Source organism: Primulina eburnea, chromosome 2 (genome assembly GCF_022965805.1).
Source record: "Primulina eburnea isolate SZY01 chromosome 2, ASM2296580v1, whole genome shotgun sequence".
In the NCBI taxonomy this organism is placed as follows: Eukaryota; Viridiplantae; Streptophyta; class Magnoliopsida; order Lamiales; family Gesneriaceae; genus Primulina; species Primulina eburnea.
In genome coordinates this window covers 41,333,781-41,405,259 of record NC_133102.1, presented here as the reverse complement: position 1 = coordinate 41,405,259, position 71,479 = coordinate 41,333,781, and the positions used below count along the sequence as shown (strand labels likewise).

Below are 71,479 nucleotides of genomic sequence, written 5' to 3'. Positions count from 1 at the left end.
GGTGCATTGATATATGTCATATGATGCATGCTATTATGTCACGTTTATTACTGCATGTTGCATTTCATGTTGAGCCGTATCTCCTCGAGATAGCCTTTACTGTTGAGCTGTATCTCTTTCGAGATAAGCTATATATCTTGTGGGGCCGCTCAGCCCTCTTGTCTTGTGGACGCATGGACACCGAGAGTACACAGTGGCCGACGGGTCGGGAGGGCTTCGGTGATCCGGGACATTTTAGGTCCACGTCTGTTCTTGCAGTGGATGCAGTGACCCAGAGGTAGTACCGCGCGGCACTATCCACTTGGCGCCTCTAGACTGAGCATTTTGAGATCTTTTGTGACTCCTGTTTCTTGACTACCCTGGTATCATATCATAACATGTGCATTTCATATAGGTTTGTATACTCATGCTTTTGTACTGGGCGTTCTTATCGCTCACGTCCTCGGTTTTGTTTATCTTGGACACCCCATTTCCACGGGGCAGGCCTCAGGTTGGATGGCTCAGGAGGAGCAGGAGGAGGACATTGAGTAGCTGGTTGGTTTAGTTTTCAGTGTTTTCCATTTGATTTGATATGATTGTAGCAGATACTTCCAGTTAGTTGAGTATTTTGGACTTCGATTGGGTTGTATAAACTATTGTTGTTAACCATTTTTTCCGCTGTTATCTCTGATTTTTATTAATTAAGTTAATTGCATGCTTAGTTCTCAAATAGTAGGTGATTCTGGAACGGGTCATTACATATATATATATATATATATATATATATATATATATATATATATATATATATATATATATATATATATACTTCAGTCGCCTGCTAGCTAGAATGATAAATATTATCAGTAAAGACCGAGTTCACGATTTAATATGAACTAATTCATGATTTGAGTTCTTACCGATCAGGTACATTACGAGACTTCGGCATGAATGATATATGAGGAGGACATAAAGGAAATCATTTCCCAAGCCGATGCAGATAGCGTTAGCGTGTGTAATATCCGATATTCGTATTGCTTCAGGAAAAAAATATAAGCAAGAGCGCCTACATATATCTTAGTGGTGATTAAATAACTTAAATAAAAATAAATCAGAGATAATTATGCACAAGCATAAAAACTTACGCGATACTTCGGGACAAAATAATCGTTAGAAAAATAACTTGAGTTTCCAAAACCAACACCAGTTATTTTATGAAAAATTATCGTATTTAACAAGTTAGGAATCAAATTGCATTCTAAAAACAACAATAAAATAACCAAAGAATGCAACAACTATATATGTGCCAAAAACTGGAGTAACAAAATGAAATATTCAATCAAGACTTTCACAAGTATTGTTCAAATGTCTTCAACAACCATGACAACACAGTTGTAATTAAATAGTAATCTTCAAGTGGCAGCGCTCTAGGGTTTTATTCTTGTCTCTGAGAATATTTATCTCTCTTTTCACTCTTTCTTCTCTCTCCTCTTGTGCGTAGCATACGATTCTTATATTTATATGAATGTTTTTACCTAGACTTGTTTCTTTGATCAGATATCTACAAATCATGGTAAGATATAGTTTATAAGGAAATAAAAACTTCTAAGCATATCAAATTAAATCTAGAGTCAATCTTTATAAAATTTTAGAAAGACAAAACTCTTCATCAGTTATTTAACAAAATATTATTAATAAAGAAAAAATAATTTTAAGAAATAGATTATATCTTGGAATCCAATAATTATTTTTCTTTTCAATCACCGTGACAGCTTCTTCGATCGTTTAGGCACTTGGAGGTCAGCCGGGAGGTACTAATGAAACTGAATTTGAGATTCCATGCATGCATGATTGGAATATTTTGAGAGATTCCATGCTGCCTCTAATCTTTGCATACAAGTGATTCTGTTGAAGATTGGTTCTAAGATAGAAGCAGATCCATCAAAATACTTAGTTGAGCAGGTTACCTGCAAACCAATTTTTGGTGAAATGAATAGAATTAAATAGCAAAGTAGACCGACCATATATATCAACGTCATATCAATGTCACGTCTGTTTCATAATTCGTTAGCGTCAATTCTTCGTGTTATGCAAGCTAAGCATTCTTCTTTCTCGGTGTTACTCCCCTCTTTGGTGCCTTTGGTTGAGGTTTCTATTGCTATATTATGATTGCAAAGTTTCCATGACTGATTTTGGAAGAAAAAAAATTAATTAAAATTTTGGATAATTGTATGATAATATTGCATGCATGAGATATTGATTTCATCGGCCAAATGAAGCTAGCTTTCTATTTTATAAATCACTGTCATTATAATTATTACAAGTTAATTTGATAGTTTAATTTAAATAAATTTGGTTTAAAAATACATTCAATGAACTTGTAAGTGAACAAATACAAGCATGATGATTCTATGAATGCCTCGTTTTAGAAAAATGAAAATTGACTTTTGACTTTTTGAAAGTTAGGCAAGCATTTATTTGGTCAAAATTGCGCTTTTCTAAGCAATTTACCCCCTTTAAAAAAATGGCACGTATAATTAACGACATTAGGAGTAAATTATGGCAGAAAATGTAAGAGAAATTCGACATCAAACCTACTAGGGAGGTAACAAATTATGTTTTTAATTAATTATGATAGAAATTATAAATTTGATTATATAATATAATAGATATATGAATTGATGAACCTCTTATTGGACATATAAATTAATGTGGCCCATTAATTTATCATCAAGTATTTTCATGATATGTCTTGATGAATTAAGAGTAGGTCTGTTGTGAAACGGTCTCATGAATCTTTATATGTGAGTTGGCTCAACCCTATCGATATTCACAATAAAAATTAATACTATTAGCATAAACAGTAATACTTTTTTCATGGATGACCTAAATAAGATATATGTCTCACAAAATACGACACACGTGAGATCGTCTCACACAAGTTTTTGCCATGAATTAAAGCCCGAGAGATCTGCAAAGAATTGGTCAATAACTTGGATAGTCGTGGAACCGGCTACGGGAAAAAGTGGAAAAGAAAATATAAGACAAGAAAAGTGGAAGAATGTTGGTCAAAGTTACTGTTAGATTGGAGAAGCTGTTATCGGAGGAACCGATCGGGGAATCAGTCCTTTAAAGGGCTAAAACAATGCAAAAAAATAAAACAAAAATGGTTTTTTTTTTATTATTCTTAGTGATATGATCGTGTATTCGTGTCATCTGAAGAATTTATTTTCCATGTTATTGAATTACATTAGTTAAATTTCTGTTAGTTGTATCCAGATCCGAGGAGGTTAGAATGGACGTCGAATCAGGTTTTTTTTTATTATTTATAATAAAACAAAAATGGTTTTTTTTTATTCTTACCACTTTTTTTTTTTTTTTTACATTTTATTTTACCTCCTACTATTTCAATTTCAAAAGCTAAAAATTTTCATTTTAATTTCAAAAAAATTTACTTTTTTCTACGAAACACACACATCACGTGTGTCACGACCCACTGGTTAACATGTTGTATAATTTATCGAATTTTTCTATAACCCCATGTTTTGGGGTACAAATATATCCAACCATTGAATTTGAATAAAAGGAGTGATATATCCCTGTTAGGACCAATGGAATCCGGATATCTCCACACTGGTATGATATTGTCCACTTTGGGTTTTAACCCTCATGGTTTTGCTTTTGGAACCACCCAAAAGACCTCATACCAATGGAGATATCATTCCATCTTATAAACCCATGATCTTTCTCTAGATCTTCCAATGTGGGACTTTTGTTGCATCCCAACAATCCTCCCCTCAAACGAAGTTCCACTATTATTCTCATAGTCCGATCCTCCCCTCAAGCCTTATTCGCCCTCCAATCGAGGTTACTCCACTTCACTGCGTTGTAGCGTACGCCTTATATGAATACCGGGAACATCAACCACCTCGAGAGTTTAATCAAGGATTTTTACCGGGAGCTCTCACCTCCTTCGTTTAGGTATCAAGGATTCCACCCACATGGCTCGATCTAGACCATGGCTCTGATACCACTTGTTAAGACCAATGGAACCCGGATATCTCCACACAGGTATGATATTGTCCACTTTGGGTTTTAACCCTCATGGTTTTGCTTTTGGAACCACCCAAAAGGCCTCATACCAATGGAGATATCATTCCATCTTATAAACACATGATCTTTCTCTAGATCTTCCAATGTGGGACTTTGGTTGCATCCCAACAATCCCCCATGAAAATATAATACACGCATATAATCCAGTGGTTTAATTTCAAATCACGACTACCATGAAATGGCCAAACTATTGACCCGTAAAACTTCACCTACTAGTAAAAAAAATCATATCTCAAGTCCCCGGTCAAATTATGATACTGTTTGCAAACATTTTAAAAAGCAAAAATGATTTTTTTTAAAAAAAAATAATTTGTAAACACTTTATTCTAAGCATTTGCAAACACTGCGTATCATTTGACGACTATTTTTTAGGTAAAGCATTGAGACCTTGGAAGTGGTCACACACACTACATGGACAAAAACATGACGGTAATATGATGTGACTCAACTTTAGGAGATATGCAATCAGCTATCTGTCCTGCTGAAATTTTAAACTCTAAAAACTTTTAATAATTTAAATTGATCTACCAGGACTAATATCATATTCCAAAATTATACAAAATCTGCAATACATTTTAGAAAAAAAAAATTGGGCCACTTGAGTTATACAAGCTTGTGTCTCCACCCCTGCATGCAATGCTCTATAATATAGACTTAGTGGCTTCAATTATATTAATTTCATGACCAAACATGCATGCAATATTTTGTTCCCTTCGTGTTTCTTGATTCTGCGCTGGATGGGTGGATGGCCGATACATATAAGCCACATGAAATCGAGTAAGAGGATAAGATTTGCACAAATCTTGTCGTCAAAAGTAGCACAAAAGGCTAGCTTGTTAAGGTGTATTCGTCAAGGTCTTGTCGTCAAAAGTAGCACAAAAGGCTAGCTTGTTAAGGTGTATTCGTCGGAACCTTCCTCGGAATCAAATTCCCGGTTCGATGAATTGGACCATGTTCTGATATCATATATCAGTACAAGAAAATTCAGGATGTGTCATAGAAAGAAATTATAGGCAGTCAAATTTGTGGGGATTGTGATTTTACTAATAATAAGTTTGAAAGATTTTCTTATGAATAAACTAATCCAAGCGAACACAATAGATAAATATCTAAGAAAAATGATCCACTAATTATAATGTTAGTGAGTCTCCAAATATATCTGTGAGACGGTAGATTTGGTCATCTACATTAAAAAGTAATAATTTTTTAGTAAGTTTTTTGTGAGACGGTCTCATGAATCTTTATTTTGGTCAACCCTATTGATATTCACAATAAAAAGTAATATTCTTAGCATAAAAGGTAATATTTTTCTATGGATGACCCAAATAAGATATTTGACCCACGAAATTGATCCGTGAGACCGTCTCACAACAGGTTTTGTGATAATTTTTACACAAAAATAATATTTTTTGTAAATCAGGTAGAGTTAGAAATTCATCTAATAAAATTGATTTGTGAGATCTCAAATTTTTTTTTTTTTTTTGTGATAATGTCGACATTTTAGTTCTTGTGTGTCCATATATATCTAATATAATATATTATAATATAACATGGCAAACATGTATAAACATGACTTTTGATACCATTTTCTTTAGTGAGAGAGCAAAACGATGTGAGGTGGGGTGGGTGGGTTTCTTTCACCCTACCCGTGCAGGCAGTGCCTGCACGGGTAATGAACGGCCCGGATCACTCCACATTAGGGGTGCAAACGAACCGAATCGAGCCGAATAATAGTAAAAAAGTCAGGCTCGAATTCGGCTCGAAATAGGTATATTCGAGTTCGAGCTCGATTCGAAGTTCGATAATTTCAAATATTTGGGCTCGAGCTCGGCTCGAAATGAAATTCGAGTTCGAGTTCGGCTCGAAATATTCGAATATATTCGTGAACTATTCGAATTATTGCTCGGATATTAAGTTTTGAAAGCTCGAAATGCTCGAAATATTCGAAATGTATGTATATATATATATATATATATATATAATTATATTATATTAATAAAATATTAAGGCTCGCGAACTATTCGCGAGCTATCGAACAAAATAATTTGAGCTCGAGTTCGGCTCGAAAAAAAGTTCGAACGTGTTCGAGTTCGGCTCAAATTCGATAAGTTCGAATACGAATCGAATATTTATCGAGCCGGCTCGAAAAACTCGCGAACGTGTTCGGTTCGTTTGCAGCCCTACTCCACATGAGTGATCCGGGCCCACCTCCATGTTAATAAAAAATAAAAAAATTGACTCGGAAAAATCCGAGCCGTTAGATCGACCTCTGCGGACAGTGCCCGTAGGGTAGGGTCGAGTTAACCGGGTGGGTGGGGGGCCAATTTTAATGTCTTTTCTTAAACCACGTACGTCATCTTTGTTTTCTTTTTGTGTTATTAAATTTCAAAATTAGTATATCATTTTTGTTAATTTTACAATTTTAATCTTGTCAAATTTCAAATTTGGTATATCATTTTTGTTAATTTTACAATTTTTGTCTTTTTCTAATGCAGTGCTGATGTGGAACTGATGGGACACCTACATGTCTGCGATATGTCGTTAATTTGTAAATGTCGCATCAATATTTCCGATGAAAAACAAATATATATGATGTCGCAAACATCGGTTATTATGTAAAATCACGAAACAACAAAACTATATGAAAAAATTGCGGTCTTCTCTTTAATTGTTATGAGTCAAGAATTACATCTATTTAATTTTGTTGTGAATGTACCTTTTTTCTTTCTTAATATAAATTCAAATAGGGTTTAAGGAAAGTTCCTGACTGTCTCACAAATTTTTATTTACGGGTCAATCTTTCTCATATTTACAATAAAAAAACGATATTTTTTCATGGGTTATCTTAAATAGAATATTCGTCTCACTAAATTGACTCATTAAACCTTCTCATAAGAGTTTTTAAGAGTAAGACAATTATTAAATTTATCAAATGTAACTTGATTTAAACTTTGAGTAGTGTGAACAAATTTCAGAATCTGGCTGGTGGAATCGAATTTGGTGTGAAAAATCTTTTATAATATTACCGACCAAGATTATGGGTGATTGAATTATCTAACGTAATTTAGAGAGCTGTCCATCACCTGTATAATAATAATAATTACATTAAAATATTTAGGATAATAATATTTTATTCTTGTTTTTTAATTGTTAGTTGCGAAACTATGTCAAAAAGGATGAAGATAAATAATATACAGCTGCGGTTGGAATAATAATATTTTTTTTAATTTAATGTCATGTTTCTTTGTGTGATAAAATTTGATTTGAGGCCACATATCAAATATGCGAATTTCACTAATTTGACGGACAAATATTTTTCAAAGAGTGAATATTTGTGTGAAGTTTTTATGGATTTTTATCCGTAAGATAGATCGATATGTTTCATACCTGATGCAACCCGGGTCAAACGATCGAGTCGGGTCGGGAACTCTGCCGGGTAAGCTATCAAAAATATTGAAGGAAATATGAGTTATACGCTGGATCTGGAGTGTAACTTCTCGAATACTTTGGAGGACCTGCGAGTAAGAAAGACGACCACGTGAATGGGCGCCGGAAGAGTGTCCGGCGTGGCCACTCCGATGCTTAAGTCAGTAGGGTACTCAAGCAAGAAAACCAATGTAGCCAAGTGATGGCTGTGAGGATTGGTGTGTAGTAAATGAGAGTATTAAATGTCAATCAATGTCTGAGTAGATGATAAATGCGGATAAAAACCTGGTATTTATAGTAGAGGAAGTAATGATGACCTCGTTTTTTGTGTGTGTGCATTAAATATAGTAGGGTGACTGATTGTACCCTATTATTCTGACATGTCAAATCATATGCTAGTCATATCTCGTATGTCCTGTCAACCATTAATATTAACCAGGGATAGGTCGGCTGTATGCACGATCTATCAAGTCAACGCCATTAAATGCTCCCCCCGCATCGAGGTGTTAGAAGAGAAAACTTCTCGGGTAATCTTACCAGAACTCGGGCGTCACGTCCTAGGCGATGCAACCCGGGATATGAGTGTTTGCTGCCATATTCAACTTTGAAAATATTCTGCCCTGACCCGGGCACCGTTCATGGGCATGCCCCATGACCCGAGAGATCCCGGGATCCATCAATGACCCGGGACATATCGGGGCATCACCACTCCCTCCTTAAATAGTCGGGCTAGAGTCTACTCGCTGTCCTGATTGGTCCCACGTGCTCGGTCAGGAAAATCACTCTGATACGCTTTCTGGGTTGACCGTAGTTGTATTGATACTGGTATGCGGTAGAGACACGTGTTATATAGAAATCCTATCCCCAGCGTTTTATGTTCTCGAGGATGATTTATCGTAATATTTCGATATCTGTGCACGTCTTTTCAACTGTGAGGTACAACTTCCAACACTCCTCTTAACCGTCCACGTATTAAGAGTTCAACGGCTGTGGCTAACCCCTCACTCCTATATATAACAGCATCCTTTCTCTAAAATTCCATCAGTCAGCTTACTATTCGAAGAATCAAATGGCGAGTTCAAGCAACCCGAAGGCTCTTGTCACCGAGGAAATTTCGCATGAATATTCCGAGAAGAGAAAAGCTGAGATGGAAGATGAAGTGTTCCAGAAGATTATTCACTACTGGGAAAAGCTCCAGAGATTACAACTTCTTTACGAAGCCGGGGAAGCTAATGCTTCGAGACTGGTGGTAAAAATGGAGAAGTACCGGGATCGCATGAATGTGACCGAGAGGGTGAACATTTTCGAAGGTGACTATGTATACCAACTGATGTTGTTCAAGGAGAGGAAGATCTTATCGAACGTCACGGGCTCCGATAGCTTCCTCAAGACGTCCATCAGTGAGTTAAGAAAGTGGAGGACTATGCGGACATTTTTTTGTAGAGGAAGAATAATTTAATGTGATCCGCAGAAATGCACTTAAATAAATAAAATTCGTATTCTGTTCATCTCTGTTCTTTACTTTTTGGGGCCCGGGTTTAATTTCCATTATGGCGGGCATACTATTAAATTGGATAAGAGACCTGATTAATAACCGAAATGATCGATGACTGATTTTAATACCCCGGGCATCACGCCGGGTCTTCACATTTCCCGAGATGCCAGGACTTTTAATTTCTCGAGTCATGGTAGTCATAATTATGCGCGGATTGTCATTAAATCTTGGCTGAGAAAACTTCTCATATTCTGAGACGCTTCGATAACCGCATACGCCCTTTTGCCTACCTGATGCAACTTTCGAGGCATTTACTGATCGTCCACGTGTATGTATATTAGTGGTCTTGATGAATTCTCTCTCCAAATAAATGACAGTATGCTTTGATTAGCTCGAGGCCCTTCGAATTTCCTCATATTAAACGTCCTCCCCCCTCTATAAATAAACTTGTGGACGAAATGCATCGGCATTAGCAGAACAATGTCGAGCTCCAGCGATTCTAGTACCTGCAGCAGTGCCGTCTCCTCCATTGATGCGCAGAGTCAGATACCGGCTGAGTTGCGCCCGTATGTGGAGAATTTTAAGAAGACCGTTGATGAATATATCTTGGCCAAGGTCATATGTACTTGGCATAAACTTCAATTCATCGGCCTCCTACACCTTAACGGTGCAGTCCTCACCCGTTCTCAAAGGTTGGTAATGAGGAAATACAGACGTGAGCTAGGGGTAGCTCGAATCGCAGATTTGTTGACCGACCAGAGCTTGCTACATGTCATGTTATGGAAGGAATGACATCATTTGAACAAGATTTCAAATACCGAGTTCTTCACCAACCTTCATATCCAGGAAGTTACCGACTGGATGGATGAATGGAAAGGCCGGGTGGCCTCTGAAATATCTGTAATACGACGCCGACCATTTCCTTAATAAAATTCTTTTTATTGCTTCTTGTGTTCTTTTGATTTTCTGCAAACGGATTAACACGAACAGACCTGACAATAATTAATAACCGACAAGTGAAAAGATCGGTTTAACACTTAATATAGGATGCCGAGACCTCATATTCCGGGGCCATCAAATAAGATTCTGGAGGCTTAATCTCTCCCGGGCTTATGGATAGAATGCCGGGTCTTCATGTGTTCCGGGTTTGAAATTCTTTTTTTTTTGTGTTCCCCGGGTTATCCACGTGTATTCATAATGACAATCTTCCAGATGACGTGTTGTCAGAGTCTGTATATATTCCAAGCAAATTAATCATGGCGCCTCGATTCCAGTACCTGTCTTTTCAAATTTCCCGCCTAATCATGCCGCTCAATTTCCAAGGCTAATCTGGCCCGTCCAATCTATTTTGGTTCAACGGTATAGATTACCTTTTTCCCCTATATATAGAAGTTCACCGATTTTCTCAAAAATCACTTGCAAGTTTATTTCGTAGCGAAGCTCTGCCAAATTCTTTTTTCGGGCCTTTCTGTTACGTAGATCTCTCCGGCGACCTCTCCGGCTACCAACCACCATTTTCGCTTCTTTTCAGTAAGTTCTTCTTTTCTCGTATCTTATTTACCCTTTTTCCATCATGTCCAACTCTACCTCTTCTACTTCGGGTAAGAATGTTAGAGGTCGATCGGAGGACAATTCCCCTACCCCTTCCGAACAATCTGTTCAAATTCCGAGAGGTGTTCCTACTGTTTCTTCTCGACCCCTACCCCAGAAGGCTGCTAAAGCGTCTTCCTCCCGACCCCTGGGTTCCCCGAGTAAGGGAAAAGAGAAAATAACAGGGCCCTTTTGGTTTTCCACGGTGACCTCCACCCTTCGCCCGAGTAGCTTAGGAGAAATCCGATCTCTGGGATCTATTTCCTCCTCTTACGAAATCCGAATTTCCGGACCGAACGATCACCCCGATACCCCTCCCCATGAATACCATGCTTTTTTTCTTGAGCAGCTTAAGAGTGGTCTCCGCTTTCCGGTTCATCACTTCTTTGAAGGAGTTGTTCGATTCTTCAACCTTTCCCTCAACCATCTTCATCCTAATGCTTTTCGCATTATGGCTGCTACTTTTGTGTTGTTCCGTATGAAACAACTTCCCATAAATTCTTCCATTTTTCATTACTTCTAATCTTGCCGATTTAATGATGGGGTCTTTTCTTTCATGGCCTGGATGCATCATCGGTTCTTGTCCGATATTCCTTCCTCTCTGAAAGGATGGAAGACAAAATTTTTCTTTCTTCACTTCCCAACTTCCCCTTCCAGTGCCTTAGGCTTCCTTTCTGCTATGCCCTCCCAACCCGAGCTTCCCCGGCACTACAAATTCCTTCCCCTTTTTGTCCAAGCCTGGGAGGCCCTAGAAAAACAATCTTATCTTTCCTCGGTATTAATTGGGGGGGACAACTTGATTTATTATGGGATTGGGTCCCGACTTGAAGACCCCGTGGATCAGATAATAGATGAGTTCAATCATCCTGGGTCGCAGGCTGGTAAATTATTATCTCGCCATTACTTTCCTGGACGCATCCTTTGCATGCTTGGTCATTTGACATGCTGGTTTTGTAATGCAGCCGAAGACATGATTAGGGCGAGTTTCCAGGAGGCCGCGGCCAAGAGGAAGGCTGAGCAGAGGAAAGCCCAGGCTGAGAAAAAGGCTCGGGAAGACCAGGAGGAGGAGGAACGCCAAGCTCGGGCGTTGGCTGAAGCCCGGGAAACTGAAGGACGCCGGGTCGAAACAGAAACGATGGTTCGGGAGGAACCCATTCCTCCCCGGGAAGAATCCACCACCTCTGCTGTCGAAGAGGATTCGACTCCTCTTAATCAGCGAAAGAGGAAGGCCATCCAAGAGCCGGTAGTAGCAGAGGATGAGGTCGAGGAGATTACCCGGTCTCCTCCTATGACCGGTTCCTCTGCTGGGCCTTCTGGGAGAAGGCCTTGGGTTATCCCCAACATCTTTGGGGATGACATCAGTTCGGACCTTCTAAAAATGATCCGAAGTCTCCTGCATCCTAACGAGGTGGCACATCTTCAGGGACTCCATCCCAACATGCTTCTCTGTGAAGGAACGTCCCGAATCTTCTCTGTAAGTTCATGAAATAGTAACCCTTACTTTTTTCCTCTCTCCATCTCTTCCCTTCAACTCTGTGACTCTATCCTAAACATGAACGATATTTTCAGGGCCTGCAGATGCTCGTACATTCTTTTGAGCGTGTATCTACTGTAGCTACAGGGGCCAATGCTCGGGCTACCTCGGCTAAGGAGACGCATGCCAAGCTCCGAGCAGAGGTGGATCGCTTGAGCGAGCTTCATGAGCATGTGTTGGCCCGAGAGAGGGCTGCCTGGGAGCAACAGATGGATCTGGTACGGGCGGAGCTGGCGGTGGCCCGGGCGGAAACACAAGCATTAAGGGAGGAAACCGAGTCTTCTCACGCCCGTGCTGAGGGTCTTTAGGCTGCTGTATCCCTTCTTAAGACTGCTCAAGAAGAGCAAGTGAACAGTTTTCTAAAATCCCCTGAGTTCAAGCTGATGCTGGCTGAGAAGGCCTTCCCGTACTTTGAACAGGGCTTCAATAAGTGCCTGGAACAATTCGAGGAGGCGGGTTTGGTTCCAGCTGACCGGGAAGATTTTCCAGATTTAGAGAAGGCAGCAGTCTCTCTCCCAGATGAAGAAGAGGAGCAGGTCAAAGAACAGGATCCCCAATAAACACAGTTGTTTTTTTTTTTTTTACTACTCCCAGGTTCGGGGCACTTTGTAAATATAGACGCTTGTTTTTATTTCTAATTTTGTTTCCTTGAACTTAAAAGTTAATCCGGGGTACGGGTCCACCGGACTAGGGTATGGGTCCCTGGACTTAAAAGATAATCCGGGGTACGGGTCCACCGGGCCATGGTACGGGCCAGGGTACGGGGTCCCTGGTCTTAAAAAATAATCCGGGGTACGGGTCCACCGGGCCATGGTACGGGTCCCTGGACTTAAAAAATAATCCAGGGTATGGGTCCACCGGGCCAGGGTACGGGTCCGTGGACTTAAAAAATAATCCGGGGTACGGGGTCCCTGGACTTAAAAATTAATCCGGGGTACGGGTCCACCGGACCAGGGTACGGGTCCCTGGACTTAAAAAGATACTCTCTTGAATAATCTCTTCATTTGATGTAGAAATAATAGATACAAATGTCTTTAAACATAATACTTCTTTAAATGAAAAGCATTCCATGGCCTTTTGAGGGTATGCCCTCGAGAATCTTCAAGATAATAAGTTGTACCCGAGCTGACCCTCTTAATAACTTTGAAGGGTCCTTCCCATTTCGCTTCTAGCTTCCCTACATCACCCACTGGTTTGACTTTTTTCATGACGAGGTCCCCTACTTGAAAATCTCTTGCTCGAACATGCTTGTTGTAAAATTTCATTACCCGGCTACGATAAGCTTCCATCCGAATAGCTGCCTGATCTCTCTTTTCTTCAATCAGATCAAGTTCAATGGCCCGGGTTTGATTATTGCTGTCTGAATAAGATTTTATCCGGTCAGAAGGTATCCCAATTTCCACAGGGAGGACTGCCTCTGAGCCATAGACAAGGCTGTAAGGCGTTTCCTGAGTGGATGATCGTGGTGTGGTCCGATATGCCCCTAGCACACTGGGTAATTCTTCCACCCAATCCTTGCCTTTCCCATAGAGTCGGGTTTTTAATGCCTGCACAATGATCCTATTTGTTACTTCAGTTTGACCATTAGCCTGAAGATATGCTACCGAAGTGAAGGACTGAGTTATCTTCATTTCTTGGCACCAGGAGGTGATCTTCTTTCCTTGGAACTGACTTCCATTATCTGAAATCAACTTTCTCGGGATTCCATATCTGCAGACAATACTTTTCCATAAGAACTTCATAACCTCGTCCTCAGCTCAGCCTCAACCCATTTGGAGAAATAATCTTCTGCTACGAGGAGGAATTTATTCTGCGCTCGAGCTATAAGGAAAGGACCCACAATATCCAAACTCCACTGGTCAAAGGGGCATGATGCGAAGATCGGTTGCATGCTTGTAGCTGGGCGGTGGTGGAAATTAGAGTGATGCTGACAACCCTGACATTTTTTAACAAAACGGGCAGCATCTTGGGTCATCTGAGGCCACCAGAATCCGGCCAATATGGCTTTGCGAGATAGAGCTGTTGCACCGAGGTGTTCACCGCAGCATCCTTCATGTATTTCCCGAAGGACATAATCCACCCCGTCTTCTGCTAAGCATTTAAGCAAGGGGCCCTGATGATATCGTCTGTACAAGACATTATTTAGAAGAACGAACCTGGGCATTTGTTTCCCGATCCTTGCAGCCTGGACTCGATCCTCTGGGAGTTTTTTATGCTCTATGTATTCCATGAGAGGGGCCATCCATGAGTTCACTGGAGGCGGGGGTGCTTCTTCTTCAAGGGATGATACTAGCCGGGTAAAATAGAGAACCTCCCGGGTGCTTATTTCTGTCAAGGAAGCAGCCAGTTTGGCTAGCACGTCGGCCTCGGTATTTTCTTCTCGGGTAATTTATTCGATACTCCAGTCTGTAAAGGATGAGGCTTGAGAAGTAATAAGCTTTAAGTACTTGAGCATTTTTTCATTCTTGACCTCGTAAGCTCCTTTAATTTGTTGGGTAACCAGCTGAGAGTCGGAATAGATAATGACTCGGGAGGCCCCCACTTCTCGGGCGGCACGCAACCCCGCAAAAACAGCTTCGTATTGCGCTTCGTTATTCGTGACCCTAGATTCAATCTTCAGAGCCAGTTTGACTTTCTCTTCTAGTGAGGAGACCAAGACAATCCCCACTCCACACCCCGATATGTTTGAGGCGCCATCAACAAACACCCTCCATACCTCTTCCTTACCGGGCTGAATCATCTCCGTTAAGAAATCTGATAATGCCTGCGCTTTTATTGTGGCTCGGGGTTTGTATTCAATATCATACTCCCCGAGCTACACAGTCCATTTGACCATTCTCCCTGAGACTTCTGCGTGAGTCATGATTCTCCCGAGGGGAGAATTGGTGAGGACCACAATGGGATGCGAGAGAAAATACGGCCTTAACTTTCGAGCGGTCATTACCAAAGCCAATGCTATCTTTTCCAATTCATTGTATCTCAACTCTGCTCCTCGGAGGGCGTGACTGACATAATAGATAGGCTTCTGATCGGTCCCTTCCTCTTTGATGAATACGGAGCTAACAGCAACTTCAGTGGCCGAGAGATAGACCCACAATTTTTCTCCAGACTCAGGCTTTGCCAATACGGGCAGTTCAGACAGGCGTTTTTCAAATCTTGAAAGACCTGCTCGCAATTGTCATCCCAACCGAATTTCTGCGCCTTTCTCAGGATTTGAAAGAAAGGGTAACTGCGGTGTGCAGATCGGGAAATGAAGCGTGACAGGGCCGCAATTCTTCCTGTCAATTTTTTCACGTCCCGGACAGACTGAGGAGAGGGCATGTCCACGATGGCTTGGATTTTTTCCGGGTTAACCTCGATTCCTCGGTCCGTGACCATGAACCCCAAGAACTTTCCGCTTTTAACCCCAAACACACATTTGGCCGGGTTAAGTTTTATTATGTACTGTTTCAGAGTGGCGAAAGTTTCAGCTAAATCATCAATAAAATGTGTGACTTCCCGGGTTTTGATTAGAATTTCATCCACATACACCTCGATATTGCGACCTATCTGTTTTTGAAAAACAAGATTCATCAATCGTTGATACGTAGCCCCTGCATTCTTCAATCCAAAAGGCATCACGACATAGCAAAAGGTACCCCCGGAGGTAATGAAGCTAGCTTTATCTTGATCTTCCAAATCTAAAGGGATCTGATGATATCCTTGATATGCATCCAGAAAGCTTAACAGTTCACATCCAGAAGTGGAATCGACTAGCTGATCGATCCGGGGGAGTAGATAGTAATCTTTTGGGCAAGCTTTATTCAAGTCCCTGAAATCAACTCACATTCTCCATTTCCCAGTAGATTTTGGGACAAAAACTACGTTCGATAACCAAGTAGGGAATTGGACTTCCCTAACGTGTCCGGCCTTTAGCAATTTTCCCACTTGCTCTTCAATTACTTTATCTTTTTCAGGGCCAAAATGTCGTTTTTTTTTCTTAACGGGTCGGAAACCCGGGAGGATATTTAATTAATGCCCGGCTACTTGGGGCGAGATCCCGGACATTTCCTGCTGAGACCAAGCAAAGACATCAATGTTAGTTTTCAAACAATACAGGAGATTTACCCGGGTGGTCGCGCAGATGTCTCGGGCCACCCGGACGTTCTTTCCTGACTCAATTTCCACCACTTCCTGTTCTTCATCAGCCACAAAATACATTTCTCTTCCATGGGTTTCCTCCTGGTGCTCTTTCTCCTTCCCTTCTCTCCTCGCCTTCTTTTGGTCAATCCGGACTGTTTCCCCATAACATCTTCGAGAAGAAGGCTGATCTCCTTTAACTTCTCCAACCTGTCCTCGTACTGGGAATTTGATTTTTTGATGATAGGTTGAGGCCACGGCCTTCATTTCATTCATGGTCGGCCTTCCCAGTATGACATTGTACGAAGACAGGGCATCCACCACTGTAAAAGCAGTCATCACAGTCTTCCTCAATTCTCCCATGCCCAGGGTCAAGGGTAGAGCAATTTCTCCCTCTGGATATACGGCGTGGCCGGCAAACCCAAATAGGGCAGTTTCAACGGCTTCCAGCTGGTATTCATGTAAATCCATTTGAACTAGGGCCTCTTTGAAAATAACATTGACGGAGCTCCCATTGTCTATAAAAACCCTCAATACGTCGTAATTGGCCACTCGGGCTTGAATGACAAGAGCGTCATTGTGAGGCAGGCTCACCCCTCGGAGATCTTCTGGTCCAAAGCTTATAACCGGCTCGTCTCTCCTCCTTCCATCACCTCCAAACATTCGCTCCTACTCCTCGCCTTCCTAGCCCGGTTAGAGTCACCATCGGTAGATCCTCCTGAAATCATTTTGATTATCTCTCGACTTGGGGAGGGATCTTTTCTTTCTGCTGGTTTGATTCTTTCCTCCCGGGTACTCACGTCTCCTCCCCGCCTCCCACTTGGGGTGCTCACCGTCTTTGGGGGCATATTCGATATTGGACGTCTAGACAACCAGGGTGGCTGTCTAGACTTATCTCGCGGAGGGTGAGGCGCTGACATAGGACGCTTATTGGAATTCCTCCCCAGGACCCGACATTCATTGGTATTGTGGGCACAATCTTTATGGAGGGTACAATACCCCTTCTGTTCTGGCTTGGGGGTTCTTGCCACATAATTGGGAAGAAGGGCTTCATCTGATCTGCATTCTTGAATCTCTCTGTCTCGGGCAACTCTCAAAGGTACATGGGAGAAGTGCCCCGAGCCGTTCTTCTTTGGGGCTCTGTCTTCGGTTTTGACAGCCCGATCTCCTCTTGCTCTTTTCAAGGCCTCTCTCTTCTGGTATTGCGCTTCTTCCATATTAATGTACTTCTCCGCTCGGGATAACAGATCCTCGAAATTCCCGGGCAATTTTTTGGTTAAGGACCGGGAAAAATCCCCTTCCCATAGCCCTTGCATAAATGTTGTGGTCTTTGTCTCAGGTGCACAGATTGGTACATCCAGGGCCACCCGGTTGAACCTTTTGAGATAAGCCCTCAGGGTCTCATCTTGCCTCTGTTTTACCTCAAATAAACTGAAAGCGGTTTTCTTGTACTTCTTGCTGCTGCTAAATTGATGCAAGAATACCTTTTGAAAGTCCTCGAAGCAACGGATGCTTTGTGGTGCCAACCCTTCAAACCATCTCTGTGCATAATCTACCAGGGTGGTGAGGAACACCTTACATTTAATTCGGTCCTCATAACAATGTAGGATGGCCATATTTTCGAAACGAGCGAGGTGCTCCTCAGGGTCAGAACTCCCATCATAATCTTTGATTTTTGCTGATTTGAAATGCCCGGGGAGTGGTTCCCGAACAATGATGTCAGAAAACGGGCAACCCTTAACGACAGGAACATTGCCTTTAGAACCAACCTGCCCTTCTAACACCTTCACCTTTTTTCTTAACTCTTCCAATTCTTCCGCAACAGTGGGAGACTTAGAACCCGCGCTTGATTCCCGTTCTTATTCCCTTCTTTCTTCTTCTAATGGTTGTTCACGCTGCTGCTCGGGATGACTGTCATGATGAGAGGTGGCCTTCTTTGTTGTGGCCATCTTAACTGCATCAGTTATAATCTTCTGTAATTCTTCAGGAGTTAGATGGATGGTGGGCTGAGGACCATTAGGAGGAGGACCACCCCCACCAGAAAGGCGAGTATTGTTTTCCTCTTGGACTCGAGAGGTGTCTTGATTAATTCTTCTAGTAGGAGCCATATCCACGCCTTAGAACTCAAAGTTTTCCCACAGACACCGCCAATGATGCAACCCGGGTCAAACGATCGAGTCGGGTCGGGAACTCTGCCGGGTAAGCTATCAAAAATATTGAAGGAAATATGAGTTATACGCTGGATCTGGAGTGTAACTTCTCGAATACTTTGGAGGACCTGCGAGTAAGAAAGACAACCACGTGAATGGGCGCCGGAGGAGTGTCCGGCGTGGCCACTCCGATGCTTAAGTCAGTAGGGTACTCAAGCAAGAAAACCAATGTAGCCAAGTGATGACTGTGAGGATTGGTGTGCAGTAAATGAGAGTATTAAATGTCAATCAATGTCTGAGTAGATGATAAATGCGGATAAAAACCTGATATTTATAGTAGAGGAAGCAATGATGACCTCGTTTTTTGTGTGTGGGTATTAAATATAGTAGGGTGGCTGATTGTACCCTATTATTCTGACATGTCAAATCATATGCTAGTCATATCTCGTCTGTCCTGTCAACCATTAATATTAACCAGGGATAGGTCGGTTGTATGCGCGATCTATCAAGTCAACGCCATTAAATGCTCCCCCCGCATCGAGGTGTCAGAGGAGAAAACTTCTCGGGTAATCTTACCAGAACTCGGGCGTCACGTCCTAGGCTATGAAACCCGGGATATGAGTGTTTGCTGCCATATTCAACTTTGAAAATATTCTGCCCTGACCCGGGCACCGTTCATGGGCATGCCCTATGACCCGAGAGATCCCGGGATCCATCAATGACCAGGGACATATCGGGGCATCAATACCTATGATGAAAATTAATATTTTTAATACAACAAGTAATTTTTTTTCATTGTGTGGGTCGCGTTAAAGATTAATATCAGAAAATTATTAATGAGATCGTCTCATTAAAGTTTTTTTTATTTTGAAAATTATTGTAAACCAGACAAACATTTAAAAAATTCAGTTTTAAAATATCAAAATAATCTTTCTAAAAATAGCTGTAATCTTTTTATTTTTCTAAAAAATTCTTTACTTATTTAAATACATGTTGGTTTAGCTTTACAAATAAAGGAACGTGCATGTACGTTAGTATACTTATTTTGTATTTTATTTTTATTAGTAATATGATTAATAATTTTATAATAATAATAATTTAAATATGTAAAAATTATGAATTTTTGTAGGCAAAATTCTTGAAAAAATTTAAAAAGGTATGTATATATGTCTGTTTGTAATTTTTTTTAAAGATATCTATTATTAATCATATAACGAGGAAGGCTACCTATTACATATAATACTACTAGTATAGATTTTAAAATAAATAAATAAGTGGATATACACATGTACACAAATTATTTTATTTTTTTGAAAAATAAACATATATATTTAAATGAATGAATTTAAAATAAAAATAAAAAATTCAAGAATTTTGCGTGGGAATATTTAAAAATTTTCCATATTTCAATTATTATTCTAAATAACATTAATATTTTTAATTAATTGTATTACTAGTAAAAAAAAAAAAAAAGGTAGACATACACAAATTCACACCTTCCTTTATTTTTGTTCTAAAATTTCACATATTTCAATTATTATTATTAATTTTTTTTCAACTATTATATATATTACTAAGAAAAATAAAATAAAAATAACGTAGACCGATACACATAAACTGTCTTTTATTTTTAAAAAAACTAAACCAAAGCATATTTAAATAAGTTAAATAATTTTTTTAGAAATATAAAAAAACTAAGAATGAGTCTCATGTGAGACGTTCACGGATGTAAATGGAAGGGTCAATCTCTACCATATACAATTAAAAACTAAACCTTGCATTAAAAAGTAAATATTTCATGGGTTTGACCCAATAGAGAATCGTCTCACAATAGACCGTGAACCGTCACACAAGTTTTGTCAAAAGAATCCTTTCTAAATATAAATTACTTCATTTTTTAAAATATTAAAAAAAAAAAACATAGTTAGTTATCAAGTTCATCACCATTTTCGAAATATTAAAAACTTCAATAAGACAGTCTCACATGTCAATTTTTGTGAGTCGGTCTTCTTATTCGAGCGAACCGATAAAAATTAGTATATTTATGTTAAAAATATTAGTTTTCATAGTAGAAATGAATCGGATCAATGTATTTTACGGATAAATATCTACGAGAGATTTTCACAGATATTTAATATTTGAAAATTATTTATGAAATTCACATGTTTAATATGTGGCTTCAAATCCTATTTGTTACAAAAAGAAACATGATATTAAACAAAAGACAAAAAACATAATTAAAAAGGGTGCAGTAGATGAGCGATTTGGCAGCGTCGTTCTTCAGGGTGGAGTTTTCCAGTAAAGTAAATTTGAATTTTTTTTATTTTTAAAATTATTAATAAAAAACCATAGATACATTATTATTCGTGCCTTGTTTATTTTTAAAAAATAATAAATTGTATCAATTATTATTTTATGGCTAAATTAGAGAAAAATCTTCAATTCAATTTTTAATTTAGGATTTACTCCATAGGACATAAAAAATTTTGAACTTTGACAAAGTAATAAAAAAAATATCATTGATTTTATAATTGATTCAAAAATGATATCAGAGTCGGGATAACATCATTTCGAGCATAATTATTATTATTATTATTATTGTGTAGTTAAATGCATGAGAAGAATATTTTTCTCAAAAATTATAGATCACGTATGTTCAAGATTAGATATTTACATGGCTTATTCCAAAAATTTGGAATATTTACGAGAAAGTCTAACAAATGTTAGACATCAGAAACAAAAAAGAACATGTTAGAATCATAAGTTAAATTTAAGATTTAGATAACAAGTTGTTATAAATAGTCTCGAATTGATCAAAATTCTCTGGAGATTTTAGATAGATCCAAAATATGGTACAAAACTATGAAAATCAACTATACAATGTACATGTAAAATTGAGTAAATTCTTGAGAAACAAAATGAAATTCTTGGAATATTAAAGGATATTCCAACAAGAATGCAAACTCTACAACAACAACCAAGTTCTAGTATAAAGATGTCCGAAAGAAGGTTACTATTATCTTTTGATACTAAATTCTTATTACACCAAAAAAGGACAACCAAGGTAATGCAAAAATCTTTAGCTGAAGAAGAAAAAATTATCAATTTAATTGAAACTATCTCAGTAAAGAAATTAAGTTGATGGCAACTATAAAAGAATTGGTCTAGAAGATTTTTAAGACCTTGCAGAGTCTTTTGTGAATCTCAAGGTCGTAAATCTGAAGATGAACACAACATGGGGTGAACCTCCCTCAATAAATTGTTCATATTCATACGAACCACCAAGAGATAGTGTGAGCTCTCAATACACAAATATGACAGGACCCAAAACAAATTTCCATGTAGGTGGAACAAAGTCAAGGAGAAATCAAATTGTCATGCACTAAACATCCTATGGGAAGTATGTTTTAGAACCAATACATAGTTATGGGAATAAGTCATGTAAATATCTCATAGATGACTGGACATCGGCTATGAGAATCGCAGCAGGAATACTTGAACTCAACAAAGAATGATTCTTTAAACTTTTAGAAATGAGTTTGATGAGATCGGTCGAAATCACCTGGGACATGACTTTGGCAAAAACCAAAGAGTCGATCATTAGCCGGAGAATCTTAATGAGATAGATGGAAGAATAACTATCACATTTAAAGCACAAATTATAGAAGTAGACTATTTTAACAGTCAAGACACAGAGAAGGAAAAAAATATGCTCAAGCTCTGTATAGTATTGAATTACATTACATCTGTTTAGTGGATGGATATATTACGTCATTAACTAAATGTAGATGGAATTTAGGGGTTGAAGAAAGTATAGTGATGTAAAGTTCCTATAGAGAAATACTAATTAGAGAATGTCACTGACAATTTAGATACTTTGACACGAACAGTCTTTTTTCTCAAAAAAAAATTGGCAGAATGGTGTGATATGACAATGTTACAAAATAATTACAAACGATTAAAGAGTATTAAGAAACACACTCCTCTATGTTGTATAGAAAATGATTTTCCAACAATAATTGAAAGTAAAACACAAAAGTAGAAAAAGAAGAGCTTCAAATCTCATCCTCATGCCAAAAGTGGAAGAAATGGAAGTAGTTCTTTGAAAACAAAAAATGGGTTAGACAAAAAACCAGATATTACAAATATAGGCAAAGAAGTAGATCATCAAGAAGTAGAATGTCATCTCAAGCAACGAACTTATCTCGAAGCACAAGACGAACACAACAAAGAAAGGACTCAAACCCGAGCTAGTGAAAGTTTTAAAGATTGTAATTGTTGGACATTTGGAGCAAGATGTCATATTTCGACCAAATGTCCAAAAATTATAGAAAGAGAATAAAACACTTCAAACGATCTTCAGATATCGAAGAAACAATTTATTACCAATATCTAGTTCAAGTATACCAGTTTGAATATATTATTCAGATGATAGTATACATGAATAAGAAATCTTAAGTCGGGAAGAATATGATGGAACAAAATCTGACAGAAGATGAAGTGTTTTGACACGAAAAACATGAAGACTTAACTGGTTTCTTTATTCAGACAACAATATCTCATAACATGATTCAAAAAATCATTAGAAAATCTTAGCCTACGGATATGTCAATAGTTATCTGCAGAATATGTAGAATTTTTTTTAAGAAATCTTTGCCTAAGAAACAGAAAGTATAATCTAATCTATTAGGTCTCCAGAAAGGAAATGACAATCACAATGGAACTTAAAGAAAACCAGATGGATAAGGTAAAAGTATCATGAACGATGTTCTGAATTCATATCGATACAATCCAGATTATCACAAAACTCTTATGAAACCGTCTCATGCATCAATTTTATAAGATGAATCTCTAATTCGATACATTTCATGTCCAAAGTATTATTTTTTTTTATTATGAGTGTGAAATTGGTTGAAAATCGACAATCTTTTAAAAGATTTATTCTTAAAAATAATATTTTATTGGTCCAATCAAGTAAAAAAATATGTTGACAGAATTAAATTGTGAAACAATTTTATATGAATTTTTGTTTTCTTTGTTGCCTCTGTATTCACGCGTGTATGTTGGATTTTTTTTTTATAAGTAGGATATATATATTTTTTCCTTGGCAAATTGATTTGCAAGAAAAATAAATCATTAATTATTAATTTATTGTTCTCTCTCCGTTTCACTCCGGTGTTCATGGCTTCATTTTCAATATTTGGATTCTCTGGCAGACCGAACTTCACTCCAACTCGCTGTATGCAGATAGGGGAAGGCCATACTTTACTCTGAGAGGAGCATCACATCCTGGAAAATACTGACCAAATATTCATAACTCACTCACAAAACAACAATTTTGTGTTCTCATCTGCAATTTCTTGCACTCAATAATTCAAGAAATATAGAAAGAGCGGCGCGAAGGGAGACCGAGGTGTTCTGTGGGTGGAGGGAAGAACTCCATTTTTGCACACTCCTTCTACCCACAAGTGATTTTCTTGTTTATGATTGCAAAAAGTCTTTTTATTTTTATAAACGTGGTAAAAATTCGACTTTCTTGTTCTACCCTTGTTATATCCGTAACCGCGACCTTGATTTTGTCGCCCATTTCGTTGATTTCCATGAATTTGTGATAAAGGGAAGCTTCTTTGTTTCTAGGCCCAGCTAATTCTTGGGTTTTTATGAGGAGTTGAACGTCAGAATCTCACCTGAGATCTGTCGGCATTAAATTTGAATTTTATTTTAATTTTATCAGGCAAATGCAGTTTTTTTCCACAGTGATTTTCTTTTTCATTCGACGTTTTTGTGCGCCATAAAGTCAAGATTTTGGTTATTTGCTTCTAACAAAGTTAATTCTTGATACGTGTCTACGTATAATCCTCATCTAATAATTTCCACGAGGCCCACGATTTGGGGTTGGGTGGGCTTCTTTTTAGCTAATAAACCTTCAAATTTCAATTTTTAAAGAGATTTGAGAGACCCCATTTTGCTTAATTTAATGATCGGTGAAGTTGGAGAGAAAGACAGAATTGTTATTTACTTATATTTTATTATTAGGCTGATTGCTTTTCCATTATTGGTGCCTAACTTTTTTAGTCACGCCCTTGGGTTGGGTATTAGTATCTATCATCACAAATATATAGTCCCAACTGGAATCTGTTCTCGCCTGTTAAATGTTTTTCTTCTTTATCACTTGTTGCTTATCCTTCATCCTCCTCAACCAATCTCTTGCCCTCAAACCGCTTCCCCCTTGGGCTTGTGATATGAGATTGCTTTCTCTCTGGTTTTGGAAAGATCTTCATTTTTTCCCCATCACCAAGTCAATAAAAAACATCCTATTCTTACTTTTCTCTTCAAGAATGTCCCTCAGGAAGAAGAATTTTCTCTTAAAAGCTGAAAATTGTGAGATGAAATCAGACATGTCGGTGCTGGATTTGCCTGACCTTGTATTGGAATGCATTCTTGAAAAGCTTCCACCTGAGGGGCTTTGCAAAATGGCCTGTGTGTGTACTTATTTGAGAGAGAGATGCATGAGTGGTCATCTCTGGGAAAAACACATGAAAAACAAGTGGGCTAGAATTATTGGCCCTGCTGCATATAGGGAATGGCAGTGGCATATTGCTTCAAGAAAAGGTTCAGTCTTTTTCAATCAAGGGAAGCAGAAGGGTGGTTTAATGGGATATCTCGCTCATTTGTGGCCTCTTGCATTGATTAGATCCAGTTCAAGCAATGTCACCAAGAAGAAGAATTTACCTCAAGTTGATTCTATCATGTCTTGGTATATTGCTCTCGAATCTGGCCAGTTTTGTTTTCCTGCTCAGGTCTATAACCGAGAGGTATCGAATGTTTGGATATCCTTTTCCCTTTAACTGATTCTTCAGCTCGGATGGACTTCTTGAGTACATGATTTTAGGTTGTATTGAAGTGTTTGTTTGTTTAATGTGCAGAATGGTCATGTTGGCTTTGTTTTATCTTGTTATGATGCTGAGCTTAGTTACGATCAGCAAACTGATACTTTCCAGGCCAGGTAAATTAACATGATTTATTGGATTTCAACTTGGACCTTGATACACATGTACTTTGAGGAGGGCCTGGATTGTGGTCGAGCGGCAAAATTTAGAGTTTTAGAAAAATTATGTATATGTTAAATATTTTTGAGTTAAGGGCGATTGTCCCATTTGTCCAGGTATGTGTTAGTAAAAAAAGTGGTAGCTTACTATACGTTTACGTGCCGAACAAGAATCTTGGCGGAGATACCCATCCTCAGTGACTTGTACTGCACCATTACTGATGTATTTCTGGAATTTGTTATGGGTTTCATGAATCGTTTTCGGAAAATAAATTTAGGGCTCTTAATTTTTGCTGCTGACTTTTCTTTGATGATTTTTATGCCAACAGATATCCTCCCCATGGAAGGAGAGCAAGTGCATTAGAGGCTGGCGTAACATGGGATAGACTCAGAGCTCCCCCTGTTGATACATCTCCACACGAACTTCACATATCCGAGTGCTTGAATGACATACAACCCGGAGATCACATTGAAATCCAATGGAGAAGAAACAAAGAATTTCCATATGGTACTCTTTGACCTGTACCTTAAAAAAAACAACATTGTTTCTGTACTTCTGTTTTTTTAAAATGTTTTTTCCTTATAAACTCGCTGGGATGCCTTCTCAAAGAAACCAACAAAGTTTTCCTTTGTAAGGTCTATTGAAATGGTGCAAGCAATCTTTTTTGTGTTCTTGATATGAAATGGTTGGTGGTGGCATTAGAGTTGTCTTGTATGGATGGAATCTTGCTAAGAAACTTCTCAAAAGAATAACTGCCGTATACACTAAGATTATCTTTATGATCCCACATTGACTACGATAGAAAGTAAGGTGTGACTAGCAAGGAAGAGAGACTCTTCACGATTAAATATTCGGGTCTAGCTTTTCTCTTTGACTTGTGATATAACTATTACTCTCCTTGATATCTTATTTTATATGATCTCAAAAGAGATTTTAGTTTCCTGATCAAGAAGTGCATGCTTATTAAGTCGTTTTATCGATTTCCTTGTGACAAATCTTCCATACCATACTTTTTCCAATCAAACTTCTGGTGCGCCATTAACATTGTTTTGGCTTTTGAGCGTGAAATGTGTTTTTTCATGAAGCATTTTTTTCCCCTGAAAATGGATGGTTGCCATCCCTTCATCCTTGTCGGTCAGGAATCTTGGTCAACTAAAGAAACTACTTTTATATTCTGAAAAGTAACTAAATTTTAAATTTTATAGGCTCTTCCTCGATCAAATCTTTGTGAAACATTGTGCTAACTCAATAATCACTTGTACAGGTTGGTGGTATGGTGTCGTAGGCCATTTGGAAACATGTGACCGGAATGCTAATCACTGCCAATGTCAGAATAGCGGTGAGTTTTTTGAATTTCATGTTGTTCAATGGATATTTTATGTTGAAAGTTTTAGATATGTGAACGAAATTGGGCTTATTGAACCAGAGAAAAACGATTATTACAATTTGGGGACCTTGACTACTTTTTGGTGAGACATGTACAACTTCTTAGAAAGTGGCCATAATTTTATCATCATAATGTTTACTTGTAGTCATGGTACGCCGTTTCTTGATTCTATTTTGCTTCATATGTCTCTCCCATGATATATTAATGGGCCCTGAGGAAAGTCCTCAACAAATGTCGTAATCTCTACAGGCACAGCCATTAGTGCTATCTCAGTGGAATATTTGTAGCCAGCCAATCTGAAAAAGACTTGACTTTTTATTCTTTTCCCTTGCTTGGCATTTGGTTGTGGGAATTGAATGATTCTTCTTCTTGTACTGTGGATAATGCATTCACTTGTATCCTTTCTGAACACGTCCATTTGCTAGCCATCACTTCCTTGTTTGCCACGACCTAATTCACCCATACTCTCCCTTTTCTGCTTTTTTCCAGGTTCCTTTTTGTTTCTATACAATATACATATTGTTCGTCAGTATTATTGTGGCTTTTTCAGAATCTATCTTACGGGCATTTTCACCGTAGTCACCTGAGTCGAGCTCTTAAATTCTTGAATATCTTCTATTGTCCTTGTGTAAGATAATACTTAATTATTGTGGTTGGTCATGACCTTATGATCAAAACCCGTCAACCGGTATCAGGATATAATTGTGTATCTGTGTAGATACACACATTACGCTCATATTAGATGGTTTCACCGTGCAATGGCAATGCTAGTTGTGGCTTGAGATTTTCTCACTCTCAACCATTTGATTCAGACACTCTGGTGCTGGAGTTCAACCAGTACACTCGAGGCTCGCGTTGGAGACAAACAGCTCTGAGTAGGAAAGATCATAGGGAAGAGGGAAATCAGGCAGATGGATTTTACGGTGGAATTCGGAAACTTTGTAGCAATGAAGAGATTTCCGTGTGGAGAAAGCTCTGGCCTGCTGAAGTATTGGAATAGATTGCATGTATGATTCTTATCTTCGTCCACCGCACTACCTAAAAATTTGCCAGGAGTTTCAAATACTTCTTGATCTCAAGAGGGCCAAGCACTAATTGACTCCTTCTCCCACTCCCATCTCTTTTATAGGAAATATTTTGATTGGTAGTAATTTTGTAAATTATTTACTGAATTGTATTCTAAGGAGGTATAAAGAAAGATGTGAAAGAAAGAAACTGTAATCTTGGGAAATTTAAGTGCCAATTAATGTGTCCAAATTCAAAAAACCAAACTTTCTACTCTTTTTGTGTTCAATTTTCTACGGCCTTGATCTTTTAATATTATTATTTTCTCGAAGATTAAGAACATCGCATTCAATCAATCGTAAGCAAATTTTCACTTGATCTGATCTTTAATCTGTGAAGCATAAATTTCTCAGTGTTATTGCCAGGTGTAGAGTGGACAAATAGGGATGTCAGTATGTTTGAATGTAACGGGTATATGAGTATTGCTTAAGCTAATGGGTCTTATATGATCCTACTCATTATCCAATATGTACATGATCTTGAGAAAATTATATTTTTGGTCGTGTATTTTTTATTTTTAGTCATGTTAACGGAGAATTTGTATTTTTATTCAGATAACTTGTATATTTTTTGTTTTTTTAATTTGTATGTTTTTTTTCCCATTTTTTGTCGTTGTTTACTGAAAAGCATGATGAAAAATGAAAAAAAAAAACACATTCAAGATACAAGATTAAAAATAAAATTTATCATAACATTATCAAAAAAAAAAAAAAAACAGTTGTATGTTATAATATGAATGTGAATGTACATTCTTATTATGTAGATATATTTTTTTATTAAGATTGATATATCATTTTTTTGTTTCTCTATCTACATATTTGTATTCTATCATTGTATCATATCAATAAGAGTTCTCAATTATGAATAATATAATTCGGAGTCATACTTTAAACTCACATTTATCTCAATCTACTACATTTTCTTATTAAATTAAATTTATAACACGTTATCAGTATTAATGTTTTTCTTTTGAGTTGTTCTGCTAAAAAGAGCAAATTGTTATTAAATATTTTTAATGTTATATCAATTGATACTTTTGGCGTAACATGATCTTATAATATTTTGTTGATGCTCCTGAAATGACATAACACAATTTTACATTGGTATTTAGTAATATCCAAGATCGTTCTACAAATTTTCTTGAAGAATATTGATTTGAAAATTAGAAATATAGTTAGATCTGTTATTTATTATCTAAATAATATTTATATTCCTTAACAATATAACACGTATAATTTAAAGATCTATGATCAATTTGTCAATAATTCTGAAAAATATTGATATAATATATAAGATTATCAATTTCTTGAAAAATATTTGTATGAGATAAAACATTCATTAATATTCACGATAAATATGAAAATCAGATATAAGATCTGTCAATATTCCAGAAGAATACCAATCTAAAATAGAATATATATCATTGATCCAGGATGAAAAAATATCTTATATACATTTTATATTCTTGAATAATATTACTTTTACAATTGATAATCTAGACAGATTCTTCTAAATTCCTGAAAAATATTAGATTTATTATTTAAAACATGAAGATAATTTTTATTCCTGAAGAACATTAGAACTTTAATTTAATATATAAATTTTACCGATATTCATGAAGAATATTAATCTAATATATAAGATATATCAATATTTTTACAAAATATAGATCTAGAATATTCTCAACAAATATCGATCTTAAATATTCTCGAATAAATAATTTATATATTTATGTTGTTCTCTTAAAAAGTGCATATTATAATAGATATTATATTTACTATATAGAGTGGGCATCATGTGAGACCGTCTCACGTATACTAATCTGTGAGACGGGTCAACCCTACCCATATTCACAATAAAAAGTAATACTCTTAGCATAAAAATTTATATTTTTTCATGGATAACCCAAATAAGAGACCCGTCTCACAAATTCGACCCTTGAGACCGTCTCACACAAGTTTTTGCCTACTATATATGTTCCTGAAGTATCGTACTTCATAAGATTCATATCGATATGAGATATATCAATATTCATTAAGAATACTAATTTAAGATCAAAGATCTATTAATATTTATGAAAAATATTGATTTTAGATGTATCAACAATACAGTGCACAAAAGCCTTGCTGGACTGGGCAGGAGACCGATTCCGTCGCCTTCCTCGCCAAATCAAACATAAAAGGGAATTACTTAACAGCTTGAAATCTCATGACAGGTGGCAAGAGTCTGCGTTGGATATTCAGAGGCTAGAAAGAGAAGTTGAGCTCCTTACATCCATGGAGGAAATCTATTGGAAACAGCGGAGTAGAGCGAATTGGCTCGCCAATGGGGATAGGAACTCTAAATACTTCCACAATTGTGCTTCACGTAGAAGGACTAAGAACTTGATTTCTGGGCTGGTTTCGACTCATGGCGACTGGTGTACTTATAAGGGCAGTATGGCGGAGATTGTCTTAGATTACTTTTCCACCTTATTCACGTCGACTACTCCTTCAGCCCAGGACACGAGCCAAGTTCTCGATCACATTGAGCCGAGAGTCTCTGAAGAAATGAATTCGCTCCTATCTGCACTTTTCTCGTCTGAGGAAGTCAAGAAAGCCTTGTTTGATATGCACCCAGACAAAGCTCCTGGCCCAGATGGTATGTCGGCGTTCTTCTTCCAGAAATACTGGCGGGTTACTGGCAGGGACGTGTCCCGTGCGGTTTTGGAAGCTCTTAACGGAGGAAGGCCATCTGCTGACTGGACAGAGACCATTGTCACTCTTATCCCAAAAATTAAAAATCCGATGACTATGAAAGATTTCCGTCCGATTAGCCTCTGCAATGTGTGCTATAAGATTATTGCCCGAGCCCTGACTAATAGACTTCGGCCAATTATGAAGAATACAGTTGACGAGTTCCAAAGTGCCTTTGTTCCAGGAAGGTTGATCACCGATAATATTATTCTAGGTTTTGAGGCACTTCATTGGATCCGTTGTAGGAAAAAGGGGAAGAAAGGTTATGCGGCGTTGAAACTGGATATGAGTAAGGCATACGATCGCATTGAGTGGTGCTTCTTGGAACAGATCATGATGAAACTAGGCTTTGCTCGAGCTTGGGTGGAAAGGGTCATGTGGTGTGTTCGTTCGGTTAAATATTCCTTTGCCCTCAATGGCGAGATCATTGGCAGCTTGAGTCCGGGGCGTGGGCTGCGTCAGGGTGACCCGCTCTCTCCATTCTTGTTTGTGCTCTGTGCCCAAGGCCTGTCGTCTATCCTGAAATCATGGGAATCTCGAAAATTAATAACAGGGGTGCGTATTGCTGCTTCTTGTCCTCCTATATCTCACCTATTTTTTGCAGACGACAGCCTAATATTCTTTAAGGCAACGGTGGAGGAGAGTGAGGAAATTCGCAAGTGCCTCCTGCTTTATGAAAAAGCTTCTGGCCAGCTCACCAACTTTGAGAAGTCCTCATTATCCTTCAGCCCCAACACTGATGAAGTAATCACTCAAAGGATAAAACAAAGGTTGTCCATTTCTATTACTCAAGGGCATGAGATTTATTTGGGCCTCCCGACGTTTTCCCTACGAAGTAAGAAGATTCAGTTCCGGTACCTCATTGAGCTAGTGGTTACCAGACTGCAAGGATGGGGTCATAAGATTTTCTCAGCCGGTGGGAAAGAAACTTTAATCAAGTCAGTGCTCCAGTCGAACCCCACATATGCTATGTCATGCTTTCATATCCCCGAGGCCATTTGTAATGCATTAGAGAGGGAATGTGCTAATTTCTGGTGGGGCCTGAAGGATGGGAAGAGGAATATGCATTGGAAAACCTGGCAAGCTTTATGCGCTTCTAAGAGTATGGGTGGCTTGGGTTTCAGGCAGCTGGAATCCTTTAATAAAGCTCTGCTAGCAAAACAACTGTGGAGAATAATCAGTACACCAGAATCTGTAGTGGCGCGTGTTCTTAAGGCAAGATATTTTAAACACCAAGACATCATGAGTGCGTCTCTTGGATCAAACCTGTCGTATATCTGGCGATCGCTTTTATGGAGCAGGCACCTACTAAAGGAAGGGCTCCGCTGGAGGGTCTGTACCGGTGAGAAAATTTCAACATTCTAGGATCATTGGATCCCGGGTATCCAGTCCTTGAGTCGGCCGCCAGGATACCGTTTTGACCTTGAAACTGTTAACACTTTGATTCTGAATGGCTCATGGAATGAAGCCCTGTTGAAAAAGATTCTCCCTTCCTATATTATCCAGGATGTCTTGGCGCTTCCAATTGCCAACGGGATGGCTGGGGATTCGAGATACTGGTTCCACGATGTAAAAGGGAAATATTCGGTGAAGGATGTATAAACTTGCCACTAGTTTCTATAAACCCCCCACTAATTGCTCGGTTCTCCAATCTAAGAAGTGGTGGAAATTCCTCTTGGCAATGTCGATTCCGCCTAAAGTCCGTATTTTCTGGTGGCGAGCTCTCTCTAATATAATCCCCGCACAAGCAAATCTGATGACGCATCATGTTCCTGTCTCGGCTTCCTGTCAACTCTGCCATCATCATATGGACTCCACTTGCCATGCTCTGTTTTGGTGTCCGATAGTAAAACGATGTTGGAAGAATACGGTGTTCATGGTGACGCTGAAGCAAATGCACTTCTCTGAACTTATCGAAATATTCTTGAGGATGAAAGATGTGCTTATTAAACCAGATTTCGAGACCTTTGTGATGCGAACATGGGCTATCTGGCAAGCTCGAACTCGTCTTCTACACAATGAGGGCCTCAAATCTGATCGGGTGGATGTGGAATGGAGTGAATCCTTGCTACGCGATTACCAATCGGCTCAGGAATCCTTGAATGTTGCTCCTCAGCGTAGTCTGGAACCTTCCTTGGCTCGTTGGCAGAGACCGATGGAGGACCAAAGGCGAATGGAAGTGGATGCTGCGGTGAATGAGGCTACTGATAATTACTCGATCGGCGGGATAGTGCGAGATCATGCGGGCCATATCTTGTTAGCATTTGGCAGAAAAATCCCCAAGCCAGTATCGGTGGTCCATGGGGAATTGGTGGCCATTCAAGAAGGCCTACGGGTGATCCAAGAACAAAATTTAACTATTCATGATATCACAACGGATTCTCTCCTGGCGGTGCAAGCAGTCACCAACCCAGAAGAGGACTTCAGTTACACAGGTGCAATCGCTATGGATATTAACAGATCCTTGCTCGGACAGCAGAAAATCTCCCTGCGTCATGTTCGTCGCTCGGCGAATGTTGTTGCACACACACTTGCGTCGTTTGCTATTTCTTCCCAATCCCCCTTTGTTTGGGACCATGGGAGCTTTCCTATTTGGTTGGTTGATCTTGTAATAAACGATCTTTCTATGTCGCAATAAAGTTACAAGTTTCACCGTCAAAAAAAAAAAAAAAACAATACTGTTAAAAATTGATATAAAATACAAGACATGTCAATATTTTTTAAGAATATTGTTCAAAATCTAAAATTTGTCGATAGTTTTGAAAAATGTCGATATAAAATATATAATGTATCAATATTCATGAGAAATATTGATACAAAATATAAGATTCAATAATATCATCAAAAATCTTGATCTAAGATAGAAGATTTGTCAATATTGCTAAAGAATATTGACCCACGACACAAGATTTTACAATATTCTTAAAGAATATTAAATAATATACAAGATCTGTAAATATTCCCAAAGAATATTTATATTAATATTTCTGAAAAATTAATATTGATGTTGATATTTCTAATATTTACCAATATTCTATCATATATTTGCTGTTAATTATTTTGAAGAAACATAATATATTATTTATTAATAAAATAGATAAAATTAATTTAATTTGTTTTCGGTTGAAAGATTAATCGAGATCTCACAAAAATGTGGATTTATTATGCAAATTCGCAAACAAATTTGTGAGACGGTCTCACGGGTAGTATTTTGTGAAACAGATCTCTTATTTGGGTTATCCATGAAAAAACATTACTTTTTATGCTAAGAATATTATTTTTTATTTTGAATATCAGTAGGGTTGACCCGTCTCATATATAAAGATTCGTGAGATCGTCTCACAAAAGACCTACTCATGCAAATTTGTGTTAACTTGTAAAATGTTTTCTCCAAATCCTGCCAAAAACCCATACAATTTTCAATATAGATTTTGTGAACTTTGTTGAAAGAATTTGGTCTTGATCATAAAATTTGTACAATTCTTCTTATTTTTTGTTACATTAAAATTTCAAATTCCGTGTTGTTTTCACTTTTTTTTTTTGTCCAAATGCGATATCGGGGTAGAGATTTCTAACCCGAATCTGTTGTTTATAGAGAATATCACTCCTTATACATCTTATATTTCAAATAAAAGATATTGAAAGAAAGGTATGTCTGATTTTTCAAAAACATTAGTAAATAGTGAGCGACAAATATTGAAAGTCACCTAATTGACGCGATTCATTCTCTAAAGTAAATAAACAAATATTTGTAAATGTAGTATGATAAAAAAAATATTAGATATCTTAATCAAATATTATACAGATATACATTGATATCTTAAATCACTATATTGTACATGAAGTGCGTTGAAGAATTCTATCAAGCACGATACATGATTTGCAGAGGAAGTTGATTACCACCCAAATTATATTTTCATTGTAACTTAACATAAGACAAAAACTCATGTGAGACGGTCTCACGGGTCGTATTTTGTGAGACAGATTTCTTATTTGAGTCATCCATAAAAAAATATTATTTTTTATGCTTAAAGTATTATTTTTTATTGTGAATATCGATAGGGTTGACCCGTCTCACATATAAAGATTCGTGACCGTCTCACAAGAGATCTAAAGATTCAGAAGACCACTGATCGCCAATGAAAAATGATGTGTTTGATAGTATTTGGATATTTGAATCCAATGAAAATATTCTTTCAATATAATACATTATTACAAATAAATTACTTTACAAGAGCTCTAGTACTAAAAAAAAGTTAATATGCATTTTCCTTGAGAGAAAAAAACAAATTTATTGTTATGAATGAATGTTGTTTACAAATATAATATCGAGACAACTGGTCCAACGTATATCAAAATAAAATTGGGTGGTACATAAAATCATTTTCTAAAAAATGGTATTGTATCAAGGCAAAAACTTGTGTGAGACGGTCTCACGGATTGAATTTGTGAGACAGATCTCTTATTTGGGTCATCCATGAAAAAGTATAATTTTTTATGCTAAGAGTATTACTTTTTATTGTGAATATGAGTATGGTTGACCCGTCTCACAGATTAGTATCCGTGAGACGGTCTCACACGAGACCCACTCTTGTATCAATGACGGTATCACGATAAGTTATTCAAATTGGGACCGAATCTCTATTTTTCTGGAATGAAAAGGTAATTATAATCGTAGGTATACGACTTAATGCTTATGAAAATATTTAATAACAATAATAATTTCCAGAATATACAGTAACTAAAAATGGTGATTAATAATCAAATGCCTCAAATCAACTATTAAATCATTGATTTTGAAAATAATATGTCATATTTTGAGCATGTGATATGTTTCCTCCATAAAATATTATAGACATTATGTCAATTAGTTAATGTTGATATTTGAGCCAAAGTTTTTGTAAAAAAATATTGATTATGCCAAAAAAAAAACGCTATATTGACTCTCAAGAAGAGATTGAAAATATATTGGAATTTATGCTGAGGCAAAAACTTGTGTGAGACGGTCTCACGGTTATTATTTGTGAGACGGATCTCTTATTTGGGTCACCCATGAAAAAGTATCACTTTTTATGCTAATAGTATTACTTTTTAGTGTGAATATGGGTAGGGTTGACCCGTCTCACATATTATGATCCGTGAGACGGTCTCACATGAGACTCACTCTTATGCTGAAATATCTTGAATTAAAAAAATGTTATTTTTATGATGCAATATCAATTGTTAATTTAATAAAGTAATGTTTTATAACATTGAAAGGGATGAACATAAAAGTTAAATGTAAATGAATGAGAATGTATTGTCGTTTTCCATAATTCTTATGGAATATAAAATGAACCCTTCAAATTTAGTTTACAAATACATTTTTGATATAAAGTAAACCTGAAATTCAAAATTTAATTTTCAAATACATTCTTTGACATAATGTGTTAATTATTAAGATATATTATTAGTTATTATAAATGTTCTAGTTGAAAATTTTATGTTTCTCGTTTGAAGCACTATAAATATAATTGGTTTTTAAATTTAAAAACAAATAAGCCCTTCAAATGAAAGTATGGAATAACTCATATGTCAAAATTATTGAGGTTGACTGTCCTGAAGAAATCGTGATATACATAAGTAAAACCTAGAAGAGATTTAGGTGTCTGAATCTCTAGAAGGAATGTATGTTAATTGTTCATTCACTAGAATTAAAATACTTCTATATAGATGTGTTACATCCATTGATGTTTGTTTCATAATGTTCAAATGATATTAGAAGCATCAATTCAAGATAATGTGACCGATCTTTTCAAAAGAATATTATAGCTATTAAATTTTGAGAAAGTAGCACAAAAGATCGGGCAACGACTTAAAAGATTTCAAGCGATACTTGCGAATGATGGAGTAGTTCAGACTACACTCTTTACGACTTGTTTATGAATTTTTCCAAGCGATTTTTCATAACAATGTTTTAATGAGACGGTTAGCAAGAAGTAAGAGATGTTGTACTCTTTTTCTTTGTTAGGTTTTTGTCTCATTGGATTTTTCCGAGTAAAATTTTAATGAGGCGTATTCATTGTCAAGAAAATTATTTTTGCCATTATTTTTTAAACGATAGTATTTTTTTCCCGATAATTAAATTAGTATAGGAGACTAATTTAAAATTTGGGCCTATGCTGGACCCAGGCCCAGCCCAGTAATCGTGACTATATATATTTGCCAGTTCAAGTTATATTTCTGCTTAATTTGTATGGAACCAACCTGTTCAAGTTCCAATCCCATTATTCCCTCCAAACCCCAATGTTTGATGACATTACGAATCGCCGCTAAATTATCAGCGCCGCTCCTCCTCCGTCTCGCTCCCCCCGCATTTCGGCTTTTTGCCACCGCCAGTGACCTGGAATTAGTGACAATCCGCAGTTCGGAACACCAGACCTAATGGTGAATGGCGATGGTAGAACCGTTAGAGGGGATAATAAGGTAAATTTAGACGCTTAGCAGTTGATGTTGAAGTGGCCGGAGTTCATTTCACGCCCATTGCCAGATAATCATAAAAATCAAATCCAATATTCGGAATTGGGAGGCCCGGGTTTGGTTGATGGGGTCGACCCGGATCTATCTGGAGCGTTGGCCTTAAAACCGGATAACTCTTCTCAGGTATCGGTTTTAGCTGTTAGTCTCTGCTTATTACGTGACAAGGTGCAAGAAGTTTATGGCGTGGTGTTTACTTTGAGAGTGATTGGATTCTCTTTTCAGCTCGGTCAGTTTTGACTTCATTGGGTTATTATGATCCATTCATAAATAATGATAGTCGACCGAAAGCAGAGTGGGCTATGGTGTTTGGTTTTGCTAGCACGTGTGATTATAACTTGAATAATTTTCGTGCATGTTATCTCATTGTTATTATGTTCTTGAATTCCTTTTGTTCATCAAGTTCTCGAATTTGTTTTTTTAGTAAACATTGTCTAACTCTTTTGCATTTTTTAAAGATGGGTGCTCTGTTTATCTACATTGAATTTGATTTACATAAACTACAATGTTCTAGGTCTTAGATTCTCTTTCCTCGCTTGAAAGTATTGATAGGAAAAACAGTGCGAAAGCTCTTGGATGCTAAGTCAATAATTCAATTACTTCAAACTAGTAATGCTCCAATTTTATGTCATTTTCAATGAATTCTGCTCGATTCTTGATTTGACTTCTTATATCATCATTTGATGCATAAATTATGCCAATAATGGCTATGAGGTCACAGCATTTAAGTATCCCTTGCTCGATATAATTTTTATTACACGAGATTATATATACATATGTATTTAATTATCTACGAAGCAAAGCAATAATTACTTTGTCTTAGTAGTTTGGTATTCTTTTTCATTGGTTTTGCATGCTCCTAGGATGTTAAACCTCATAAAGATATTACCATCGAAGGAGGCAAACGTATAAAGAAAAAAGCATAATAATGAATAGACATAGAGTGATCAAATTGTTTTGTTCTTTATTATGATATCTTGATATTAATTTGATTGTAATGTCAACTTGTTTTAACCCATAGGGTAGCTCAGACTATAATATACTTCGTTGGGTGCTTCTCATGATTAGGAACCACTGCTTATATATGCAATCAATTCCTTTTCCTGAAGACGACAAGAAGGTTGGAAAGTCTTCATCAGCTAAAAAGAGGCGTTCATTTTACAAGCTGGGAACTCGATCTGTCATTTTAGAGAGTTCGGTGTTATTCGATAATGGGGAGCAGACATATATTCTTCTGTTATCACAAGCAATTCTCCAAAATAGGGCGCTCAATTTGTGTCCAAAACAAGAATGGCTATTCATCCGATTCACAAACTCTTACTTCAGCTTCTTTCACAGTGGAAAATATTTTGTGGGCTCTTAAGAAAGGTGGGTCAATAAATAACCATTTGTTTTTTCAGTTAAACCCGTCTATATATGCTCAAATTCTGTACATATGTTGCAACAATTTACAAATGGGACAGAAATTTATTGATTTAGTTGCTATAAATCACCCAAATTTCAAGCATTCTTCCAGTTCCATCAGTGCTGCAGTTAACACATTAGTTAAAAGTAAAAGAATGTCTGATGCGCAGGCTTTGGTTCTCCGAATGGTTAGGAGAAGCGGGGCTTCAAGAACCGAGATTGTAGATTCTTTAGTTGAGGCTGGTAAACATTGTGGGTCGAATTTATATGTTTTTGATTTGTTAATTAAGACTTATGTACAAGCTAGGAAGTTAAGGGAGGCTGTAGAGGCATTCCGTTTGTTGAGATATCGAAATATTTGTGTATCTATAAATGCTTGTAATAGTCTTCTTGGAGGACTTGGCAGGATCGGGTGGGTTGATTTGGCTGTAGAAGTGTATGAGGAGATTGTGAAAAAAAGACGGGATCTGAATGTCTATACCCTTAACATCATGGTAAATGTGTTATGTAAAGATGGGAAAATGGAAAAGGTGAACAAATTTTTGATGGAAATGGAAGAAAGAGGGATCCTTGCAGATATTGTCACCCATAATACTTTGATTAATGCATATTTTCGAGAAGGGTGCACGGAAAAAGGCCTCGAGTTGATGAGGTCGATGGAGGGTAAGGGTTTGAAACCATGTTTGTTGACTTATAATTTGATTATCAGTGGCTTATGTAAAAATGGGCAGTATGAGAGAGCCAAGAAAGTTTTAAATGAGATGGTACAGTTTGGGCTGTATCCCGATACTACCACATATAATGGACTGCTAGTTGAATGTTGTAAAAAAGATGACACAGAGGAAGCTGAGGGTATTATTGAAGAAATGTTGCATTTGGGTGTTGTCCCTGATTTGATTAGTTATAGTTCGATTGTTGGTTTGTTTTCAAGAACTGGGAATCTTGAGAAGATGATAGCTTATTATCACGCTATGCAATCCAAAGGCTTGATACCTGATACTGTTGTTTATACAATTCTTATTGGTGGATTCTGCAGAAATGGCGCTATCATAGAAGCTATGAAGGCACGCAATGAAATGGTGAAACAGGGTTGCCACATGGATGTGGTGACTTACAACACTATCTTGAATGGCTTATGCAAAGAAAAGATGCTTGGCGAGGCAGATAAACTTTTAAATGAAATGATTGAAAGGGGTGTTTATCCTGATTTTTGCACGTATACGACTCTTATAAATGGCTATTGTAAGACCCGGCAAATGGATAAAGCTATTACCTTGTTTGGAGACATGCTTCAGAGAAATCTGAAGCCGGATGTGGTCACATACAATACCTTGATCGATGGATTTTGTAGGATAGGTGAAATGAAAAGAGCCATGGAGTTGAAGGATGATATGATTTGTAAAACTATAAATCCCAATGATATCACATATGGTACACTCATAAATGGATTCTGTAACAATGGTTTTCTGTCTGATGCATTCGGATTGTGGAATGAGATGGTTGACAATGATATTCAGCCAAACCTTGTGATTTGCAATTCTCTTATCAAAGGCTATAGCAGATATGGTGATCTAACAAAGGCATATGATTTCTTGAAGAAAATGGAATTGAAAGGAGTTTTTCCCAATTGCATCACATATAACACTCTCATTCTTGGTTTCATGAAAGATGAGAATGTCAATACAGCTTTTGACTTGGTGAATCGAATGGAAACCGAAGGTCTAGTTCCTGATGTAACAACATACAATGCTATTCTCCACGGGTTTTGCAGGCTAGGTAGAGTGCAAGAAGCTGAAAAAATATACAGAAAGATGATAGAGAGTGGCATTGACCCTGATAGATCATCATATACATCGTTAATAAACGGTTATGTTTCTCAGGATAATTTGAAGGAGGCTTTTAAATTCCATGATGAAATGCTGCGAAGAGGTTTTGTGCCTGACGATAAGTTTTAGTTTCCCTCTTTAATCTATCATTGTCTTGCTGTTGTTATTTGATCCCAGTTGCTGAAATATATCCGCAACATGTCCACCAATCAGTACCAAGGTGATGACCTATAGCGTTCACACTTCACTGATAAAATAACTATCTATTTAAATTGTTAACGTGATTTCCTGCTATTCAGGATTTACTGAAAATAGTAAAAGTGAATGGAAGGCCGAAACTCTGCATCCCGTTAGGGTACTTTATCCTTGATCATCTTTCCTGATGTTACCTTAGATTTTCTCGACACCAATAATTTTGTTGTAATGTGTTTTTCTTGTAGTGAATTCAGCCAAGAGGGTTGATCTCCTCATTGCTGCATCGCTTGAGGAACAGTTGAAGTAGAAGCAAATAGGTAAGAAGTGGAAATAGGGGAGTTCGGTCAGTCGATTCTTAGGAAATGTCAGAATGGAAGTGAGGTGATTTGATTATAGAAAAACATAAATCCTCATGTTTTTTTAGTGGAAAATATATGATTTCATTATCCGACAAAAATTCTCAAAGTCGTGACTTACAAGAGAGCTAAAAAATAAAGGGAAAAAATTCTTCAACTCTTGGGAACCATTAAGAAGATAGTAACCACGAGATGTCAATGAGTGTGCAACCTGATTTGCAGTTCTTTGACAAAAACCGAGTTCCAAATTCAAAGCCTGGGCACAGTGGGTGTTGATAAAAGATATGATAGATCCTTTTGCTGCAAACGGGAATGGTTTGGATATAGATAAGACCATGTTTAGTGCATCCGTTTCAAAAATGACATCAGGCCAACGATTTTGCAGTGCCATCAAAATACCCTCCCAAACTGCAGGTAACTCCGCAATGAAAGGTGAAAACACACCCAAAAAGCTCGTAGACCAAGCAACACAATTCCCAGATTGTTGTGAGCCACAATGCCAACGCCAAAATGCCTTGAGCCCTGAAAGACCACTGCATCAACATTTATTTTGATGGTTCCAAGACATTTATTTGATGGTTCCAAGAGGACTTATGCTCCAGAAAACTGATCGAGAAGGTGAAGGAGACAGGATCGGGGAGCAAAGATTGGCACGAAGTGTATTGATTCCATAAGCTACCTGCTCGAGCAACAACCAAACTTGGGGAAGACAGTCTCCCCTCAAACACAAACTGTTGTGTTCCAACCAAAGATTCCAAGAAACCATTGCAAAAGTACCAAAATCATCCTCCATCCCTGACAAGAAAACCTAGTTCCACAACTCCATAAAAGATTGCCTCTTAAACCGAGAGAGTATTGGCCTTATTGAAGTTTCAGACCAAACATGTTTTGCCCAAAAGCAATGCCACAGTAGATGAAATCTTTGTTCTGCGAATGATTTGACACTGGGAACAGATAGTGTTGATCATTACTCTTCTTGAGGCTAAATGAAATCTTGTTGGGATAATATTCTGAATGGCCTTACACATGAAGATCTTCATTTTGCTTTGGATATTTGAACGTCGTAACTTACGAAACAAGTTTGAATTATCTCTAGTGGTCCCTCGGCTTCATTCCTCCCATGAATTCATAGCTACATGGTATCTTGATTTGACAAGTAAGTGCCACATTTGGTATAATGCCAGATGAAAACATCACTGCTAACACTCACAGGGATTCTTCGGAGTTGTCAATTTGCCAAAAGAGACTTGCGATTCTGTAAGATTGTTGATTTTATTTAGAAGATTTTTTCGTTTTTATTTTTTAGTTTTTTACAAAGGTTCTACTTGCAATTTGCTTGAGAAATTTTCGGAAGAGAACACATGTGGAAAGCCTTATTTTCCGTCTTTTGTCATCCTCATTTATATATATATACTAGTTTCTTTTTCACGCGTTGAGTGTACGTCATATATTTAATTATTAAAATATTTTTTACAATAAAATTCTAGTAAGTTGTAAAATATTAATGATAGTTAAAATATTTTTTAAAAGATAAATAGGAAGGAAATTATGAGAAATTGTAGGAAGTTAAATTAAATAATAAATATAATAAGACATATATATATATATTTATTTTAATTTATTACAACTTTCTCCTCTAAAGTTTGTTATGTTAATAAAAAAAAAACTAAACTATATTTAAATATTATATATTTTATTCGAGGACCGTGAAAAGTAAGATAAATAGAAATATAAGGTATAGTTTGGTACACATGATAGGATAAACATGTGATAAATAATATAAGGATAAGTTAAGAATAAATGAGATGTAGGATATTATATTTAATGTTTGGTATGATTTTAATAAGAGTGATTAAATTTATATATTAGATTGTAATGACAAAATTAACCTTATCATAATAAATTTTATAATTTCAAAGTTGTTGCTTGAGTTCATATTTTTTATTTATTAATGCGCCAATAGTGCTTGCATGATTTATTTATTTTTACCTAATTTTATATATTCTATAATATGATAATTGAGCCATTGATTTTGTGAGTCAAGTCAAATATCAATTTTTAAGGTTAATCGAGTGATATTAATAATTTTATTGAGATTTATAAAAATTATTAATATAATTATCTCGAAATCATTTATATAATTATTATATTATATAATATATAAAAATAAATAAAAATATATATTTTGATTTTAATTTCTATTTACTAGCATAGATTTATAAAAATCATTTGTAAAGTGAGGGTAATTAAGTCATTTGTAGTGTATTTTATCATTAAATTAAAATTATCACACCTAATAGAAGAGACATTTTATTCCTCTAAAAAATTATTTATCAAGGGCTTACTATATTATCATGAATTTTTTAAAAAGGTATCAAACATGAGATATCCCATATACCAACCTATGCCTAATGGTATAAAATATATTTTCTAGGGTATTTGTAAGTATTCAAACACCGACGAGAATTTGAATTTGGACCCATTAAGAGTCAGGCCCAGCCCAATAAAAGATTGGGCTCAGAAATGGTGTATTTGCTCTCCGATTCAAGTGATATTCATCCGTTTTCCAGCGGAATTTTTATGGAAACTCTTCCAATCCAATTCTTCCCTCCAAAACCCCAATGTTTGATGACCTCATCAATCGCCGCCAAATTATCAACGCCGCTCCTCCTCCGCCTCACTCCCACTGCATTCCGGCCTTTTGCCACTACCAGTGACCTGGAAACAGTCACAATTCCGGAACCCGCAGTCCGGTACCCCAGACCTAAAGGCGGTAGAGCCGTTAGAAGTAAGCTAAACTTAGACGCTCAGCAATTGAAATTGAAGTGGCTGGAGTCCATTTCGTTCCCGTTGCCAGATAATTCTCAAATCCAAGATTCAGAATTGAGAGATTTGGATTGCTGCAATGCTGGCTCGGGTCTGGTTGTTGGGGTCGACCCGGATCTCTCTGGTGCCTTGGCAGTCTTAAAACATGATAATTCTCCTCAGGTGTTGGTTTTAGCTGTTGGTCTCTATTTATTATGTGACAAGGTGCAAGAAGTTTATGGCCGTGGTGTTTACTTTGAGACTTGAGAGTGTCTCTAGTCTTTATATTGGATTCATTTTTTAGCTCGGTTGTCCTACATTGCTTGGTTCTGCAAGCACGTGGGTTCGTAACTTGAATTATTTTCATGCATGTTATATCACTGTTATTGAGTTCTTGAATTTGTTTTGTTTATCAAGTTCTCGATTTTCTTTTAGCAGACACTTTCTAGGTCTACTGCATTTATTTAAGATGGGTGCTCTGTTTGTATGTTCTAGGTATTTGATTCTCCTCACTTGAAAGTACTGATAGGAAAAAGAGTGCGAAAGCGCTTGGATGCAAAGTCAATCATTCAATTACTTCAAACCATTGATGCTCCAATTGGTATGTCATTTTTCATGAATGCGACCAGATACTCGATTTTAACTTCTTATATAATCATTTGAATTTTGATGCATAAAGGATGCCTTTATTGCCTATGAGGCCACAATATATATATATATGCTCATGGGATGTTCGAATTTATAAAGATGTTCCCATCGAAGAATACAAAGGTATAAAGAAAAAGCAGAATAATTGATAGAGTGATCAAATGGTTTCGTTCATAATCACATTGTGTGATTTAAATTTGATAATTATGTCAATGCGATATAATTCATAGTATATCTCGAGCTAAAATATATTTTCAAACTCTGTTGGGTGTTTCTCATGATCAGGAACCACTGCATATATAGAGCAATCAATTCCTTTTCCCCAAGATGGCAAGCAGGTTAGAAATTCTTTATCAGCTGAAAATGGGCATTCTTTCTAAAAAGTTTATCTCCATGGCCATTGTTTTTTCTGTCATGTGATTTTCTCTTACGGTTTGTGTACCTCTGTTGATATTTCATCAGCAAGTTAAAATAAACTCAAAATCTGTCTTTAGAAGTTTCACGGTGGTAAACTAGCGAGATAATTGTCTTTTCAACTTAGCCACATCCGTTTTCGGAAGATGGTTGAGTCTTCCCGAAAACTGTGTAGCAAATTATGTATAACTTTTCTTGGCAGGTTTTTCATTGGAACATACCCATTAACTGCTCAATGAATCATTTCATAACGTCTCGACTGGGTGAATCAAGTTCAGTTGTGAAAAACAGTTCGATGATAAATATACGACTGTGTGCTAATGGAGATTTCACAATTTTTCAACACCACCAAAAACACGCTGTGAGAAACTCGAAATATCAATAAGCATACCAAGAATAACATGAGTTTTAAGAGGCATGCATAGGTGCTCCATGAACAATCAGATACCTATTAGTAGAAACCTATCAACAGACATCAATCATGCACATGAGAAATAGTATAACCGGCTTTAATGGTTTAATGTACCCCCTGTACTTATCACCTACTGAGTTTCAGTTGTAAATTCAGCAGGGTACATTTTTTCTGCTAACTAATTGTGTATTGTCCTTGATTTTGGTCTCTTAAACATACATTTTGTTGCATTAAGGGTTGGTGGAGCGGGGGATTTGGCTATGGATTGTGGATAGGGATTCTGGTGGCATCAGGATTTTCTGTTGTTCCAGTTCCATCATTTGTGTGGAAGAATGAATTTAAACTATCTGGAGATCGTTCAAGCAAGGTTTCATCCAATATTTTAACTTCTTGTTATATATGTATCATGATGCTATTTTGATTTCTAAGTTCCTCCTTGTATCTGATGGTGTATGAATCTCTGTATAAACTTTAAAAGAGAGGAGAAAAAGAACACATGAGAATCTGTCATATTTTGTCAGCACTTGCATATCAAAATTTATATTGACATCTTGAATGGCAGGATGATAGCCGAGATCTTGCGTCCACTCTATTTCCGTCTATTAGTTCCTTGTTGAAAAGGAAGAAAGATCATGGTTAGCAACCTCTCTCAATATTTCCAAAAAACAAGTTTTTAGCGTTTCTTGATTTTCAAATCATGTAGGTCGTGCTGAGGCTTTGCTCATTGCGGCCTATGGCAAAGGACTGAAGGCGAACTTCCATTCCTCTCGCATGTTGGAAGATTCTGATACCTTACAAACAACATAATCCCAGTTTATATTCTTAGCTGCTCTAGCTGACCATCAATAGTTAAAAAGTACATTTGTTGAGATAGAACATTTATGGCCGACTCAGACTAACCTGTAATGTATGGTGCAAATATTTCAAACCGTCTTAATTTGTACCACAGAAAAATGAGTCGTCCTCTCACGATTTTGCTTAAAGGCGTACGCCGAAGAATCTACTAAGTACGCCTTGTATTTTATGAGCATTGTGTGATCCATGGTTCAAATCCCTGGTCTTATGAAGATATGACTGTAAGTTGTAGTTGCTAGGAGTACTTCGACCTTCGCATGTCTTCATGTAAGATTTGGGCGATTTTCTTGTTTCTGTGTTCTATGCAGTGGTTTTATTTTCTTCTCTGCCATTTTTTCAACTTGGATTTTCTTGAATCCAGACAAAGAGAGAGCATTATCTCCCATCTATTTTGTTAATCAAATTTCTATATGTTACTATATTATCCTCAATATTGAAAAATCTTCGCGGTTTTCAGTCTTAAATTTCATCCAACAGCTTTTTTAATTTTAAAAGAAATATTGTTGTACTTGAATTTACATTTGTTAAAATCTTGATGGCGATTAGTTTGTTGACTATTATGCACGTTCCATACAAAAATGGGTGGACCCTTTTGAATATCTTGGATTGGTTAAAGACGCATTATTTAATTGGTGACATGCAGCTCCATACGCCACTGACTAGCTTGTAACTTTAAAAAAGTAGTAAAATTTTATAGAAATATAAATAATTATATGAAATTGGTCATTATTTGGAAGATGGAGTGCTGGCATTGTTTTGGATCATACCGGGTCAAAATTAACAAGTAAAGAAGACAGTTTCTAATATATTTAGATATTAAATTAAATAATATTAAAAAAAACATACTGTTCGTGGTTGGTTCGTTTTTGTACTGTTAATATATAATGAACTATAGTTTTTTTTTACTACATTTTAAAAAAATAATGACACAATTTTACCAAATACATTTATAGTTAGTACAGATAATGAATGAATTAATATAAAAAAACAATTTTAAATACATCTGTAATTTATTTTAGCCATGTTGTTCATTCAGTTCATATTTACAATTAAAAGTAATATTTTTACATAAAAATAAATTTTTTTATAGATAGAGTTGGGTTGGAGATTTGTTTCACAAAATAGGCAAAAACTTGTGTGAGACGGTCTTACGAGTTATATTTTGTAAGAAAAATTTCTTATTTGAGTCATCTATTAAAAAGTATTACTTTTTATGCTAAAAGTGTTATTTTTTATTGTGAATATCAGTAAGGTTAACCCGCCTAACAGATAAAGATTCGTGAGATTGTCTAACAAAAGACCTACTCAACAAAATTATATGTTAAAACGATCTGATAGAAGCTTCTTTTTTGTTTATTTTATTACATAGATATAAAAAGAAAATCTTTACCATGATGTACTGTATAGATGCATAAATTTTATGGTAAATTTTGTTCGTTTGTTGACCTAAATTTAGATGTAAACGACGTCGTAATATATACAAAACAAGGAAATGTTGAAGCCAAAGAACAAGTTTGAGTTCTGTGAAATCCAAAAATGAACTGAATAAACTGTAACCTGGCCGTTTCAGTTCGCATTTGCAGATTTGACTGACTTGTTACACTCCTCCCTTTTCTCTTTCTTTCTCGCTTTATTTGACTTCGTCCATTTCACATAAAGCGTGCCTCCGTCTGTGTTTGCTTCTGGTTTCAAGATTCAATCGACTCGAGCAAGTATTGCGCGCTCAAATGCGTTTATGTTAATTATAAATGACTCCAAGGTACTTTTTCTTTGTTGGTTATTGAGATGGGATTGTTTTACACGATTAAAATCTTGTTGGGCATCCGGGATTCATGACTTTCACTGATTCTTTACCTTCTTTTCCGATTTTTTTTAAATTTTTGTTTGGAGGATCAAGAAACTCTTGTAGTTGTGTTTCTTGGATAGATATAGAGTAAAGAATTTGTCTTTTTGGATGAACACGTTGGGGAGCCGAGTTGGATGGTTGATTGAGGTCGCCAAAGGATTGATGGGTACCAGGTTATCCAAGCTGTAAGATCTTGGTATTTCTGTTAGGTGGGTGACAAAGATTTTGCATCCAGGAAAACTAATGACATAGAGAAAATCCATGTTCGAGTTTATGCTTAAAGGCTAATTTGATTTGAGGTGCTTTTAGTTACTTAAGTTCCCATAATTTCATTTCTTGGTCAGTATTTTATTACGGCCTATTCTAGCTCAATCATTCTTATTGCTGTTGTTTCCCCTCATTCCAGTTCTAATGTTTCTAAGTATAAAACATGTTTTTAGTATGAAATCAGAATTAGAGTTTTTGCATCATTAAATGTTGAATCCAAGGATGATTCACAACCACCTTTGCATCTGATTCCCATTAAATTTTCCCTTATGGTAGAGTTTTGTCAAAAGGTGTTTCTCAAGATTTTCTTGATCCTGTTTTGGAGAGAAACGCAACAGCGGATATTGGGAAGGGTTCCCCCAGCAGCGAAAGAGACCTGAAAAATCATCAGCTCAACAGCTTGCTGGATCAGGTCTCTAGTCCAGTCCGAAGAGAATTAGTTAGCAGGTATCTTCATTCTTTGTTTGCCTCATGGACAGGTTCTTTGTGTTCCTGTTGTCAAATACTAAGAAGAGTTGTATAATACAAATTAACTAGAAAGAGAACTCTGTGAACAGTTTACTTAAAGTATTTACGTTGGCCTTTATTTTCTTGTTGCATTAATAGTTTATTTTACCATGTTTGTTAACTTACAGAGCGTCTTTTGGGATGAGAACTCCTGGTAATAATGATGGGATTGATGTGGAGAGTGGAAGAACAGAAAAGGATAGAGAAAAGACAGTGAGAAGTAAAAAAGGAATTACTTTACACAATCAGGCCCTGTTATCTGGCATTGCATATTGTTTTTCTTCATGCAGCATGATACTGGTTAACAAGTATGTCCTCTCCAGTTATGACTTTAATGCCGGAATCTCTTTGATGCTATATCAGGTTACTTTCCATATAAAATCTTTTCTGAATTATTATAGTTCGGTTTATTAATTTAGTCTCCATGTTCTTTAAATATGAACAAAGTTTGTTTTTGGATGCAGAATTTTGTCTCGGTGATTATTGTTTCCCTTTTAAGTTTCCTTGGCTTAATTACTACGGAACCACTCTCGTGGAGATTAATTAAGGTCTGGTTGCCAGTCAATGTTATATTTGTTGGGATGCTGATCACAAGTATGTTTAGGTACTAGTTTCCCTTATCTGGCACTCGGTTTTGATGTAAACTGCATCTTTTGTAAATCAAACATTTGCGATTTTATGATAAAGTATCTGACTATTATTTAGTGGCTAATCCTCATGATAATCTATATTGTGGTGTTTCTTCACAGGTAATATGGCAATTAATTTTTTGAAATTTTTTTATGCAATAGAAAAAGAAAAATTCTTTTTACCAGGAGCATATATAGATTTCAGCTTTTTTATCATTCTTGATTTTACTTAGATCACAATAGACATGACATCACTTTTCTTTGGTTGAATTTACGTGCTACTTATCTCAGGAAATATCTTAATTTGTTTCACATAATGTTGCCTAACATATTATTCATGTTGAATGCAGTCTAAAGTACATTAATGTCGCCATGGTCACAGTTCTGAAGAATGTAACCAATGTGATGACTGCTGTTGGTGAAATGTATTTATTTAACAAACATCATGACAACAGGGTTTGGGCAGCTCTTTTCTTAATGGTATGTCTTCTGGCTAATACAAGATCAGTTAACTCAGTAACTACATTTCGGTCGATAAAATGCAAGTATTCCATTGAGTTTTTATATTAGTACTCTGCAAAATTATACTAGTTATTTCACTCTTAATATGTATCTTTTTAGTTGATTACTGCTGAATCTTTACAAGCTAGCCCTCAATGACCATCAATCACTCTTAATTTGTCATGGTCTTAAGAATATTGGTGTTGATTGACACATCAATCATAACCAAGCAAAATCAGGCTCTAAATTCCTTTTATACTACTTCATCCAATTATTAACGATAGGTTGAATTTTGTGTCATCATTTTGTAGATCATTTCAGCAATATCCGGTGGAATTACAGATTTGTCATTTCATGCCGTTGGATATACATGGCAGTTCATGAACTGTTTTCTGACAGCATCATATTCCGTAAGTAATAGAACCTAGCTTTGTAATATTGCACCTGCTGAGTGTCCCCTTCATTTCTCGTGTTTATATAATTTTGGTTATCTTCAATGGACACATTTGCGGCGACCTTCACTTTATTATATTACAAAATAGAGTGTTTCATCGAATCTTTGCTTGCTTTCAACTCATACGAATGCCTGGTGCTGCTATTCAATTGTGAAATTGCATTGTTTATTGTTATATTCTTCAAGTTTTGTTAAATATCATGAAATTGAGCTCCTCGTGGATATGGCTTAGCTTCTTGGAGTAATTGTTCCGTGTTTTCTGCAAAATGTTGTTGCATCTCTTTTTAATGTTTGAAAGTGAAAGTAATATTTTTGTGGTGCAGCTGACCTTACGCAGGATCATGGATACAGCAAAACAAGTTACTAAATCTGGAGAGTTGAATGAATTCTCAATGGTTCTGCTCAACAATTGCCTTTCGCTACCTCTAGGAATTTTTCTTATTTTTGTGTTCAATGAGGTCGATTATCTCTTACAAACGTAAGTGAACTCTAAATTATTGGTGATTTGACTGGTGTTTCCTATCATCGAAATTTCAAAAGAATTTTCTTTTTGAAATTAATTTTAAGTCATTAATTTTATAAGGCAACCCTATATGCATTGTCTTGTAAAGTACAGTGAAATACTGTAACTCGCGCAAGTAATCTTGTTCAAAATTTGTTTTTTCGTTCACAATGTCAGACCTCTTTTGAGATTGCCAACATTCTGGCTGGTGATAACGTTTAGTGGATTCTTGGGGTTGGCTATAAGCTTCACTTCTATGTGGTTTCTGCATCAAACAGGGGCTACTACGTACAGGTGAAACTATGCTATCCATTTCACATCTGTCATAGATACTTGATTTTGGCATCCTAGTGCTGAGAAGAGAGCGACGACAGTTTTGAATTTTAGATTTAGGCGCAGCATTTATTTTACATCTAAATGGTGTTATACATTGATTTTTGGTTTTGAAATATCTGCCAAGAGAATTGAGAATCTAACTGATTTACATGTTTCTTTGGTCTAAAACATATACCAAGAAAATAGCTCATTGTCTAAGAACCAGTTTTGCATCTGTAGAGCTTCAGAGTTACAATAGGTGTTATGATCATGAACATTAATAAATATCCAAGTTGCGGTTGAATTGATGAATTTAATTTGGAAAGATAATTTTGATGGATGGATTTCAAAAGACCTGTTTTGAGTGTATTTGAAACCAACCACAATTATTATTGAAATTGCATAACTTGATACGAAGTGAAATCCATTTCGATTGTCCATCTAAGCTAGCCAATGAATTTGTGATTAATGGATTTGAAATCCATCAATCAAAACACAACCAAAGGTGAAATACGGGGATTTCTTGAGATCTGTTATTGTTTTCAGTCATATCGGTGGTTGGTCAAGCCAAGTTAGACTTGTTCATCTTCTCTTTTGCAAATTCATTCATGTGCATAGCATATTCCTGCAGCCTTGTAGGTTCTCTGAACAAGATACCTCTCTCTGTTGCTGGCATCCTCCTCTTTAAAGTCCCAACAAGTTTGGAAAATTCTGCCAGCATTTTCTTTGGTAAGCCTCTGTCAACTCTGGGAAACATTATATTCTCGAGGCAACCTCGAAATTTTGATCAGTGACGACTTAATAGAAATTACGTTCGAATAGAAACTAGATTTAACATATGGATTTTCAGTCAACGAAACCGAACATGCTCGACCTCATCGAGCAATGCAGGCATCTGAAACTGTTAATTGGTGTTTCTTTGTACAGGGTTGGTGGCTGGAGTGTTCTTTGCAAGAGCAAAAATGCGTTAGATGGTTTCAGTTTGAAGAAGTTGGAATTCTTTACACGTGAAAGAACACTCATTGTGACCACCCTTTTGGGCTATTTTATATGCAATTTTTGTGATATTTTCATAATTTTGGGAAGTCTTTTAAATTTAAGTCGAATTTCTGCGAAAAGAAATTAAAACTTGAATTTCCTTCAGGTGGACTGGAAATTCAAAATTTTGACTGAAATTCCAACGTTTGTTTGAATTCATCAAAATCACATCTTTTTGTGTGTCTAAGTTCAGTTGCATGATATTGGGTAGGGCGATATTTGATTTAATTTCAAGACTTTTGGGGAAAATCTTTCATGAAATGTTGTGAAAAAATAAAAGATAATTTGTTTTACTTGGAAAAATCGTAGTCGATTCAGTCTCATATGTTTTGCAGGGTCGACAGATATTTTATTTGAGTTATTCATGAAAAAATATTATTTTTTATGCTAATGGTATTACTTTTTATCGTGAATATCGGTAGAATTGACTCGTCCTACAGATAAATATTTATGAGAACGTCTCACAAGAGAACTACTCTATGATTTTTGTTTCAGATTGATCCTTCTTTTGATTTTGTTCTGGACTATTTTGGAAATTTTTATTATGTTAATTTACAAATTTTATATTATATTTGTGAGAAAATTTACTTTATTATGTATAATTTTTAAATCTTAAAATATATTTTAGTTAAAAGAATTAGGTTTTTAATAAATATTATAGATTTTTTTTAAAAAATAGCAATCTATAACAAAGCAAGAGGAGTTACGTTTTTATAACGAGACGAGGATTTGTCTCGGATTTCAATTTCCCCTTCCGGTTCAGCGATTTTTTTTTTAAAAAAAATTGTTAAATCCGACCGATAATTCACCGGATTTCAATATTTTTTATTATTTTAAAAAATTTAAATCCGAGCAATTAATGGTCAGATTTAATTTAGTAAAAAATTTATTTATTTTGACCCAAATGAAACCGGTTCACGTTTATGATATCTGAGGATTAATTCCTCGGATTTCAACCTTTTCTCGAATTGTTAAAAAAATGTAATTCCTTCACATATGTTATAGAATGGCAAATTATTTTAAAATTGATAATATTTAATTAAAAAAAGCCTAAAATTTTATTTATAAATTTTAATTTATTTTTAATCTTGTTACATGATTTTTATTAGTTAAATAAAAATTAGTAAAAGTTTTGAATAATTATATAATAACCAAAAAAAAGATTAACATTAATAACTACTTATTTATGATTTTCAAATTTTGTAGTAAATATTTTTTATTTAAAAGAATTGGAAAAATAAAAATAAAATTAGAGTCGAGGTCTTTCATCTCTAATATGAATGAGCTCGTCTTTCCATTCATATTAAAGAGAAGGTGTGGGGTCTTAGACCCGTTTTTTTCATTTTTTTTTTTGAAAATGAAAATATTTCTGTAAAGATCGTAAGTTAATTTAGTTTAAATAGAAAATGAAAAATATGTTTGTATCATTAATAATAATAAAAAAAATTATCAAATTATGCATTGCGATCAATATAGTTTTCCTTACACTTCATTTTTAGCACCGTCTAAAAGATTTTTTTCGAAAATTTGATCAATCTGAAAGTATTTTTCCGAACTTTTGTCATGACTATATATGTTATTCGTCTAAGAAGAACATTCTTATAAGAAGATTGTGTTAGATTATGCTTATAATGTATTGTATAACTAATGAATATATATATATATATATATATATATATAATGGCTAGGGAATTTATTGACTCAAGTGAAATAAACAATCTTTATTTTAATATAATTTAACTTTTAATGATTTCGTTATACTTTATCTGTATACTCATGCAATCAGCATAGATAAAGTCTTTGATTATGCTCTAATACAAATGAATCGTAATTCGATGTTGAAACTCATTTGTAAACACTGCATATTCTAAATTCGTTTCTAGTCGATTCAGCCGCCTAAAACATGGATAAAGGTCGCTTGAGCTCGAGACTAATATCTGTGATGTTGTGTACTGCGTTTCTTGGTAAGGACATAGAGATGTCCAAACATACACATGGGTAGTCATATGATGATTATATCGAACAACTCTCACTCGAACTTTCCAAGTGGTTATCATTCATCGAGAGGATAAGTCTGTGGTTATGATTGTACACCATTAGTCCTTACGACCCGGGACAACACTGAGGCTCTATATGCTAGGACTGTGCTTTGACTCGTTTACCGGCTCCAGGAGAGTCATCAGGTGGCGAGGTTGGGTACGATTGCGACACATATAGGAGCCAGTGCATTGTAGTCGGGGATTCACCGCTCACCTACGGGTGTGGATATCCTGTGTGATCTGATTAAATAATAGTGCATGGAATCTCTGGCCAGAGTATGAGATGTACGTTAGAGAAGGAGTTCTCAAATAGTACACACGATGCCACTATTATATTTATCACATAGTTATCGAATTATTATGCAACTCTCGATGAACCAATGGTTGCAGATTCGATCGGGATATACGAGATGAAGGAACCGTACTGTACGTTAATCATAATCTACTGGTTCTTGCAGACACTGTCAGTGATACCTAGGGGATCATGAGGCGATGCTACTAGACGCTTTTACCATGATCCGATGGGTGCATTCAGAAATGAGTTCTGACATTCTTGATCAAGGTGTTGATGAAAAGAATGGGGCTAACTAGGGTAAGCCCAAATAAAGGACTATGTCCTGAATCACAAAGAGTTGTGAACCCACGGTTAGCTGTATCCCTCAACCATTGAGGGTCACACAAACACTGGATCGTTTGTTCCCGTTGAAAGAATAAATTCAAGAAGTTTCTTGAATTTATATCATATGGTAAATTCAAGGAGTTGAATTTATGATAATTAATTTTGAGATAATAAATTCAAGAAGTTGAATTTATAAAATTTGAAAATTTAATTTATTAAAATCTAATGTTGTGTTTATTAAATATTAAATTTTGGAGGTGATGAAAATTCAAGTAGTTGAATTTATAATTTAAATAATAAATTCAAATGTTGAATTTATAATGTATTTAATTTATTAAGCTCAAAAGTTGAGTTGATTAATTTAAAAATTAAATATAGTGGGTAATATGTTTAATGGGCTTGTAGGAGTACAAGTCTAACATAATAATTAATTAAAGTTTTAATGGGCATTGATTAAATTAATTAAATTAGTTCGACTAGCCCAATTAATTAAATCAAGCCCATTAATGTTAATTATGTAATTAGACTATGACTTAATTATAAATAGGGGATGCAAGTCAAAACCCTGGCCTACCAAGACAACCAATTTCGAAAAGGCCAAAACTTGTGTGAGACGGTCTCACGGGTTGTATTTGTGAGACGGATCTTTTATTCGGGTCACCCATAAAAAAATATTACTTTGTATGCTAAGAGTATTATTTTTTATTTTGAATATGGGTAGGGTTGACCGGTTTCACGGATCATAATCCGTGAGACGGTCTCACATGAGACTTACTCTTTCGAAAATCACTCTCTCAAACTCTAAGAATTTCAGCCACCTCTTGTAGGGAAAGGGTTTGAGTCGTCTCTCAATTTTTTTCTCTAGTGCAAATTGGAAGAGGTATAGATCATCTAGTTGTGGACTCAATTAGAAAGAAAGAAATGAGTCTCTTGAAGAAAGTTCGTAGGGATTCATCAAAAACTAGATCTGTAATATCGGATCAGTTGGTGCCATGTGATTTATTCACAAAAAGTATAACTTTTAAACTCCCTATGAATGTTTATGTTAAAATCATACGAGCGCCCAAAGCAAAACATATTTTGATTGTCAAAATAAATAAAAATATTTTAAACTTCCGCTACGTTTGGGCGCGTAGAAAACCCAGATCCAACAATAACTTATACCCGAATGTGGTCATGAAGGTTACATTGAAATTCTACTGGTTTTGCAGGTTTTTATTGGTGCAATTCAGAACAAATACTTGAACTTGCCAGAGAACCCTGACGAGTTGAACTTGAAGACAAAGAAAGAGATCCATTTGAAGAAAAACTTTGCCACACTGACCAGTTCAGGTAATGTTTGGACTTCCAAACCATCGCAAGAGTACTAATACCGCTCACAGATGTGAACAACATCATTAATTTATCTTGTTCAAGTCCAGGTTTCTCGACAAAGCTGTTGTTCTTATCATGGTTTGTCGGAACGGTCGTTATGCGGCCAGAACGGGAACAGTGACCAACGTTCCAAAGTTCCAGGACAAATCGGTGATTGTTTTGTATCGTTGTTCTTCGACGTTTTATCAGCGATTTAACGGGAAAGCGGAACGGAAAGGGCGGAACGGAACGGAACGGTTTTGGTGTTTAAAAAATATGGTTATGAGATATTCATGGTTCATTACGGTGTATGATAATAGAATGGTTATGTTATTGGTATTATATTTCTTAGTTGTTGATGATTATGAAAATGAATGTGTAGAATCGAAAGTTGATCTTGAGCCAAATAGGAAATGGAAGTACATAAACGGTATGAATATGTGGCAGTAGTTGTGGTTTATAGTATAATGTCTTGTATATTGATCCAATTGTTGTGAGGCCACCTCCATTAGAAAGATAAGATATAAGGCTATAACTTTCATGTTTTGAGTTTTGTTCAAATCATTAGGGATTCAGATACTATGATCGTCGTGACGAAACACTATTACAAAATCAGTCATCTCATTCTAATGATCTTTCATCATCTCAATCTATGTCCCTATGGACAATCACATCAATATTCAAATGTTCGAAATCAATTTAATCTACGAGATAGTGATGAAGAATATAACAATGATCTCGCTCCTCCGCATCACTCTTCATGGTATCAGCTTTGATATGTTATAATTTTTAGTGTGTATTTCTTATTGTGCTATTATTGTAAAATAGTTTTATATTGAGAGATTAATTTGTAATAACTTCATATATTTTATTTTTTAGTATGATGTAATTTATATTTTAATTTTTTTTACCAATTTTTTGAATTTATTAGTTTTTTTATACAACCGTTCCGCAACATAATATTGGAACTGGAACGGTAGTTGCCGTTCAAGCACCGCAACCGTTCCAGCGAACCATGGTTCTTATAGACGGTACGAGCCCCAAATCAGGGAGAATTTGCACGGTGACACAGGTCGAAGAGGTCAAGATACTGATACGAATACTACCGATCATTGCCAGCACCATCATTGTGAACACATGCCTAGCGCAGCTACAGACCTTCTCAGTACTCCAAGGATACTTCATGGACCCTCACCTCAGTTAGGCTCATGGAAGATCCCGCCTCCTTCAATACCGGTTATCCCCGTCGTTTTCATGGCCATTCTGCTCCCACTATATGAGTTGTTCTTCAACCCATTCGCTCGAAAGATCACGGGCCATCCAACCGGGATCACTCAGCTGCAAAGGGTAGGCGTTGGGCTTGTTTTGTTAATCATTTCAATGAGCATTGCTGGTCTAGTAGAAGTGAAAAGAAGGGATCAGTCGATAAAAAATCCATTCAAAAGCATTAGCTTATTCTGGCTTTCGTTCCAATACGGTGTTTTCGGGATTGCAGACATGTTTGCTATGGTTGGACTGATGGAATTCTTCTACAAAGAAGCTCCATCCGGGATGAGGTCACTTTCTACGTCTTTCGCCTTGTTTTCTTTGTCGTTCGGGTATTTCTTGAGCACTGCTTTTGTGAACATTGTGAATGCCATCACTGAGAAAGTCACAGCTCTTGTATAAATTATGGGAAATGGGACTGTATAGGTTAGGCACACAAATGTGTTTTCTTTAAGGTATTAATTCCTCCCACTTCTGTGGTGTAAAAGGTCTCAAAGAATTAACCTCCAGGATACAAAACCTATATCTCTGAAAATTGAAAGTTACACTCCTTCAAATTTTCTGGAGCAGAAATCAAAAGTTTAGAAATTAACAAGAAAAGAAGAAATTTGCTTGAGGGAATTATTCACGCTACTTTTCTGGAAGAACATTGTGGAGGAATATATGGAATCCAGAAGTTGCCTTCATGAGACACAACTCAAATGAAATGATGTCCTTTCCCAAAAAACCACCCATTGGTTGAATCGTCTCTTGCCAAAAGACACCAAAAAATTAAACTTTATAATGTTTAAAAGCAACGATCCGATTCGAACCGATTTCTTCTTTTTCCCTCATCTTTTCGGTTTCATTTCTTTATATATATATATATATATATATATATATATATATATATATATATATATATATATATTGGTCAAATGCAGGTGAATGAATATAGTACTTATTATGTAAATATATATACATTACAATCCCCCACTTATTTACATAAAGTAAAAAATACACAATACAAACTAACTTTACACAGTGAATAGCCATGAGTGGACTTTGCCTTTAACTTATGGTTGAATATGCAACGTTATGGAAACATACTCTCACTATGTATTACTTCTTGCTCCTTAATCTTGGCAGCACTAATTTGAATATGGGCCTTGTGCTGGATCCTGGTTTCACAAGTACTCTAGGAATCTACCAATATAACCCACAAGAAGCGGCCTCTCACTTCTTTACTTGTGTAGGTAAACTTATCAAGAATGTCCACAACGCATTCCACAAAACTATAAGTCTATCCTAATTCTTGTTGTGGTAAATAAAGTGCTAGGTCAGATATGAGACTTTCAAAATAGTGTTACCCCCACTATTTCCAAAATTATGCACCTTTGAAATGTATCCAAGTTTCCATTTCACTAATGTCTAATATTGAATTGCCTTTTTAACTCTGATACATAAGGTGCCAAATATATAACTTGTACCTTAAGACAGAGTTGGTTTCAATCAAGACATCTTTTTGATTGGTAGTAGTCCCATACCTCTCATGACCCTTGAAATCTTATCACCGGATAAGGACTTTGTTAGTGGATCCGCTAACATTTGATTAGTTGGAAGATACTCAAGTACAATCTTCCCTTTTTTAACCATACTTCGAATATGATTATATCTCATAGCGATGTGCTTACTATGATTTGATATTCTTTCATTCTTTGTATTACAAATTGCAGCTTGATTATCACAATACAAAGTTGTAGGTCCTTTTTTGGAATCTACAAACGGAATGGACCTTAGGAATCTTCTAAACCACATAATATCTTTGCTTGCCATAGACATAGCTATATATTCAGATTCCATTGAAGATAGAGCAACACAAGTTTGCTTCTTCGATGCCCAAGAAACTATTGTACCACCAATAGTGAACAACCAACCACTAGTTGACTTAGAGTCGGTTGCATCAGGTGCCCAATTGGCATCACTGTAACACTCAAGTGTAGATGAACTACACTTATAATGTAGACCAAAGTTCATCGTGAACTTTAAATATCTTAATAATCTTTTTAATTCTTTCCAGTGCTCTTCACAAGGATTGTTTGTAAAACGACTTAATATGCCCACTGAACATGCAAGATCGGGTCTTGTGTGATTCACCACGTACATGATGCTGCCTATTATCTTGGCATATTCTTCCTGATTCACAGCCTTTCCTTTATTAGGAATTAACTTTACTTTAGGATCAATAGGACAATTACTGTCCTTGCAGTCAAAGTAGTTGAACTTCTTTAACAATTTCTCAATGTAATGAGATTGTGTTAGTATGTAAGTTCCATCTTTCTTGATAACCTTGACCCCTAAAATGACATCTACTGGACCCAAGTCCTTTATGTCAAAAGCTTGCTTTAAATTATTCTTAGTTTCATTTACACAATTCATATCAGAACCAAATACGAGCAAGTCATCAACATATAAAGTCAACAACACTTTATAATCAAGAGTAACTTTAGTAAACACACAGCTTTCTACTTTGCTACTCTTAAAACCAAACTTTTTGATTTGTTCCTTAAATTTCTTATACCATTGTCTAGGTGCTTGTTTAAGCCCATACAAGGATTTTTTTAATTTACATACTTTATGTTCTTCTCCTTTAACAACATACCCTTCAGGTTGATGTATGTAAATTTCTTCATCTAAATCTCCATTCAAGAACGCGGTTTGACATCCATTTGATGAACCTCTAAACCATAAATAGATGCAATAGCAAACATAGTTCTAATTGATGTGAATTTAGTAACCGGAGAAAATGTCTCAAAATAATCAATTTCTTTCTTTTGATTATAGCCTTTTGCTACTAATCTAGCTTTGTACTTTTCAATAGTACCATCAGTTTTGAGTTTCTTTTTCAAAACCCACTTGCACCCAATAAATTTAGTGTTAGGAGGAGAATCCACGAGAACCCAAGTTTGATTATCAAGTATTGATTTTATTTCATCATCCATGGCTCTTTTCCACATGTTTGAATCAGATAAAGACATAGCTTCTTGAAAGGTTTTAGGATCCTCTTCCAACATGTATGTCAACATATCAGGACCAAAATTCTTTTCAATTCTACGTCTCTTACTCCTCCTCAACTCAATCATTTCCTTATTTTCATCATTTTCTGAAATTTCATCTTCTATAGAGATATCATTAGATATGTTCTTATCCATGTCAATTTCATGCATCAAATCATTATCAAGTTCTAACTTATCGTTATGCTTAATGTTCAAGTGCTCATAAAAAATGGCATGAGTAGCTTCAAATACACTATTGTTACTAAGCCTAAGAAATCTATATGATTTACTAAGTGCAGAATATCCAATAAAGATAGATTTCACAGCTTTACTACCAAGTTTTGGCCTCTTCAAAGTTGCATCTAAGACATATGCAATACAACCCCACACCTTCAAGTGTTTAATACTAGGCTTATGCCCTTTAAACAACTCGTATGGAGTTTTCATATGTTTCTTATCAATAATTCTGTTACTAATGTAACAAGAGCTTAATAGTGCCTCTCCCCAATAACTCATTGGCAATTTTGAATGTATTAGCATGGCACTAACCATCTCCATTAAGGACCTATTTTTTCTTTCAGCTACTCCATTTTGAGGTGGAGTATTAGGTGCTGAAAATTCTCTAACAATTCCATTTTGTAAACAAAATGTTATGAATTCATTTGAGAGATATTCACCACCTCTGTCTGATCTTAACCTTTTTATCCTTAAGTTGGTTATATTCTCAATTTCCTCTTTGAAGATTTTGAACTTATCAAAAGCCTCATCTTTAGTTTTAAGTAAATACACATAAGTAAACTTTGAAAAATCATCAATAAATGTAATAAAGTAACGTTTACCACCTCTAGTTACATGTTCTTTATTGTCACATATGTCAGTATGAATAAGTTCAAGCAATACAGTTGATCTAACTACGCTTTTAAAGGAAGTTTTAGTCAACTTAGATTGTGTACAACATTCGCAAGTATGCATAGTATAAGTTTTTGAAGACTTGGGAATGAAATCACGATTTATCATACGTTTCATAGCATTTATACCAATATGTCCAAGTCTAAAGTGCCAAAATTCATGCTCCCCAACATTTAGTAAAGAATCGATAGAGTAAGCCGAAGAAGTAGTAATATTATTGTCAATACTCAACAAGTACATATTGTCCTTAATGTAACCTTTTCCTACAAACAATCCCTTCTTAGTAATAATTACCTTTTGGGATTCAAAGGCTACTTTAAAACCATTTTCGTCCAACTTGTGGACTGATACAAGATTCTTCCTCATAGAGGGAATGTGATACACATTTTTCAAAGTCAAAGTTTTGCTTGAAGTGAGGGGAAGTATGACAGTCCCACTGCCAAGAACTTCACTTGTAGAGGAGTTGCCCATGTAGACTGATTTGGCCTCTTTCACCTCTTCATAAGTCTTGAATAAACTTTTGTTCGGAGTGACATGACAAGTTGCTCCCGAATCCACCCACCAGTCAGTCACAGCATTGTTCACAAGGCAGATTTCAGTAAGAACAGCAACCATGTCATTTTCCACCAAATTTGTTTGTTCATTTTTCTTGTTCCCTTTGCGATTGCGACATTCCCTAGCAAAATGACCAGGTTTGCCACAAACAAAACAAGAGCCTTTCTTTTTCTTGCCATTCCCATTTCCATTATTTTTAAAAGTTTTTCTCTTTTTGAACTTTCCTTGGTTTCCCTTGGAAGTTCCAGGAACATCAACAAAATTCACACCATCATTCTTCAAAAAAATTGAATCATCCCTTTTAAGACTTTCAGTCTCAATTTGGATGCCCTGAAGAAGTTCATCTAACGAGATTGCTTTCTTCTTATGTTTCAATTTCTTTTGGTAATCTTTCCAAGAATTTGGAAGTTTACCAATGATAGTAGAAACTTGAAAGGTTTCAGAAATGGGTTCCCCAACATCAGCACATTCAGTAGCAATATCATTTAACTCATTAACCTGATCTATAACAGGAATAGTATCCACCATTTTGTACTCAACATACTTATTGACCAAAAACGATTTATTACCAGCATCTTCATTAACATACCTTCTCTTAATAGCATTCCAAAGTTCTGCAGCAGTTTTGTGGAAGTGAAACACATTGAACAATGTATTGTTCAGTGACTGCAGAATCGTAAAACGGCATATGAAATCATCTGCTTTCCATTTCTTAATCTTTTCAACATCCTCCTGGTTTTGTGGTGTCGGTGTTTCTTGTGGACATGTTTCAGATAACACATAGAATACTTTGGCAATCGTCAATAGGTACTCCATTTTCAAACTCCAACGTTTGTAGTTTAACCCATTCAACCTCTCCAATTTGTCACCTTCGTTTAACTGTGCCTTGACCAAAACAGACTCCATTACAGAAAATTAATACCTTAAAATTGTTGTATAAATTATGGGAAATGGGACTGTATAGGTTAGGCACACAAATGTGTTTTCTTTAAGGTATTAATTCCTCCCACTTCTGTGGTGTAAAAGGTCTCAAAGAATTAACCTCCAGGATACAAAACCTATATCTCTGAAAATTGAAAGTTACACTCCTTCAAATTTTCTGGAGCAGAAATCACAAGTTTAGAAATTAACAAGAAAAGAAGAAATTTGCTTGAGGGAATTATTCACGCTACTTTTCTGGAAGAACATTGTGGAGGAATATATGGAATCCAGAAGTTGCCTTCATGAGACACAACTCAAATGAAATGATGTCCTTTCCCAAAAAACCACCCATTGGTTGAATCGTCTCTTGCCAAAAGACACCAAAAAATTAAACTTTATAATGTTTAAAAGCAACGATCCGATTCGAACCGATTTCTTCTTTTTCCCTCATCTTTTCGGTTTCATTTCTTTATATATATATATATATATATATATATATATATATATATATATATATATATATATATATATATTGGTCAAATGCAGGTGAATGAATATAGTACTTATTATGTAAATACATATACATTACAACAGCAACCAAAAGAGGGTGGCTTCAGGCACCAGACTTGGATCATAACAAGTTGGATTATTTTTACTGGTTTTTATCCATTCTAAGTTTGTTGAATTTCGCAAATTATCTGTTTTGGGCATCATGGTACAAGTATAGATCAGATGTGGACGAATCCGATGAAAGCAAGAGCAATAACAAGAATTATGAATGATGATAAATAATGTGGTGGAATGTTTTTCAATTTGGGCAGATGAAGTAAGTGAGTAGGATATTTTTTGAGTTGGTTTGTGTTTTTTTATTTCCCTTTCCTTGAATAATTGGTCCAAATTGTTGTGTTCTTGACATCTTCCCAGAGGGAAAATAAATAAATTTCCAGAGGGAAAAATAAATAAATTATACTATAATTTTATCCCAAAATTCATATTTATATTCATTTCCAAAATCTACTATGATCTTCCAACTTTTGTTTTGTATGATCCAAAACCATAGGCCAATTACTCTTCCAGTGTGCCTACACAAACTCAAACAGTGACAACTATCTTCCGTGATATTCGAACTTAGGATCTTCGCTCTAGGCTTCATACACTCAATCAACTCTACTAGAAGATTTTCATATAATGTATGGTAACCATGTAGTAGCCCGAATGCCGAATTGGGTAATTAACGGATTAATGGTGATTAATCATGATCGGAAGGTCCGAAGATGGTTCGGAAGCACCGAAGAGTTCGGCAGGTCCGAAGTGAGTTCGGTGGATCCGATCATTAGGTGTCAAGAGCAGCTGGACACGTGCATGTTCGGACGGTCCGAAGTGTATGATCGGAGGATCCGATCATGAGCTGTCAAGAGCCAGTGGACACGTAGCGTTCGGACGTTCCGAAGTGGTGTTCGGAGGATCCGAACATGGCCTATAAATAGTGGTCGGATTTCCTCATTTTGACTCGCCAATTCAGAGAGTTCCATAGCATTTCAGTCGTTTCTGACAGGTTCTAGTCGTGTTCCGAGATTTGGGCACTAGCGGGGAGCTGCTGGTCTTGTAGCAGAGCTGTGCTCTAGTTGGGAGCTAGCGGCATCAGCGGGCTAGCGACGGACGAAGGTTTGGAATTTTATCAGTATTTATCTCAGGATTATCTAGTTAAGTCTGGTAGATAAGTTTAGTGATGGTTTTCACTTGATGAATAGGCTTGGATTAGACCTGTTGTCTGGTTGTTCCAGTGGATTAGGATTGCTGTGATAGAGGTACGAAAGTACTATCCGAGATATCCTGGTTGAGTATACATTCATATATGTGTTGCATGATTATGTGGTGCATTGATATATGTCATATGATGCATGCTATTATGTCACGTTTATTACTGCACGTTGCATTTCATGTTGAGCCGTATTCTCCTTCGAGATAGCCTTTGCTGTTGAGCTGTATCTCTTTCGAGATAAGCTATATCTTGGGGCCGCTCAGCCCTGTCTTGTGGACGCATGGACACCGAGAGTACACAGTGGCCGACGGGTCGGGAGGGCTTCGGTGGTCCGGGACATTTTAGGTCCACGTCTGTCTTGTAGTGGATGCAGTGACCCAGAGGTTGGACCGCGCGGCACTATCCACTTGGCGCCTCTAGACTGAGCATTGTTGAGATCCTTTTGTGATTCCTGTTTCTTGACTACCCCGGTATCATGATCATAGCATGTGCATTTCATATAGGTCTGTATACTCATACTTTTGTACTGGGCGTTCTTATCGCTCACGTCCTCGGTTTTGTTTATCTTGGACACCCCATTCCCACGGGGCAGGTCTCAGGTTGGATGGTTCCGGAGGAGCAGGAGGAGGACGTTGAGTAGCCGGTTGGTTTAGTTTCGGTATCATTTGATTCGATATGGTTGTACCAGATATTCTTTACCTTATTTTGAGTTGTTCTAGAGTTCGTTTGGGTTGTATAACTATCATTTGTTAGTTGTTTCCGCTATTATCTCTGATTAGTAATTATTAAGTTAATTGCATGCTTAGTTTTCAATTAGTAGGTGATTCTGGAACGGGTCACTACATTTATGGTATCAGAGCATGCGTAGGATTTTGGGATATAGATTTTGTTTTGGGATTTCCGTTGACCATTTTTTCCCTATTCTATCTTGTAGCGATGGCTGACCATTTTGATGACGGGAGTAGTCAGGGGAGTGTAGGTCGATGGGGTGACCAAGATGATCTTAGGCGTCACCATGAGCATCGTCATCGTCGGGATGGTCCTAGGCGTTTCGATATGCATCGTTTCATGCAGATGGGGCCTAAGCCTTTAGTTGGCGGTGAGACTCCCGATGATGCGGAGGATTGGTTAGAGCGCATGGAGAGTTGTTTCCGCGCATTCCAGTGCACCGATGAGCAGAAGATGGAGACCCTTAGTTTTCTTCTTGAGGGCCGTGCTCGCAGGTGGTGGCGATCGACTTCTGCGCCGATAGTTCAGTCTCAGGGTAGAGCGACTTGGGCCGATTTCCGTGCAGCGTTCATGCAGCTGTACTTTCCTCCAGCCCTTCGCCAGGCCAAGACGATTGAGCTCTTGAACCTGAAACAGGGGAGTATGTCTGTTGATGAGTATCAGCAGAAATTCTTTGAGTTATTACCCTTCGCTCCTCATATCAGTGGCAGTTCTGAGGCCAAGTATGATCATTTCCTCCAGGGCCTTAATCAGGAGATCTTTGATCGAGTCACTGTCTGTGATAATCCTACTTCGTACGATGGGTTGGTGAACCGGTGTCGTCAAGCAGAGATCAGTCTCCAGCGTGGTAGGGCTATTCTTTCTTCTAGACCTCCGAGTACTTTGAGGCCTCGATCTCAGTCGTTCAAGAAATCTGGTTCGTCTTCTTCTGGATCTAGATCTCGATCTAGCGGTGTTTTCCGCTTTGGTAAGAAGAAGGAGTCTTGTGCGCATTGTGGGAAGAACCATCCATCGGAGCAATGCCGAGTAGCCGCAGGAGCTTGTTATCAGTGCGGAGAGATGGGGCATATTAAGAAGAATTGTCCTCAGTTGCGAGGTGGAGCAGGATCTGGTTCTGGATCTCAGGCGACTGTTCAGCAGAGGAGGCAGGGTCAGGCAGTGGGTAGTTCGAATCTTCGACCTCGTGCCCAAGGTCAAGTTTTTGCGTTGAACCAGGATCAGGCTGCAGACGAGACCGAGAGAGTCATAGCAGGTACTTTTTGTTTATGCGGTATTCCTGCTTTTGTTCTTATAGATACCGGAGCATCTCATTCATTCATTTCTGCACGATTCGTTAAACGTCATAAGTTACCGTATGTTTCTCTAGACGTCATTCTTTCTGTTTCTACCCCGATGGGTCATTCGGTTTTAGCCAAGCGTCTAGTGATGGGTTGTCCTTTAGATTTTGAGGGTAACGAGTTGACTGCGAATCTTATGATTCTGGAGATGGAAGATTTTGATTGTATTTTGGGTATAGACATTTTGACTACCTACCGAGCTACTGTGGATTGTTACCAGAAGCTTGTTCAGTTTCGTACGACTGAGAGCTCTAGTTGGTTTTTCTACGGTGAGGGAGCGCGACCTCCGATGCCAGTAGTATCTGCTCTGAAAGCCTGTCGTGCTTTAGAGGCGGGCGGGGAAGGCTACCTCATCTATGCAATTGATACGTCCACAGGTAGTGTTGGTATAGAGGATATTCCAGTGGTTTGTGAATTTCCTGATGTATTTCCAGAAGAGATTCCTGGTTTTCCTCCGGTTAGAGAGGTGGAGTTTGGCATTGAGTTAATGCCAGGGACTGCACCGATTTCTCGTGCCCCCTATCGTCTGGCTCCGTCAGAGATGAGAGAGCTGAAGCAGCAATTGCAGGATCTTCTTGATAAGGGTTATATTCGCCCGAGTGTTTCGCCTTGGGGAGCTCCAGTCTTGTTTGTCAAGAAGAAGGATGGATCGATGCGGTTGTGCATTGATTATCGCCAGCTGAATCGGGTGACGATCAAAAACAAGTACCCATTACCCCGTATTGATGACTTGTTCGATCAGCTTCAGGGTACTTCTGTTTACTCCAAGATCGACTTGCGATCAGGTTATCATCAGATGAGAGTCAGAGATGATGATATTTCCAAGACTGCATTTCGTACTCGTTATGGGCATTACGAGTTTCTAGTTATGCCATTCGGATTGACGAATGCGCCAGCGGTGTTCATGAATCTGATGAACCGAGTCTTCCGAGATTTTCTGGATCAGTTTGTGGTGGTTTTCATTGACGATATCTTGATCTATTCTCATAGTGTGGAAGAGCATGTCCAGCACTTGAGGATTGTGTTGCAGATTCTTCGCGAGAAGCAATTGTATGCTAAGCTGAGTAAGTGCGAGTTCTGGATTGATCGTGTAGTATTCCTTGGTCATGTGATTTCCAAGGAAGGAATTTCTGTGGATCCCAGCAAGATTGAGGCAGTGCTAAATTGGTCACGACCTACGACGGTGGCTGAGATCCGTAGTTTTCTAGGTCTAGCAGGGTATTATCGTCGCTTCATCGTGAATTTCTCCCAGGTAGCTAGACCTTTGACGCAACTTACTCGGAAGGATGTTCCATTTGAGTGGTCATCTGAGTGCGAAGATAGTTTCAGAGAGCTTCGTCGACTTCTGACTTCTGCACCTGTTTTGGCGTTACCGTCAGGATCTGATGGTTTCAGTGTTTACACCGATGCCTCTTCTCAAGGCTTAGGGTGTGTGTTGACGCAAAACGGTCATGTGATTGCTTATGCTTCCAGACAGCTGAAATCTCACGAGGAGAAGTATCCTACTCATGATCTAGAGTTGGCAGCTATTGTGTTCGCGCTGAAGATTTGGCGTCATTACTTGTACGGGGTTAAGTTTGAAATCTTTACTGATCATAAGAGTCTGAAATATCTGTTCACTCAGGCTGAGTTGAACATGAGGCAACGTCGTTGGATGGATTTGCTGAAAGATTATGACTGCGAGATCAAATACCATCCAGGATCTGCAAATCTCACAGCTGATGCTCTTAGTCGCAAAGTGAGAGTTTCTGCACTTCAGATCAGTGCTATGATTAGTACTATTCAGGATTGTTGTTCGTTGGGATTTAATTTCAAACATCGGAAAGGTATGGAGAGCATTCGTGTTGCTACCATTTTATCTGAGCCAGCCTTGTTCGCTCGGATTCGAGATGCTCAGATGTCTGATCTCAAGACTCAGAGATTAGCTCGGTTAGCGGGTGGAGATAGCGGTTTCCATTATCAGTCTAATGGTCTTCTGTGTTTGTCTAATCGAGTTGTAGTACCAGAAGATGATAATTTGAGGGAGGAGATCTTATCTCATGCTCATCGAAGTAAGTTGAGTATTCATCCAGGAAGTAATAAGATGTATAAAGACTTGAGGACACGATTTTGGTGGAAAGGGATGAAGCGCAGTGTTTATCAGTTTGTTTCCAAGTGTCTTGTTTGTCAACAGGTTAAGGCAGAGCACCGTCGACCTGGAGGATTATTGTTGAATCTACCTATTCCTGAATGGAAGTGGGAGCATATCGCGATGGATTTCATTACTCACTTGCCATTATCGTCGAGGAATAGTGACGCTATTTGGGTAGTGGTGGATCGACTCACCAAGTCTGCTCATTTTCTGTCTTATAACCGGGATTTCACTTTCGATCGTATGGCTCGATTGTACATTCAGGAGATTGTACGTTTGCATGGAGTGCCTGTCAGTATTGTCAGTGACAGAGATCCTCGTTTTACCTCACGGTTTTGGGGTAGTTTCCAGTCAGTTTTGGGTACTACACTGAGTCTGAGTACTGCTTATCATCCGGAGACTGACGGTCAGTCAGAGAAGACTATCCGTACGCTTGAGGATATGTTGCGAGCCTGTGTTATGGATTTCGGACCCGCTTGGCAGGATCATTTGCCTTTGATTGAGTTCGCGTACAACAACAGCTACCATCGTAGTATTGGTATGGCACCATTTGAGGCGTTGTATGGGCGACGTTGTCGTACTCCTTTATTCTGGGACGAAGTTGGTGAACGACATGTTGAGGGACCGGAGTTAGTCCAGCAGGCTATTGATAAAGTTGCAGTAATCAAGAAGAGGATTAAGATTGCCAGGATCGACAGGCTAGTTATGCGAACACCAAGCGGCGACCTCTTTATTTCCAGCCAGGTGAGAAAGTGTTTCTCCGAGTTTCGCCTTTTCGCAGGATTTTGAGATTTGGTCTCAAGGGTAAGCTATCTCCGAGATTCATTGGTCCTTTTGAGATTCTAGAATGTGTGGGAGATTTAGCTTACAGGTTAGCATTACCTCCGTATTTGTCCGGTATTCATGATGTGTTCCACGTATCTTTGTTGAGACGATACGTAGCAGATGAGTCTCACATCTTGCATCCCTCTGAAGTTCAACTTGAATCAGATTTGTCTTACGTGGAGCGACCAGTTCAGATTCTCGATCGCAAAGACAAGGTGTTGCGGAATAAGATCATTCCTCTTGTCTTAGTACAGTGGCAGCGCAGAGGCACTGAAGAAGCCACTTGGGAGTTAGAGAGTCGTATGCGTTCAGAACATCCAGAGCTCTTTTGAGTTTTGCTTTGTATATGTTTGTGTTTTTCAATTGTAATCGAGATATCAGTTGTATTCAACAACAATTGAGATATAATAGCGATGTTGTTATTTCGTTTTGTTCATTCTCTAAGCCTGATTTCGAGGACGAAATCTTTTAAGGGGGGGAGAATGTAGTAGCCCGAATGCCGAATTGGGTAATTAACGGATTAATGGTGATTAATCATGATCGGAAGGTCCGAAGATGGTTCGGAAGCACCGAAGAGTTCGGCAGGTCCGAAGTGAGTTCGGTGGATCCGATCATTAGGTGTCAAGAGCAGCTGGACACGTGCATGTTCGGACGGTCCGAAGTGTATGATCGGAGGATCCGATCATGAGCTGTCAAGAGCCAGTGGACACGTAGCGTTCGGACGTTCCGAAGTGGTGTTCGGAGGATCCGAACATGGCCTATAAATAGTGGTCGGATTTCCTCATTTTGACTCGCCAATTCAGAGAGTTCCATAGCATTTCAGTCGTTTCTGACAGGTTCTAGTCGTGTTCCGAGATTTGGGCACTAGCGGGGAGCTGCTGGTCTTGTAGCAGAGCTGTGCTCTAGTTGGGAGCTAGCGGCATCAGCGGGCTAGCGACGGACGAAGGTTTGGAATTTTATCAGTATTTATCTCAGGATTATCTAGTTAAGTCTGGTAGATAAGTTTAGTGATGGTTTTCACTTGATGAATAGGCTTGGATTAGACCTGTTGTCTGGTTGTTCCAGTGGATTAGGATTGCTGTGATAGAGGTACGAAAGTACTATCCGAGATATCCTGGTTGAGTATACATTCATATATGTGTTGCATGATTATGTGGTGCATTGATATATGTCATATGATGCATGCTATTATGTCACGTTTATTACTGCACGTTGCATTTCATGTTGAGCCGTATTCTCCTTCGAGATAGCCTTTGCTGTTGAGCTGTATCTCTTTCGAGATAAGCTATATCTTGGGGCCGCTCAGCCCTGTCTTGTGGACGCATGGACACCGAGAGTACACAGTGGCCGACGGGTCGGGAGGGCTTCGGTGGTCCGGGACATTTTAGGTCCACGTCTGTCTTGTAGTGGATGCAGTGACCCAGAGGTTGGACCGCGCGGCACTATCCACTTGGCGCCTCTAGACTGAGCATTGTTGAGATCCTTTTGTGATTCCTGTTTCTTGACTACCCCGGTATCATGATCATAGCATGTGCATTTCATATAGGTCTGTATACTCATACTTTTGTACTGGGCGTTCTTATCGCTCACGTCCTCGGTTTTGTTTATCTTGGACACCCCATTCCCACGGGGCAGGTCTCAGGTTGGATGGTTCCGGAGGAGCAGGAGGAGGACGTTGAGTAGCCGGTTGGTTTAGTTTCGGTATCATTTGATTCGATATGGTTGTACCAGATATTCTTTACCTTATTTTGAGTTGTTCTAGAGTTCGTTTGGGTTGTATAACTATCATTTGTTAGTTGTTTCCGCTATTATCTCTGATTAGTAATTATTAAGTTAATTGCATGCTTAGTTTTCAATTAGTAGGTG

The 71,479-nt window shown here is 37.1% G+C and overlaps 6 protein-coding genes and 1 pseudogene across 23 annotated transcripts; 6 read left to right on the top strand and 1 right to left on the bottom strand.

Moving 5' to 3' along the window:
* Positions 1–14,526: 14,526 nt before the first annotated feature.
* On the bottom strand, positions 14,527–14,877 carry LOC140824329 (uncharacterized). Its single transcript, XM_073185930.1, has one exon. It carries the CDS (start codon positions 14,875–14,877, stop codon positions 14,527–14,529), a length of 351 nt encoding a protein of 116 aa, XP_073042031.1.
* An 8,658-nt stretch (positions 14,878–23,535) lies between these two features.
* Positions 23,536–28,113, top strand: LOC140823231 (F-box protein At2g32560-like). Its single transcript, XM_073184460.1, has 5 exons — positions 23,536–25,221; positions 25,333–25,412; positions 25,784–25,962; positions 26,720–26,794; positions 27,655–28,113. Exons 1-5 carry the CDS (start codon positions 24,559–24,561, stop codon positions 27,840–27,842), a joined length of 1,185 nt encoding a protein of 394 aa, XP_073040561.1. The 5' UTR covers positions 23,536–24,558; the 3' UTR covers positions 27,843–28,113.
* A 4,210-nt stretch (positions 28,114–32,323) lies between these two features.
* On the top strand, positions 32,324–33,280 carry LOC140824328 (uncharacterized). Its single transcript, XM_073185928.1, has one exon. The coding sequence runs from the start codon at positions 32,324–32,326 to the stop codon at positions 33,278–33,280; it is 957 nt and encodes a 318-aa protein (XP_073042029.1).
* Positions 33,281–36,874: 3,594 nt separating this feature from the next.
* Positions 36,875–42,095, top strand: LOC140823228 (uncharacterized). Of its 9 annotated transcripts, none has more exons than XM_073184456.1 (5): positions 36,875–37,284; positions 38,227–40,608; positions 40,688–40,743; positions 40,829–40,900; positions 41,162–42,095. In XM_073184456.1, the coding sequence occupies exon 2, from the start codon at positions 38,370–38,372 to the stop codon at positions 40,515–40,517; it is 2,148 nt and encodes a 715-aa protein (XP_073040557.1). In that variant the 5' UTR covers positions 36,875–37,284; positions 38,227–38,369; the 3' UTR covers positions 40,518–40,608; positions 40,688–40,743; positions 40,829–40,900; positions 41,162–42,095. The 9 variants fall into 9 exon arrangements, with proteins under 9 accessions (XP_073040557.1, XP_073040555.1, XP_073040556.1 ...); XM_073184454.1 differs by having other exon boundaries at positions 40,829–41,495; positions 41,526–42,095; XM_073184457.1 differs by having other exon boundaries at positions 37,145–37,284; positions 38,180–38,526; positions 38,733–40,608; positions 40,829–42,095.
* Positions 42,096–43,433: 1,338 nt separating this feature from the next.
* LOC140823230 (Holliday junction resolvase MOC1, chloroplastic-like) lies at positions 43,434–46,397 on the top strand. The gene is made up of 6 exons (XM_073184458.1): positions 43,434–43,927; positions 44,240–44,345; positions 44,678–44,730; positions 45,454–45,585; positions 45,781–45,853; positions 45,922–46,397. The coding sequence occupies exons 1-6, from the start codon at positions 43,463–43,465 to the stop codon at positions 46,023–46,025; spliced, it is 933 nt and encodes a 310-aa protein (XP_073040559.1). The 5' UTR covers positions 43,434–43,462; the 3' UTR covers positions 46,026–46,397.
* Positions 46,398–47,563: 1,166 nt separating this feature from the next.
* On the top strand, positions 47,564–52,309 carry LOC140823226 (GDP-mannose transporter GONST1-like). Of its 10 annotated transcripts, none has more exons than XM_073184440.1 (11): positions 47,564–47,832; positions 48,000–48,104; positions 48,463–48,633; positions 48,822–49,056; positions 49,158–49,297; positions 49,673–49,802; positions 50,135–50,233; positions 50,601–50,755; positions 50,957–51,073; positions 51,726–51,823; positions 52,022–52,309. In XM_073184440.1, the coding sequence occupies exons 1-11, from the start codon at positions 47,822–47,824 to the stop codon at positions 52,063–52,065; spliced, it is 1,305 nt and encodes a 434-aa protein (XP_073040541.1). In that variant the 5' UTR covers positions 47,564–47,821; the 3' UTR covers positions 52,066–52,309. The 10 variants fall into 10 exon arrangements, with proteins under 10 accessions (XP_073040541.1, XP_073040540.1, XP_073040543.1 ...); XM_073184439.1 differs by having other exon boundaries at positions 47,983–48,104; XM_073184442.1 differs by having other exon boundaries at positions 47,565–47,832; positions 47,971–48,104.
* A 3,402-nt stretch (positions 52,310–55,711) lies between these two features.
* LOC140824327 (protein NRT1/ PTR FAMILY 4.4-like) lies at positions 55,712–63,640 on the top strand (annotated as a pseudogene).
* Positions 63,641–71,479: the final 7,839 nt, after the last annotated feature.

What these genes read in the sequence shown, in the direction of transcription:
- LOC140823230 (XM_073184458.1), top strand. Translation starts at nt 43,463, where the DNA reads ATGGTGTATTTGCTCTCCGATTCAAGTGATATTCATCCGTTTTCCAGC. An exon ending in AACATGATAATTCTCCTCAG is followed by an intron (nt 43,928 to 44,239) that starts GTGTTGGTTTTA and finishes TGTATGTTCTAG; the next exon opens with GTATTTGATTCTCCTCACTT. An exon ending in CTGGAGATCGTTCAAGCAAG is followed by an intron (nt 45,586 to 45,780) that starts GTTTCATCCAAT and finishes CTTGAATGGCAG; the next exon opens with GATGATAGCCGAGATCTTGC.
- LOC140824329 (XM_073185930.1), bottom strand. Translation starts at nt 14,877, where the DNA reads ATGATTCAGCCCGGTAAGGAAGAGGTATGGAGGGTGTTTGTTGATGGC.
- LOC140823228 (XM_073184455.1), top strand. Translation starts at nt 38,370, where the DNA reads ATGGGGAGCAGACATATATTCTTCTGTTATCACAAGCAATTCTCCAAA.
- LOC140823226 (XM_073184439.1), top strand. Translation starts at nt 47,809, where the DNA reads ATGTTAATTATAAATGACTCCAAG. An exon ending in GGTACCAGGTTATCCAAGCT is followed by an intron (nt 48,105 to 48,462) that starts GTAAGATCTTGG and finishes CCCTTATGGTAG; the next exon opens with AGTTTTGTCAAAAGGTGTTT. An exon ending in ACAGGGGCTACTACGTACAG is followed by an intron (nt 51,074 to 51,725) that starts GTGAAACTATGC and finishes ATATTCCTGCAG; the next exon opens with CCTTGTAGGTTCTCTGAACA.
- LOC140824328 (XM_073185928.1), top strand. Translation starts at nt 32,324, where the DNA reads ATGTCGATTCCGCCTAAAGTCCGTATTTTCTGGTGGCGAGCTCTCTCT.
- LOC140823231 (XM_073184460.1), top strand. Translation starts at nt 24,559, where the DNA reads ATGTTTTTCTTCTTTATCACTTGTTGCTTATCCTTCATCCTCCTCAAC. An exon ending in ACTGATACTTTCCAGGCCAG is followed by an intron (nt 25,413 to 25,783) that starts GTAAATTAACAT and finishes TTATGCCAACAG; the next exon opens with ATATCCTCCCCATGGAAGGA. An exon ending in CTGCCAATGTCAGAATAGCG is followed by an intron (nt 26,795 to 27,654) that starts GTGAGTTTTTTG and finishes CATTTGATTCAG; the next exon opens with ACACTCTGGTGCTGGAGTTC.